The following is a 72,089-nucleotide window of genomic DNA, read 5'->3' as shown; positions in this document are numbered from 1 at the left end:
TATAGTAATTACTCATGTCATGGGTTTGAACATATATCTTATATAAGGGCATATATACAACATTATGATCGATAATGTATATGGATCATTATATATTAATTCCCTTGTAGACCGGGGAGCGTGATCATGTGTAGTGTCCCATATTCAATAAGTCAATAGGAAGTTCATTCGAAGCTAGCATACAAATGATAAATATTATTAATTTGGGTCCTTACATGCTGCAACCGTACGTGCGCGTTAGAAATTAGTTGTTATAATTAATTATCATCTTAATTTGTCACGAAACGTCTTGTACGTTACATCAAGCTCAACAAATAATATATCATGATACCCTCTCCAACTCGAAATCACCCGCCCAATTATAACTACCGGGCCTTGTCCTTAATTAATTAATCTCCAGTAGGCATGATTAATTGGATTTTCAAATAAAGCTTAAACGGATGAAAAGAGAGATTAATCGTGTATATATATATATATTTGTTTTAGAAAAATACTAGGATGTCCATCAAATGTGTACACTAGTACAAATGATTTTTTTTTTCTTCCATTAAGTATTGTTTAAACATCCTACATCATTAAGAAAAAAATAAAATAAAAATATAAACTGACTAATGACTCTTACTTAATCATTAAGAAAATATATATATATATATATATGAGTGGGCATATTTGATAAGCATATTTGATAATCATACTATTATTTATTTTTGTTTTAACATTATCATTCATGTGTGGGCCGGGCTCCATTCAATAAATTGATCCATTACGTGGATTATTTAATTAAATAGAACAAAATATAGAGTAATGATCCGAATTATTAATCTCTATTATGATAATAAGTGAATTTATTACTTATTTCAAAAATCTAAATTAATAAAAAAAATATTTAATAATCTATATTAGTCTTAACCAATACGTACAAACTGCTCGAATACGTAAAGAATGAATTGAAACCCAAATAAAAATCTGGATCATTTCCCGGTGGCCACGAGGGAATATCAATTTCTTGGACCACTGTATACTTTTTATGGAAAATGCTTAGGGCCACCGAGAGGTGGTGAGAGACATTTTCCAGATACTTTTTATTTCATTTAGTGATTAAATTTTTTTTTTTTTAATAATATTGTGATTTTTTAAAAAATATTTAAGGATATAAGAAAAATGTATAGAAAAAAAAAAAAGGCGTAATGGCCTTATCCGGGACTACATTCTCGGTGGGTTTAGGATGATACTTGTTTCACTGGTGCAGTACTCATTATCCGTGCAGTGCAGTCCTTAGGTTGTGAGAATTGGCTATTTTACCAAATTGTAGAAAGTAATTGTTGTTTTTTCATGCTCCGCATATCTACGGGTGCACTCCTCCTTATCTGAACCCAAATTTCCAATGCGATCTTGCGGTACAAAAGCAATAGGGAACCCTGATTCAAGTGAACCACCAAACACTAAGTTTCAAGCCTAAACATGTGGTGTGTCATGAAGATGATCTAAAAACTCCAATAATATCAGATGGTTCCAGACTGACTTGTCAATCCAAAGATTATATATCTTTAATTCTGAGGAATCCAAATGTTCAGTACGATTGCTCGATCTGTCTAACCATTAATATCATGGCTGTGCTGAAATTTGTCATTATTGCTTCAGCAATGCGGTGATAGCAACATTGATTAAATCCACAAAGTTAGCCGAAGTTTGTGGCATATATGTGGCCAATGTGTGGCAATGTAACTTTGATCATGAGCTTGTAGTACTTGTGGTGCCTGAACTAACAGCTTGGCACTTGCTCGAGCAGTCTTAAAACTAATCGCAGGACATAAGGCAATGCAAGACCAAACGAGTCAGATCTAGGTCTATTTTTGCATATTTTGGTCCACAAGAATTTCCTGATTGGATATGATATGACACTTCACTGGTGTCGCTAAAGCCTAATTGGCATTGCAAATTTTCAGGCCGGCCAGCAAGCTTTGACCAAAAACTTGACATGGAATATTATTGGGCAATTGGACTTGGTGGTGCACAAATATTCGGATTAGTGTTGAGTATCTGATGAAATAAACGTGTGGTAGTGATAGATTAGACCTGTGTCATTAGCATTGAATGGTGAACTTCAGATCAAATCTATCATCTACAGTTCTAATACTGTAAAATGCAATTCGATCGCTGTGCAATTCCACAAACATGAGGCGGATGTTTTAATAGTGATATATATATATATATGTGATTGACAACTCTATTTATGAGCGTACATGCTATTGTGCAGACTAACACCGACAGTGCGATCCCCATATAGGATGTCAAAGATTAGTTTAGCTTCGCGCTGCTTTTAGGACCAACTCTTTCCGCTTAATCCTATTTAAAAAAAAAAAAAAAACTCTTTCCGCTTAATCCTCAAAAAAAAGCAAAAGAAACTAAACAACTTTTGAATAAAGAACTTACCGACATTAAGCATTAGGGGTCAGTACTGTTAGAGCTTAAAACTAATATAAAAATGGCATAAGTGGCGGAGCTTTTAGAAAATAGGGAATTTTCTTGGCTGTAGGATACCCTACGAGTCTAATACAGTATGACAGACAAATAATATCAAGTTAGCTAGCATTGAGTAGCGGTCCCCTAGCTAGCTAGAAGAAGCAGAACTAGACAAAATAAGGGAAAGGGTGTCAGAATTTCATTTTGGGTACGTGGGGGTGGCCATGAAATCCGTGGGTATCCTCCCTATACTCGGCTGCATTTTTCAGTATCATATCTGGCTAGGACCCAATTATATCTGCGGGTACTCTCTTGTTATAAGCTCCCCCATTTTCCGTGTAACATCTGGCAGGCCATGCCAGGACCACTTTTGCAGATCAAAAGGGTCCACTATTTGTTGCAACCTTGAACACCTCCATCAATTTATCTGCAATATTGATATTAGACCAGCTCACATGTATCAAGGGAAACTCACATTATACGCACTCACCCACCGCGCCCCGGCCCCTACATCTCTTGTGGTATAGAAATGTCCTCATAATATTTGCAGTACATGATATTCATATACAGAAGAACGTACGCATTTAGAAATGTTGACGAAGTCCAAAGATATTCGCGGGGGGCTGAGTTAATTGTGGGGTTCTTTCGATCGAGAACAATATGCATCTGCCTAGTATTCAAACCTACGACAATTACATATACCAGAATGTTACTCTTGCTATCAATACTGCCGGAAGTTTTGACAATTACATATACCAGAATGACAATTACATAATTATATATCGTTTTAGGATAATCTGCGAGTGCGGGCTTTTTAGGAAAAAAACTTAATGCTTTTAGAAATTTTTAAATCCATTTTAATTGGACCTAAATTTCCTAAACTATTTAAAAGAGTGAGAATGAATATACTGCTTAAACTGCTACATATTCATGTGGATTATATAATGTGCACAAAGGGTGTGAAAAAGACATTCCAGACAGGAAGATTTCGATAAGACTTGAGCGTGCTGTGTCTGTGTGAGTTGGTGGGTCTCAAGTCCAAGGAGAACCCACAAAGGAGGAATTGTTGCGTGTTGGGTCCCATCCCAATGGGCGTTGGGTGTTGTTACCTGGGAGCACAGAGATGTGCTGTCTTTACCATTTCCTAACCCATCAAACAGCCATCTGTTGCTTGTTGGCCGAGCCACGTCTGTTCAGCAAGAACCATTCGTGGGTTTTGGAGGGGTGGGACCCTAAGGAACCTGCGATGATGCATCATGGGGGCCCATCATGGGTCTTGTCCAGGTGAAATACTTAAAAAAAAAAAAAACTCTAAACTGTTTTTCACCGACTGCTCCAATAACAACAACAAAACTCTAAAGAAAAAAGAAGAAGAAATACTTATAATTTCGAATTCCATCTGTATGCAAGTAAATTAAATAACATGTTAAGTTATCTTTAAAATGATTCTGACGAAATTAAGGAGGGGAAAAAACATGTCATATCTCAAAAGCAAGACATTTCCATTTGACTTGCGATCGAATCAAGAAACTTGTGACTTGTTAATTGTAGAAAAGTCTTTCATTTGATTTGGACCAAAAAGGGAATTTTAGAGCCTTAGAGAAATAGATGGGCTTGAGACTTCCCTTACGTAATTGGACCAAATGTAGGATGGGCTATCCTGGCCTAAAACAGCGTTTGTAGCTTCCAGATTAGATTAATAGTTCGAATAAAAAGCAAAAAAATAAAAATAAAAACAAAAGGGGCGTTTAAAAATTATCGAAGGAGTCGACAAAAAGAATCCAAGAAGGGCAAAGATAGCCTCAGTTGGATGGTACGTACAGGATCCCTATCCTCGGTCACCTGCAGGTTGTGCAATGAACATTATTTGGAAAGAGCAATGCTATATACAGTCGTAGAATTGTAAACGCTGCACAATCGTTTTGAAAAAGAGTAGGATCCACGATTAAAAAGTTATTTTTTTTATGTAAGTCCTATATTAATTCATTTTTTTCAAAACGACTGCACGCCGCTTGTACAACTATGACTATAAATATCATTTCTCATTTGAAAATGCCACTCATGTTTCCACTGTTTCCACCATTTTCTTTTTGGAAACAAATCAAGGACGAGTTGGTTGTGGTATAAAACACGGGTAATACACCATGTCCAATAAAGTCTCTCTTCATTTTTTTTAATATACCTTTTATTTTTTTTGTCACTTATTTTTACAGATGATATGAGTTGAAATTAAAATTAAAAATTGAATAAAATATTATTAAAATATATATTTTTAATATTATTTTTATTTTAAGATTTGAAAAAATTAAATTATTTATTTTATTTTATATGAGAATTTGAGAAAATTGTAATGATTAGATTAGATGAAATGAGTTAAAAAGAGCTGTGAAAACAAATGAGGACCACACATCTATTTTTATTTATTTTTATCTTTTTATTTTTTTCCCTCTAAGTAGGTACGTAGTATAAAACTACTTAATAGAATAACTCTTCCCATAATTTGTTTCACTTTCCCCCTCTAACAATGTTTCTCAATTTTCTATCTTTTGTGACTCATAACTTTGGTTACTTCCACATGCATGGTCCCTCTCTACCCTTTAATTTCTAAGACTATTATCTACCTAACATGATATTATATTTACAGGGCCGGGAAATATAATTTGATTCGTATAATATTATATATGATCTTTCTAAAAAGCGTCGAGACGTTGATTCGTTTGCCACCCACTAGGCAGCTAAAAAGAATTGATATTATATATCATAACCTCTGTGATTTCAGTAAGCAGATGAGATTCGTCAAATATCGTATATTTATCAAATGATCTGTCCCCACATTACATATAAATCAAACTTGATCGATCAATATCATGGATGGATGGCTTCGATGAGCTCACAAAATCAAAGTTGGTTTGACTTCAATTATATATATATATATATATATATATATACTTATAAACCGCGTAAGTTAGAAGAAAGAAGATATATATTAGAGGAAGAGGCATATTGCATCCAAGGTCAGCCATATTTTTAACGAGACAATATATATTATTCCAAGCAAAGAGCCCCCACCACGGTATCTGATGTCCCAAGTTCTACCAACATTTGGAATATTATTATTGTGGACAGAGGATTCTCGCGTATATATTTCTTTTTGTAGGAACAACGTACACACTAATTAAAGTACTACTTGATATCGGTACTGCTATTATTCATAATTGTTTATTAACTAATGCTTTATTGTTAATCTCGATATATTGTATGTCCCCTTTGCAAAAGTAATGTCCAATGGGGATCAGTTCTGGATCGATCTACACCATTGATTCGATCGGCAGATCAGCACAGAACAAGAACAGATCGATCGGCCGGAAACCAACTATCTAGTCTAAGCTGCGCGCCCTAAAAGTGAGTGTCCCGAAAGCAACTACTCACATTTATAGTAATTAACTCTTTGCGCTATCTGTATAGATATAGTAATTAGTGATAAGTACTTTTGAGTTGTCGCATCCATTGAGTGGCACTTGACATGATCTCCAAGATTAATACATGTTGACATGGTCTTCAAGAACCGCTTGTTTTTATAGAAAATGAAAAAGAAAGAAAGAAAGTGCGCACGTGATTACACTAGAGTTGTTGCGTTAATGCCATGAAACTTGGTGGTCAAAAGATGACCGAATTAATTAGGACCAGCTGGATTGACCTGATTTCTTGACCCCATCTAATTAGTGGCATTAGGACCACCTCAAAAATACAAATCCTTTGAAGTACTTCGGTCCTCTTTTTTTTCCCCCTAAGCTAGCCTTTGAACTTTAATCAATATGCATGCATTGTAAAGGTTATCTGAAGTGGAAGTCACTTTCTAAACCTAGAATAGGAGCCAGCTGGTGTGTGAGATTTCAAAGCCAAGAAAAATGGTTTCTAGTATTCTTATATGATTTTGACTTGACCAAGTCCAAAAGATGAAATCAGAGTTAGTATTTATTTTCTTGAGGGAAATCCTGATTTGGTCACTGTTCCAATAAGAATATATATATATATATATATACACACACACATAAATATGTATATATATATGTGGTTAGGAATTTGGAAGGTTGCAGACCATGGGATAGTTATCATCGAGGTAGGTTAAAAAAAACAAACTAGAATGGGGTTGGGGGGACGTTGACAGGGCAAGGGCACAGCTAGGGTTAGGGATGTTTCCTTCTCTTAGGATGCGACCTGTCTCTAAGTCACGACCATGCCCTAAAAAGTTTCAGAACGAATGATATTGAGAAGTACTGTTGACTGATTCGTACGTGTGTCATACACGGGTATTGTTGCAGCAGGACCGGAGCTAGAATGTTTCATGCAGCAGCTCAGACAATATATGTGCTTGCATGTCTAAACTCAGCCAACTTACCGGTAATTATGTATCCAAATTAGCTGATTTAGTTTCTTGTACGTTGGGACATTATTTTGCGCTGAAAGAAGTAACTATACGAAGAAAATATTAATTAATTTGTGCTGGAAGCAATGTTATCGAGCTCGATCGATCGTATGAAAATGATTCTAACGGAAAACTTGGCAGAATAATGGTTGAGTTTTCAACGATTAAACTTTGAACAGAAAATTATTAATTGTTTAATTATAACAATCATGATACTGCGTATGCTAATTTAGATCACCTTGATTATATAAAGTAGTAGTGAGTAATTAGCTAATGTCATGTGAATTTGGGGGAAAGAAATTGCATGCTCTGAAACTTTTTCCCCTAAAAGGTCAAGTGTTAAGGTGAACTAGCTAGACGGTAGTACTTAAGTCTTAACCCCACTCCTCATCTTTAGCATGTCCCACACAGCCATGCATGTGATGTGATGGTTGACTGAGGAGCTAGCTAGCTGTACTACTTGGGCATAATTTGGACATGATCCACAGCCATTCCCTCCAAATAATTCGATCACGTCGGCACAATCACATGATAATCGTCAAGATCGGATAACTCCTCCAAGATCTAGCGTCCCAAATATCTCCGCGTGTCAACACGCCACACGCCAGAAGCTCGACATGACGTACACATGCAGCCACACACACAAACTTCCACGCAGTTATATTATTGAGGGTGGGGGGGTGGTTCTCTCTAGCTAAGAAACATAATAATAGAAGGAAGAGGACACAAAGAGAGAAGCAAGAAAATTAAGCACTCTCACCAACAAAAGCAGATATAGATAGAGGCCGAAGCAAAACCCTTGAAAGTTTCTGAAGCATTCTTGGCCACACCTGGAATTCTCTCATGGAAGTTAGCCGGAAAATGGCGAACATGCTGGGCACCGACCGTGATTTGAACTTTAAGGAGACTGAGCTGTGTCTGGGGCTTCCTGGTGGGGGTGGGAGCGAGCCTGAGACTACGAAAGCTACTGGAAAGAGAGGGTTTTCAGAGACTGTTGACCTGAAGCTTAACCTTCAATCTAAGGAGGACAGCATGAAGAATGCTTCAAAGGCAAATAACCAGCTCCTTCCTTGCACCAAGGATCCGGCTAAGCCACCTGCCAAGTAAGTTTTTAGGTTTTTGCCAAGATTTTTGTTTTTAATTTTTGTTTTTAATTTTTGTTTTTTTTAAGTTTTTCAACATTTTTATTTCTAAATCTAGTTGAACTCCATATGTAATTAGTTGGGGTATGGGGTATGCTCTCTAGTATATTTGTAGGATGTTGATATAATTACATAATAATATTCTTCTTGTTAATTGTTATCACATGAGGACAACACCCTTTGTAATTTTAAATTTTAAGCCTAGCTAGATCATACTTATTTACACCTTTTGCAATGAATAAAGTTTACTGATTATTTAAGCTCTACTCTTTTAACGCTTTTTTTTTTTTTTTTTGGGTTTCCAAACTTCTTTCCATTGGTAGCACCAAAATTAAAGTTCTTGTTACCATTAGGGTTAGATATATATTTAGTTCTATTAGTAAAGATGGACGAGAAATATAATGACAAAGGTGAGATGTATGTCAGGGCACAAGTTGTGGGTTGGCCACCAGTGAGATCGTGCAGGAAGAACATCATGATGGCTCAGAAGAATACAAGTGAGGAAGGAAAGAAGGTAAATGGCAGTGCGGCCTTAGTGAAGGTTTGCATGGACGGTGCGCCATATCTTCGTAAAGTGGACTTGAAAATGTACAAGAGCTACCAAGAACTATCCGATGCCTTGGCCAAGATGTTCAGTTCCTTCACCATGGGTAAGTAAATTAATTTACAATATATTGTCTAAAATGTGAAAGAAAAATTAAAATGTAAATGATGGACGAATATGTGAATATGGAGATCGATCGAAGAGGATCTCGGACGTAATATAAATGATTTTCAAGTCTCGTGCATGTCCAGCCAAAAGAATGAAAAAGAGTATGAAAAGCTATTAACATTTTCCGGTAGATATCCATATGTATGTTTGAGACAACACACTCCAGAGAGCTGCACATGCATGCATTAATATAGAAGAAAATAACAAGATCAGATTCAGGCCGTATATGTTTTAGTTTTAAAACTTTAACTTTTATGGGCAGACAAGTACTCAATCATAAAGTATTGGGAAATTATATTACAAGTTAAAAGTTCCATTTTGTTGTATTTCCAGGCTGTATAGATCTTGAAGTACTGAAAATATGTAGGCCAAGATATAGGCTAGCTAGGAACTTGTTAGAACTGCTTAAGTACTTCATATTACAACCTATATATTGCTAACTTAATTTGTATCGTTTTATGTTTATTAATTGAAGGCAATTATGGGGCCCAAGGAATGATTGACTTCATGAATGAAAGCAAGTTAATGGATCTTCTGAACAGTTCCGAGTATGTGCCAACCTATGAAGACAAGGATGGCGACTGGATGCTTGTGGGCGATGTTCCATGGGAGTAAGCACTTCATCCCTGATCTGAAAACAAAAACAAAAACCTAAAGCACCCAAGATGGAAAACAATTGTGTCAGATTTCATGCTTGCTTAGAAAATTCAAAATTCAAAATTCAAGTGCTGAAAATGAACCCTAACAATTAATGTGATTTCACACGTACGTACAGGATGTTTGTTGAGTCATGCAAGCGCCTGCGCATAATGAAAGGATCAGAAGCTATTGGGCTTGGTACGTACTTTTCAAATAGACTAATTAATTTAGTACTTAATAGGACTATATATATATTTATACGTACTTATCATGTGAATTTGGTTAAATTCTCAGCCCCAAGAGCCATGGAGAAGTGCAAGAACCGAAGCTGAACTACGAAGGCTTAATTAGCCTGCAGGCAAGGCCTGCTAGCTTGTTGCAAGCGTAATTACAGAGTTTTCATTGATTGTGTCTGTAATTTTTATTTGATGGTATATAGATATATAAATATTATAAAGAATATGCATGCATGGACATGATCTGTAATAGACAAGAAGCAATGAACTGCCCTATTGTCTGCCTTGTTTATTGCTAATGGATTGTTTAATAATCACCTATTTTGTACGTTGTTTGTTGGTGTCCCGCTGTCATAGTTGTTGTGTACGTGTTTAATTTATTCCTTCAAATTTAATGCTATTTTTTTTTTTCTGCTCAGAAGATTCTTGACGATCACATCATATGACCCTTTTCCTTTTCTATTCATTAATGTATTGCAAGTTGTTATTGTTTTTAGGTGAGGAAGGCATTAAAATCCATGACCTAAGTAATGTAGGGGAACAAGACCATGTGCATGTTGATGGGTCTTTCATTTCTGGCCTTTAGTTTATGGAATTTGTTCACTATAGTTTGGGACATCCATATTTATTATTGTATGTAGGCTGTTGATCATTGGAACGTGGTTCGATTTCTTTAGGGTCGTGTATATATATATATATATATATTGTACGCACTTAATAATTAATTGGGTTAATTTGCGATTGAAGTTATTATTGGTTTTGGATCATATAATATAATTGAGTTTTATTGGATCACTACTAATTAATTAATTAATTAATTAAGAGTAATGTTACATGCAGTCGTGGAGTGTGCAAACGCCGTGCAATCGCTTTGAAAAAAAGTGTGGTCCACGATTAAAAAGTTAGTTTAATTAATTGAGTCAAGTATCGTATGGCCTGTATTTTCCTCTTTTAAGCACACCGGCGCCTCCACTGTTATTTTTCTTTTTAATTTATCTACATACAATCACTTTTATATACTCTTTATACATTTCATTAATGTGATTAATTAAAGCTGTTATTTTAAATTAAAAAGATATAACGCAATCAATCGTATTAGTAGAGTATATAAAAAATATGTAAAAGTGATTGTAAATATATTTTTGTTTATATAATATTTATATACATTCGATGATTATTAATTTTATTTGAAAAACTATACAGCTAGATAAGAAATATAAACAAAAATTAGTACAATAATATAATATATATACAAATATTAATTTCTCCAAATTAATATTGCATACCAAAACAAAACATGTATTTTTTTGGAAAATGATAAAAAGTTACTTTTTATTAACAACTTAGTATATACAACTATCTAATAAAATTATATTATTTTCAATTTTATTTTGACTTTTCTTTTGATTTGATGTGTTAACCTATAATAAAAAAATATTATTATATTTAAAATTGTTTATAAATTGTGAATGAGTTGTTAATCTATCAGTTCCATATTTTTTTACACTTGATCTCTCTCATGCATTAAAGCTGATTAATTTATTGGATCTAGCACTGTGACAGGCTCATGTGCCGCTTTTGGTGGAAACAATTGTTTTTGACGAGTGGATTGATGATTGCGGAAAATAACAAATTAAATATCTTCTTTTTCTTCTCATCGAGGCTCTGAAACTTATATTATTGAAACTTCAGCGCTTAGTGTATTCATGTCAGTGAATAAATAGATGTGGTCATCTCTCTTCTAACAGCGGGAGCAACTAATTATTTCCAAAGCTTTTTACGTACCTCAAGTAAGTATCACCATAAGATCATAAATGATCGATCGAGCATTAATTTATATATGACGTACGAGTTATTTGCGATAAGAATAATTATTTGATATGAAAATAAAATTATTTTAATAAGAAATAATTATTCACAAATAAGTAATTTTCTTATTGCATAAAGTTAAAGAAAAAGAAATTTAATTGAACCAAAGAACTCCGTAATTCGGCAAAAATAATTATTCACAAATAAATGAACACAAAGTGTAAAGCCCACCAAAAGTTCATCGAGGATGAAAGCATGCTCTATGATAGGAAGGATGAGTATTGAAATAGATGGTTTGATAATGGACAAAGCTTGATCGAAGAAAGTACAGTAAATATGAGATATGAAAAGCAAAGAGGACGGACTGAACAAAGGAGGAGAGGCAACATACGAGAGAGGTCTACTTCATTTTGAGATTTGAAGGGAAGGGGAGAACCAGAGAACTTCATTGCCATTTTTTCTAGATAAAACTCCATAGGAGAAATTATATAGAGCTTAAGAGTATTGACAATAGTCTAGTCATTGTCAAGTCTAAAATTTGACTAAATGTTGAGATTTTGGCTAAAGTCAAAGCTATTGGAGATATTAATCCATATTGGACCATCCATCTTAAAGTCAAAATAATAATATAATATAATATATTTTAATAATAATTTTTTTCAATTTTTTTATTTTGCAAATACACTATATATATTAATTAATAATTTAATTTTTACTTAAAATTATTGTTTTCTAACTATTTTTTTCCTCAACGGAATTATCCAACAAATACACTCCAACTAAAGGAAGAGAAAAAAAAAAAAAAAAAGAAAAAAAAAAAGAGGAACTGAATAGTAGAATTGTAAAATAGTGGAACTTCGGGAATATTTTTAGACTAAAAAATTATTTTGGAGATGAACAATCTAACTCTAAATTCAGAGAATAATTTGACTTTACTATAACTCAAAAGTGGAGTATTGGAGTTTTAACTATTCCAATGTATACCACTTTAGTAAAAATTAGACCAAATTTGACTAAACACTGGTATTTGGCCAATGCCAATGCTCTTAACAATGATAGAGGGCTTGTATCAAACTATGTTTATAGTGGCTATTCCAATGCAAACCACTTTAGTAAAAATTAGACAAGATTTGACTAAGCACAAGCATTTGGCCAATGTCAATGGTCTTAGAGATGATAAAGGGCTTGTATCAAACTATGTTTATAGTGAATTTTACTTCCCAGATCCGTGGACATAGATTTTAGAGCCGAACCATGCACATAAATACCGTCTTCTTTATTTTTAATCATTTATCATTAAGCAAGCCATGAATGAGTGTTCCGAACACATTAACAACGTCAACCACCGCCTAAGAGGAAAGAGTCATCCGACCATACTGTTGAGACAAAATTTGTCAACATTGGTCATACAATTCAATCTAGTTTTCGTTTATGTAAGTTGTATATGGTATTCGAGATTTCAAACTACAAGTTGTCGTTCTTTCCAAATCCACATGCATTTATATTTTTTGGATTAATTAGAATAGAGTTATGTTATATATTATACTTCTATCTTACTTTCATACTAATGCGATATTACTCATCAATCATTAGATTAACTTCTATTTTTTTTATTCAATTGTTGAAGAAGAATATCACATCGTCACAACTATACTATAAATAGTAGAAAAATATAATTTATAATACATAGCATTTTCTATTAGAATATATTATACCTTGCGACTTTCCGACAAAAACGTCTCCCCTATCAGATAAGATGTCAGTTGTTTTAAAATTGATTGAACTAGTCATAAACCTGCATCGTTGATCTGGTGGCCGGAATAACTAAATTTCTACTATTATTATTATTTTTTTCTTTTCAATAAAAGTAGAGGAAGGGTTGGGAAACCGAATAGTTAATATCACATGAGCAGAAAGGACGACTTTTCTAGTAAGAAGAAAAGATATTATATAAAGCTGAGAAACTGAAAGATTTTTAATACAAAATAATGAATAAATAATAAAAGTTGTGAAAATGATTGAATGACGTGGTTATTCAAAATATTTCTTGAGCTTTTATTTATGTAAGTAATAGATAGTTAAGAGTATTCACATTGGCTTGGCCAAATGAGATGTTTGGCCAAATTTTACATAATTTGACTCAAAAATCTTTCACATTGGATTGGGCAAATCTAAAATAATTTAGACTTTTACTACAATGGTTGGCTAAAGATGGAAGACCACTAGTCATTCATCAAACATTAAAATATTAATTTATCATTCCAAACAAATAAATTAAATTAATTAGATCAATATAATTAACATTTAACATTTAGAATATAATTATTATTAACATTTAATAATATTTTTTAATATTAATTGAATATAATATAATTATTATTAACATTTAACAATACTTTTTTTAATATTAATTTAATTAGAATATAATTACTATTAGCATTTAATAATACTTTTTTGTAATATTAATATAATATAATATAATTATTATTATTATTAACATTTAATAATACTTTTTTTAATATTAATTTAATTAGAATATAATTATTATTAACATTTAATAATACTTTTTTAAATATTAATTTAATTAGAATATAATTACTATTAACATTTAATAATACTTTTTTAATATTAATTTAATTAGAATATAATTACTATTAACATTTAATAATACTTTTTTGTAATATTAATTTAATATAATATAATTATTATTAACATTTAATAATAATTTTTCTAATATTAATTTAATTAGAATATAATTATTATTAACATTTAATAATACTTTTTTAATATTAATCTAATTAGAATATAATTATTATTAACATTTAATTGATAGAATTACAAAATATGAGAAAATAAATTAAATAAAAAATTTATTAATTTAATAATATTTTCTTATTATTAAATTATAATATTTTCTTATAATATTATAAGAAAATATTTTCTTATAATATTTTCTTAAAATTCAATCCGAGATTCTGATACCATTAAACACGGAAGCAAGTGAAGATAGAGAGAAAATGAAACAGAGTTCAAAGATAAATGGCAAGAATTAAACATGAACAGATATTTTTGGAGTCGTAATTAGACTTCCGATGCATGAAATGCTTGATATGAAAATTAAAGGAATAAAGATCCAAAACTTTCAAATATTATTAATTGAAAGTAAATATTTATACAAAACCAAACTTACACAAGCTTGAAATAAAGAAGAGAAGAGAAGGAAGGTGAATTGAAGCTTGTAAGAAAGTTGGGGAAGCAGTTCTTGCTGAAGGTTAGTTCGGCTAGAAAGTTCTGCTAGAATTTTCTCCCAGAAAGTTCTGCCTTCCTAATGAAATGAAGAGCCCTTTTATAGAATAAGGAAGCCCTTTTACAAATAGTAAACCCATAAATTACGGAATGAACAGTGAAAGTGAACAGTGACTTTTTTACTATTCACTTTTCAGAAAGCAGGCACCCATCGAAAGTAACTTTGTCTTCTTTCGCCGAAAGTGAAATATTCTTTCTGCATCCAAAGCACCGAAAGCATTTTGTCTCAATGTGCTGTCTAGTTGTGCATGCTGGAATGATTAGAGCACCGAAAGTAAGCACCGAAAGCATCTCTGTCTTCAATGTGCTGTCCGGGTTGTGTCAAAAGCAAGCTGAAATAATTAAAGCACCGAAAGCATTTCTGTTTTCAATGTGCTTTGTTTGATTGTAATGATTATACCACCTTACCGCCCCCAAAAAGTTGAGACTCCGGGGTTGAGAAGATGCCAAATGGGTAGTCATGATTCAATCAGCACCCAGGTCTGGAGGATAGGGTTCGGAATCATGGCCAAAAACATTACTGTACAAGTCAGATGCCACTGAGTCTGCTGACGAGGCTTCTGAACCTTTATCCGAGTCTTGACTGTCGGAGGCTCTTTCAATGGATTTCTTCAACAGATCAAGTTGCAAAAGCACATCCTTCTTGCTTAACTTGGAAGAAGAGGATGGAGTGGGAGAATTCTTCTTCTTTGCTGAAGATGACTTCTTCTTCGGCTTTGATGAAGAATCTGCTGAGGTTGAAGCTTGACTGCCTGAACCTGGAATTGCCGGATATGGAACCAAGGCTTGAACAGGGGTGGGGGAGGGGAATTCTTGTTTATCCTTAAGATTAGGAACAACAAGAGGAAAATCAATGGAAATTCTTGAGACAATATCGTTAGTGTGGGGAAATTTATCCCACCACTTGACAAAATATTGTCGAACTAAAATATGATCCTTTTTAATGTATTGCTATTTACAAATCCAAGGGATTTTGTATTTGGCACAAAAATGAAGCAAGGGCGGGAGTAGGAGGTCTCGTCCTTTCATTTTTGGTGCACTGGAAATAGTAAAATGCTTGATAGCTTGTTGAAGGCTATCAGGAAACAGATCATTAATGGGGCCAAAGAAATGCCACCATTTCTGAAACCACAAAGGAAAAGATTGTTTGCACTTCTTGTCAAAATTGAAGAACCAAGAGTGCTGCATGAGTGGATCTTGAAATAAAGGAAACTTTAGCCAAGCCTCAATATAATCGTGATAATTATACTGGGCGTTAGAATCCTTAAGTGTTTTGTAGGTAGAAGGGTGGGTTTCCCATTCTTCCTCAGTCATGACAGAAACAAGATAACAATTGTGAAAGATGATCTTAGAGGGATCAACTTTACAATAAATAGGTTTGATAGTAACGGAACCGGTGCTAACCAAGATTCCAAGATAATAAACAAGGTTTTTATTTGGATCTTCCGGGATCCAATGGAAACCTCTTGGAAAATAATCAGAAGCAATTTGGAAGGGATCTGTTTTTACCGATTTCTCAATGTAAAACAGATTTTGGAAATAAGCTTTTAGGAAATATTCTGCCTTGTTGGCAGTGGGAAATCTGGGTCTTACCATAGTCAAAGGATTCGCACTTGCGTATACATCGTGCGGAGTGACTAGGGTGGAGACAAAAGAACTGGGAGGAATAGGCTTAGGCACTTGACCTAAGCTGGTAAATCTATTGGCTATCTCCAGTGGGGAAGAAGCCAAGGTTGAAACAGATGCTGGGGGCATCAACATGGGTAAGACCGGTCTAGGAGGTGGAGAAGTAATCGGTGGAACCGGTTTCTTCTTCTTACTCATGTTTTCTGCAAGAATTCACGGGTAAGGAAATCAGGGATCGAGTTTTCAGAACCTTTGATAAACTCAATATCAAAATCAAAAACACTTAAAATTGCTTGCCATCGTGCAAAAATCTGTTTTGATGCAATGTTTTTAACATCTTGTTCTAAAACAGTTTTAGCAGTTTTGCAATCAATGCGTAAAAGAAAATGCTGGTTAAGTAAATCACTTTGAAACTTAGAAATACATAGTACTACTGACAAAATTTCTTTTTTTAATAGTACTATAATTATGCTGTGCATGGTTCCAGGTTCCAGAATGGAAACGAACAATTTGTTCAGAAGAACCTGGTGAAACAATCTGTTTCAGGATGCCGCCATAGCCTGTGTCCGAGGCGTCAGTTTCGACAATCTTGAAGCTATTTGAAGTAGGAATCCCAAGACACGGAAGAGTTTTGACATGTGTGTTGATTTGTTTAACAACATTTGTGTGAACATCAGTCCACGGAGAAGGATTGGAACGCAATCTCGCAAAGAGGGGGCGACATTGTTTTCTCATATCCTTGTAGAAATCTGAAATGTAATTTAAAGAACCAAGAAATCTTTGAAGCTGGTTTTTATCAAGAATGACATCTGGAAATTTGTCAGCAAATTCAATGGCTCTTTGGATGGGCCTGATTTTGCCTTCAAAGATGTCATAACCAAGGAATCTAATCTTGGTTTGAAACAGTTTAATCTTTTTCGCAGAAACAACAAGTCCATTTCTTTTGATGATCTCAAGAAACGTTTTAAGATGTTTCCAGTGTTCATCAATAGATTTGGAGAAAACAAGAACATCATCTATGTAGACGATGGTGAAATCAGTGAATGATAGAAAAATATCATTCATAATATTTTGAAATTCACTAGGAGCGTTCTTCAGCCCGAATGGCATGACGTTCCACTCATAGTGACCGAATGGAGTAGTGAAAGCAGTCTTGTACCTGTCTGACTCCCTAATTTGGATCTGCCAAAATCCGGACTTAAGGTCAAACTTGGAAAAAATAACTGCATCACTTATCCTATGAACCAAGTCATTCTTGTTAGGGATAGGATACCGAATCCATTCTAACACCTTGTTCAAGGGTTTGTAATTAATGACTAAACGGGGTGTACCTCGCTCAATCTCAGCATTTTTCTGAACATAAAAAGCTGCACAAGACCAGGGTGACTTACTATGCCTGATGATATTCTTAGCAAGAAGATCCTGGATTTCATTTTTACAAAACTCCAAAGTTTCTCTATTCATTTGAATAGGTCTTGCTTTGGTTGGAATTAAGTTTTCAGAGAAATCTTTAACATAAGGTAAAGAAACAACATGTTTTTTCCTATGCCAGAAAGCATTAGGAATCTCCGAGCAGATCTCAGAAATCAAAGTTTTTTGAAAATCTTCGATTTTAGATCTAAGCAGGGGGTCATGCAAGTTATCAGAAACACGTTTGAATTTGATTTCTTGTTTAAGAAAATCTAAATGTTTTCTTTTTGCAGAAAGCAAAAACACAGATCTTCTAGCAGTATCACGTTCAAACTTAGAAGCAAATTTAAACTTAACTTTCTGTCCAAAGGGGTCAGTAGTGATTCCATCAGCTTGAGAAAGAAATGGATAAATCATATTAAGAAAAGGCATGCCAAGAATAACATCATGAATCAAATTCTTAACAAGCACAGAAGGAATCTTAAAACAAACATTGTCCTGGCAGACATGAGCTGTGTTCAACTCATAACGAATCTTCATCTTAGATCCGTTTGCCGAGAATAAATTCTCTTTGGACTTTTCGAAATAGGAGGTAGGAACTAAGCCTTCTCGGATACAATTAAGATCCGCTCCTGAATCGATTAAGGCAACAACAGAGAATCTATATTCATGATTAACAATAATTTCTACTAAACAAAACCATTTCTGTGGAACAGAACGGTGGATCAAACAAAATTCCTTAGTTGGACTAGAGGGTTCAGCATGGTCTGACTGGTTTGATTCTTCACCAGAAGGACTGTCATGATCAAATTCTTTATCCAACTTTAAACATGCTAAATCTTGTTTAAAAGATGCATTCTCAGATTTGAGATTTTTGATCTCTTCTCTGAGTTCAGTAATCTCCTTTTTTACAAGAGATACTTCATGCTGTAAATCATTTAATGAAATATCTTTAGGTTTTTGTTTTTGAAAACGTCCCAAAGTTTCTTCAAAAGAAATCTTGCCCTTGGAAGTCGATGGCTCCTTTCGAGTCATTGTCTCCTTAAGCTTTTTGAGATATTTCTCTTTAAGCTCAGGGTCTTGAATCTGTGAGATAATCGAGAGGAGCATGTTTTCATGTTCCTGCTCTTTACTCAAAACAGGTCCTTGTTCTCTTCCTCCATCTAAAACATTGATTGTTTTGACTTTAGAAGCACAACAAGAATCATTGCATCCAAATTTGATATTTGGTGAGTTAATATGATCAGAGTCCGAGTGGTAATCAGATCCACTTGAACTAAGTTCATCATCATCCGAGGATGTAGGAGATCCATGTTCGAGTAGACGAAACAGATCTTCTTGATCAACGGAATTGATATTTAACTCATTAAGCTTTTTCTTAAAACCTTGTGGCTTCTTTGTACACTTATTCGCATAGTGTCCAGGTTGGCCACAATTAAAACATGTTCCCTTTGCAGGGGTTTTCGAAACCTTTTTATGAAATGGTTTCTTTTTTGAAACCGATTTTGAAACAGGTTTTTTATAAAACTCCTCACAGGATCTGTTGTAGTTCCTGCGAGGTTTTTCAAACTTTTTGGAACTTTTTCTGCGCTGTACAGATGGAGCAATAGGAGGAAGGCCAAATTGTTCGCAAAAGTTTCCCATCTCGTATTTGGCTTTCTTTCTATCTTTCATTTGTTGAGCAATCATCCTTTGATCATTGCACATACCAATACCAAGTTTCTGAATAACACTTACAATGTCACCATAAGTGTAATTATCATAATTCAGATAACCCGTGATATCAGTAAGTGAGTCCTTTACCTTAATGGCGAATAAACGAGGCAATCCATCTATGAACTTCTCTTTCCAGTAAGGTTTTTGGGAATCATCTCTAAGCATAACACGAGACATAAAAACATCTTTATACCAACGATAATCAGACATTTTATTGCATTGTAAGTTATTCAAATAATCAGAAACTCTATTTGTGATGTTGGAAGGGGTTCCAACAAAATGTTTAACTATGGTAAAAATCAGGGTATTGACACCATCAGGAGACCCATGGGTTCCTTCCCTTCGGTCTTCTTCCGGTGGCAGGATGGGTAAACCATCTGTGTCTCTTTTGATAGCAACACGAATGGTTTCCCTATCTTCGGCAGTGAGATGTTTATCCCACCAAGCACGAAGCATCCCTGAAAATCCGCTGGTCAGGATATCAACAATCTCAGTCTGGCTGAGTTTGTTGTTATAATAAGCAATAGCAACCATGGACATACGATTCAGAGTATTGAGGATTTCTTGCTCAGAAAATCCATCAATATTCCATTCATACATTTGGTCAGCAGATACGGAGAACTGAGAGTGTGAACCTCTCTCTTCGTACTGTAAATCAGGAGGTGTGGGTCTAGAATACCAGTTTTTCGTGAGACCTATTGATTTAATGTCTCTCGAATATATCCTGGCAAGCTCGGGTTTTCAACTTGAAGACCCTGAAACTTTTTTTCAAGTAAATCAATTTTCTGAACTAAGGAATTATCAGACAAAGAAGCATCATTATCAGAATCATTCCAAGTGTGTACAGAAAAAGAATCATCAAAATCAACCCCTGGGCCGTTTCTGTCTATGACAGAACAGGAAGGTTTTTCTTGCTTTATCTCAGCAAGCATTTGATCAAGTTTAGCCATGGTATTGGTCACTCCAAAATGGATTTTTGACCTATCCGGTGGCAGGACGATCAAAGGTTTTTCAATTATTTTTGAATTCTTTGAGGCAGGTTTTTCGAAAACAGGTTTTTCAACTTTTTCCTCGATACGGTCAAGTTGTTGACCTATTGTATGGAGGGTCTGGTTGACGAAATTGTTTTGCTCTATGATCTTTTTTGTTTCAGCAAAAACATTTTCATTTGGACCTGGATCCGAGATTTTGAAGGGCGAAGCTTTTACTTCCGTGTTTAAATAAAAAATTTATTAATTTAATAATATTTTCTTATTATATAGAAAATAAATAGCTAATCCAATGTGGTGATTGAATTTTGATGTAGTAGGCAAATGTAAAAAATTGTTGATATTGGCCAAATTTGAAGATAAATTTGGCCAAACCAATGTCAATGCTCTAAAAGGGCCACCTGCATGTCAAAAATAAAGCTACGTACACTCGATGAATAGCTAGCTAGCCAGGGAAGGAAAAGACGAAGTGCTTTCTAGCAGAAATCCATGGCGAAGAGAGAGAGAACGTGTGAGAGAATGAAAAAGAAGGATCGAAAAAATATGAGAAAATAGAAAAGAAAAAAATCTAATTATAAGTATAATTGTGCACTAATATATATATTAATATAATGTAATTAGTTAAAAAGTAGATTTTATCGAAAATAGTGTTAATTTAAATTTTGAATATGAAAGAATCATTATTAATATATAGATTAGTACGCAAATTTGTTTGTACGTAACAAAACTCGATAGAAAAATGAAGAACCCACGAGGAGTTGAGAAATTTATCAATGGAATCAACCATTACCCCTCAAAACAACAAAAACCGATCAAGCCTTGATTCTTTGGATCGAGACCATAAGAAGCAATTCTCTAATTCCCACGAAATGTTAATTATGGGCTGAATCACTAGACCTAGGTGATATGTGATATTATATTAGTGAGATTTAGATTCTCCAGAATTCATATTAATTTAGAGTAAGAGATGGATGTATAAATTCAGTTTTATAATTTTTATTGAATTTGAGTGAGAAATTTACTTGAGCGGCTATAAGAACACATTTAATGTACTTGTCTATAACTATTCTTAACCGTAAAATTTTAATCGAGATATTATGAAATCTATATCCATTCATTGTAAAAAATAAGGGATTATTTATAATGAGTTATTTATGACAATAATGGCTATGCGATGATAATATATTCATTTTGATAAAAAATAGTAATATTTGTTATAAATAACGGTTCATATATATATATATATATATATATATATATTTTTAGTTATGGGAGGCTGGTGCCTCCATCAACTATTGAATGCATGGACTACCATATCGATGATCGGTGGGCCAACAAGAGAGTTGAGCTCATGAAATGAGACTTGGGACCCTGAGTGACTGAGTCCATGTCTTCAGCTCTGGTTGTGCTCCAAAACAATATTAATAATGCGAGGGAGGAGGGTGAATAGCAGTAGCACCCAGAAATCCACAACAGGCTCTCACACGTTTTGGGAACTTGGGCTTGAGAAGTCCAGCCCATCTAATTACTAGAATTTGAAATACGGTCTAATGCTTTAGCCCATTCATTGCGTGTGCAGAGTGCAACTAAACTTTGTTACATGATTCCTTAGAATCACTACAAGAAGAACGGGCAATTGCAACTAATTAATAGTAACGAAAAGATTATTAGGAACCAATTTTAATTGCTAATAGTCTTTTCGTTGATATTAATTGATCGCAATTGCCCGCTTTTCTTGTAATGAATGAATCGATCTGATCACACTATCAAGAAAATTAAGCTACCATTGATCCTTTACACATTATCGATCATGAAAAACAATTGATATTCCCACATAGAGAAAAGTTCACTGAAGCAAAGGAAGACCCAACAGTCAAGAAGTAGCGCCGTAGGGTTGGGGCTTGGTTGGCATAACTTTAGCCTTCAAAATTGAGGAATGGAGTTGGTAACCCCGCTCCCCATATGTGTATATATAAATATACATACAAAACAATCGAGAAGTAGCAGCATGTATAAGAGCACTAGCATCCCGTTTTGCATCCATTACTTATCATTATCATTTGGAGAAACTTTTAGGGTTTTCATGAAAACCCTCACTCCATCCCAATCCTTAAAATGGAAATGAAATTTACGGGTGCTACATAAGTTTTCTATATTTGGGGAATGAGTGTACATCTGCATCGCTCTCTCGTCCTAACGATTATCCTCTTCATCCCACGTCTTCTTCTCTCCCCTTCCTTGCAACGCAGCACCAGCGGTAAACCTCTCCTTACCTGTAAGTGATTTTCAGTTCTTTGACTTTGAACATTTTTCTCTCTTATCTGATGTTTGCCTATTTTTCTTTCCATCTCTCTCTCTCTCTCTCCTTCTCTATTTCTCTCTTCCCTCGTTTTCTTCCTCCCAATTTCTCTTGAGATTGGACTGAAAATTGATGCATTTTACTCCCTGTTCGGCCGATTATTGTTTGGTACTCTTTTTCAAACTATCCATGTGCTTCTATATACTTGTATATGTATGTGTTTTAATTTTTTGAACTTCATTTTGCGATCTAGGGTGAGATCCTTAGAAAATCTCAATTTCAGTTAGTTTGCTTTATTTTCTCGTCTTCTACTTTTCATCCTCTCTTTATCTCCTCCCTTTAGTTTTTTTTTTTTCTTGTTTATGCCTCAATTTGATATCTCTTAGCTTTTCTTTGATTTGTTCTGTTTTGGTTGCTCAGTAAATGGTGGAAAGGGGACAACGATTTCTTTTTTGTTTCTTTATTTGTTTAAGTTTCATTTTTATTTGATTCTTTTTTGTTGTGCTGATTACAAATGCAGTCTGTTTGATTTTTGAGGAATTGATAGGAGATGAAACTGAATTTCTCGATTGGTTTTGGATAGTGAAAAGAAGATGAAGCAGGGTCAACTAATTGAATCAAAGTTTTTTTTTTTTTTTTTTTTTTTTTTTTTTTTTTTTTTTTGAGTTTGGGTTTTTGCTAAGATTTATGTTTTAATTTTCCTGACTACCAAACGTAATTTTGGTTGCTGTGGGGATGCTTGGAACCAATTCCGGACATTTTGATTGAAATTCTTTTCTCTCTACCTACGGTTCAAAAAGCAAAGCTTTCCAAATTTGCTATCTATTTATACGCTTACTGCAAACATGTATACATGTGCACTCACATAATTACATGTGCATACATAAATCATCCATAACTAGTGAATGAGGAAACATTGAATGCTTACACACGTATACATACCATACTTACACAATTTTTATATGTAAATACCTACACAATTTTTCTAATGGGTGAGCTATGAGTATAATTTTTTCTTGTACAGGCTAGCCAGAGTACATAATAGTTGGTTCACAGATGTGGTCGGAGTACATAACTTTTCAGGTTGCGGGACAATTTTTTCACTTCCAATGCATGTAGTTAATGCTTCCCAGCATTCCTGGGAATACCCGTTGTTCAGCAACAGCAAGCAATCGAGTAATATCATTGGAATTTGAAGACTGCAGATATTCATATGAAAAAATACTTACTATTGTCTCAGAGAACTTTTTGAGGCTCTCAATTGTACTGCTTTCACTAATATGTATGTATTCATCCATAAAATCTCATGTAACCCCATACGCCAGCATTTTAAGTGCTGCGGTTATCTTTTACATAGATGATAAACCGAGTCTTCCCGCATTATCTTTTTTCTGGATGAAGTACGGCTCGTAAAACTCTACCTCATTTAGAATACGAAAAAATAGGGGACGGTTCATCCGAAATCTCATTCGAAATAAATTTGAAGGATGTACTGAATTTTCTGCGAAATAATCGCGAAATAGGCGCTCGTGCCCTTGAATATGATCACGCCGAATAAACTTACGACGTTGGTGATTGCCATGATGCCTCAATAACTGTCCATCGATCTCATCATTAAGAACAATATCGCTATTATCTTTAGAAGATATGTATGTGAGCAATTTATGAAAGAATGTACGAGCCATTTGATGAAGGGAGTGGGAGATCAGAGGAGATTGTTGAATTTCAGTTCTATTGATCAAATGAGACTTGAGTTTGTGAGAATGTAAATGCTAGCAATATGTGTATTTATAGAGGAAAAAGTTACCGTTACATATAAGATAAAAAATGTTACCGTTTGAGAGAAGATAAAAAAAATTACCGTTAAAAAAAAGACAAAAAATGTTACTGTTGGCAAAAGGATATAACATATTATCGTTACAAAAATGATAAAATTTTTTATCATCAATACGTGGCTAGGTATTACCATTAGAGAAACTGATAAAGAGTACTAAATGTAAAAAGATTGGCCATCACGTTAGAAAATGCACATATTAAAAAAAATTATTATTTTTATAATACGAATTTCGATTTGAAAAATAATATTGTATTGGATAGTAAAAATCGTATAAATATTTAGTAGAAAGTTATATTTGAAAATAAAGTAATAAGACAAAAAAAGTTAATAGTTAAGATTGTAAATGGAAGTAAGAAAAAAATAATAATAAAAAAATATTATTTAATAGAATAGAGATAGAGATAAAGATAAAGAATGAGATATAAGAAATTTTTAAGTGATAAATAAAATTTAAAAATAAATTTAAAAATATATAATTTTAAATTAAATTATAAGAAATTTTATAGAAATCCGGATGGGATGCTCTAAGCTCTCGTCCAAAGAGCTGTCGCTCATGTTGGTCTTGTTAACTACCGTGGACATATAGCGACTTCAGACAACAAAGGCATACATATGCACACATATATATATATATAGTTATTATAAAGTCAAAAAGGAGTGATGATTACGTACTCAAACATATATAGTTAAACAAATTGCATGCAGACATCTCTCTTATTCGGTCGTGAAGCATCAATGATCTCAGTTCAATTTTCTAAATAATTATTTTATGGTATAATGAGTGTGTGTCTGGACATGAGGAGTGATGCTATTATTTCTAACAGAAACAGAATGAGGAAGGAATTGTGTATTGTTGATCTATATCCTATATATTTGTTTGTTTGTCAACCACTACACAGATTACAAATGGAAATGAATGAAAAGCTATTTTGTCCTTTTATACATTTTTATAAATGTGGGTCACCAAGATTCACTATTAAGTAATTTCACTCTTCTGAATTTGTTTAAAGAAAGAATTTTCGAATTTTCAAGGTTTTCAACCAGACTGAGGGCAACTGAACTGACTCTTTATCAGCTCATGGAAATATTATAAAAAAATCGACAAAAGCAAAGTAGGTCTTCATCAGTCCCACGAACAAAGTCCTTCCCCGGATCAGTCTTCCCCGGGTTGGAACCAACCTTGCCTCGTTACGACAGCAACATGTCGCACGCCATAATGGATCCGGCGAACATCGAGAACTGCAGTGGACTCTATTGCCCACACACAGTCGGTCTCACCTTTTTGTAAGGAACCGAGGCTCAAGTTGACAGAACCCGTCATCAGACCAAACCTCTTTCCCTTCACGTAATAGACATCAGCCATCCAGTGACCGAAGTGATCCTCTGTCATCCGGTCGGTCATTCATGCTGAAAGTGGTTAAAATGGAATCCAAAAACTAAAAGGTTTCCCGAGAAAGATACATGGGTAGTAAACGGGTGTTCATTAAAAAAAAAAAAAGGAAAGAAAAGCTGAACCCAACATTTATGCAATTTCTCACATTGAGATCGAGATACGTCCTCGAGCAGCAGAAGTTTTAACGCGCCCGGTCTGCCATCTGTATCTGATAACCATTAACCCTCCAAAAGACTGATTTCCGCTAACCCCTCCAACCAATCCATAACAAATAATCGATAAAACTCTTACCCCTCTTTAGTCTCTTTTCCAAGCGAATCCCGCATTTTTTTTTCTTAATTAATATAGTTATATCATCCGGTAATTGGGTGTTCAAGAAAAGTGGTGGTTAGGGTTTGTGAGAGTATTGGTGATGTGAGAAAGAGAGAGAAACAGTGAGGAAGAGGTAGAGAGAGATATGGTTCGGGACGGAGAGGTGGTACAGGTGGACCCTGGTGTGGAGGTGGTGGCGAAGAAGAAGACCCAGACGGTGGCTCGGAGCTGGATACTGATGGACTGCACGGGGGAAGGGGAGGTCCTGGATGTGGACAAGTACGCCATCATGCACCGCGTCCACATCCACGCCCGCGATCTCCGCATCCTTGACCCCTTGTTGTCCTACCCCTCTACCATCCTTGGCCGTGAAAAGGCCATCGTTCTCAACTTGGAGGTCATCTCTCTCTTTTGCTTTTGGGGGGAGGGGGTGGTGGGGTTGAATCGGTTGATCGTCTTTGATTTTTTGAGTTCTACGCTTTTTGAACGCTTTGAGACTGATGAGTTTTTTGTTTTTTGGTTTTTTTTTTGCTTTTTGCCTTTTGGTTTTTCAGCATATCAAGGCAATTATCACTGCCGAAGAGGTTTCTCTCTCTCTCTCTTTCTCTCCAGTAAACACGGTAAATTTGTTGATCAGGTCCCGTAGACTTGCCGGTTTCATTGTCAGAGGTGTTTTGCAGTGTACTTGAAATAATTGATACTTAAATTTAATTACTTTAGCTTTGCTGGTAATAGTATTATTGGGGATCAATTAATCATTTAAAATAAAAAATAGGATGTATGTGTGTAGTGAATCAGTGATACATTAATTTATGTCTAAGCGAGGACGAAAAGGTTGGGTGTTTGTCTGGAACACGTCTACCATTGACTCAAGCTCGATGAGCTGATTGCCGATGGCATGACTTGATAAGTGGAAATAAACTAAGGGAAGTTTCAATTAAGTTTTGAGTTTGAGGCTTTGAGCTTCGTTTGCATATTGTAATTGTTATTTTTATTGTGGGACAGGTACTGCTTCGGGATCCAACCGATGAAAATGTAATCCCTGTTGTTGAGGAACTTCATAGGCGCTTGCCTCCTGTCAATGTCATTCGCCAAGGTCAAGTCAACATAAAAGAGTACCCGGGGGGGCAAAATGACATGGAAGCCAGTGTAGAAGATGGTATATGATATTGATTAGTGGTTTAAAATTTAATTCAAAATAGTATTTGATTAGTGAAGTGTTGGAACTTGGGACTGCCCTTTATGCTCTGGAAATTGTTTTATTTTTCATCCTGCTTATTTTACAAGCATTCTCAGTATTATGACTGCATTTGTTTCTAAATTTCTTAATATCTGAATGATCTAGTTTATGCAATGTAGAGTCCCCTTTTGAATTCCGGGCCCTGGAGGTAGCTTTGGAGGCTATTTGTAGTTTCCTTGCTGCACGTACAACGGAATTGGAGAGTGCTGCTTATCCTGCACTTGACGATCTTACCTCTAAGGTGTGAACTTGCGTGTTTCCTTTTCCTTGAAATAGTCCTTGTCTTGCTTCTTTGGCAGTTACCCACCCCACCCCTCTTCTCCCCGGTCTTGTGGTCCTGTTATGGTTCCGGTTGCCTTTTGTAGTTGGGTTGCATGTAATGTGCGAAAATCTTTGGGAACAATGTAATATCATTGGGCCATTTACATCTGTATCTTCTTTCTTCATAACTTCTACAGATAAAAACGAGTTATATGGATAATAATATACCTCCAACTATTTTACAACTCATTCTACAACCATTCAATGTAATTGTAACTTCATTTAAAACTAGGTTTAATATTACGTAACTACCTTCAATTGAAACTAAAGTTGGAAAAGAGTTGTAAGATTATCATTTTCCAAGTTCCAACTATATTTTTCTTAATTTTGGCTTTGATTCTATTTTGCTTCTGTATACTCCATATGCTCAAGTCTATTTGCTTAATTAACTTCTCTTAATCACAAGGGAAACTCCTTTTCTGCTTTTATTCTTCATCCCTGTTTTTACTATCTACACTTATAATGCTCTAAAGCCTCGTTTTGTTTTCTTTCTTTCTTGTAACTTCTTTTTCTGAATTGTCATTCTATACAGATTAGTAGTCGTAACTTGGACAGGGTTCGTAAATTGAAGAGTGCAATGACGAGGTTGACAGCTCGGGTCCAAAAGGTATGCACTTTTTTTTTTGTCATATGAGATACATTGTAATTCTATGTCCTAACAAGAAAATTTATATTATCAAAGCCATTCTTTTAATGATTTTTATCCAGTTAAGAAATTGTATAATATGGATTATTGACCTTTTATTTGAGAAAAATAATTGAATAACTATTCAATCCTAATATTTCCTTTTCGCATACTCCTAACATATATATATATATTATGTGTTATTGAAACATGGTTTTTCTTCTCTCATTCTCAGTAGTTACTGACAAAAATTGTGTTTTTTCTAGCATACAATGCCATTTTAATAATTTTATGTCCAACGTATAGCATTATCAGTTTCTTTTCTGTTGTTTGTATCTGTCAAAAAAGACTCAGGTAAATAGCGGAAAATTATTCATTTTTGGATCATATCATCTTTACCTGTGATGGAGGATTTCGATCTTTGATTTTTTAATTCAAATACAACCAGGCCAACTTATATCTCTTTGTTATTGGTTTGCATCTGAATCAGTATTTTTCAATTATAAAGGCAAGAAATATGAAAATATTGGCGCTTGAGAAACAGACCATCCAATCTCTCTCTCTCTCTCTCTCTCTAGAAAATTTATATCTATTTCAGAAAATATGAGAAGATCCTCATCTACAATATTTCATAGCAGAAGCATCTGTACTTAATCTAACACAATTGTTTTTTACTCGACATGTAAATGATCCATTTATGAACCCCGTCCAAGAAATTTGTGACTTTTATTTCATATCTATGGCTTTGGATCAATATACAGACAACAGGATTTTTTTTATTCTGTACCTAATATTTCACATCTATGGCTTTGGATTGTTTTCGTAACTGGCCATATAAGTTGGGGCTGGCGATAAAAACACATCGTGAAACCTTGACAGATATCATTTTAGTTGCTTTCAAGTATGTAATGCCACCTCAGTGGAAGTTGGCTGAGAATGCTTCTTGTGGTTCTGCATTTTTTCTATTTCCATCAGCAACAACACGCCCATTAGGTGTATCTGATGCATACTTTATGTGCTTAAATAATGCCTTTTGATAATCAATAGAACTTATCTTATCGAAAGTTTATATGGACCACTATCACTGAATTTTTTTGTGTGAATTTGATCATAACTTGACAATGTTGCCATGAAAGAAAATGTGTATCATTCCCTTTGCTTTCTTAGGCAGAGAGTCATCCGCTGCTTATCACTAATTCCAGGTTAGAGATGAACTTGAACAACTACTTGATGATGATGATGACATGGCTGACCTTTACTTGTCAAGAAAGTTGGCTGGTGCATCTTCACCAGTTAGTGGCTCTGGCGCTGCCAATTGGTTTTCTGCCTCTCCTACCATAGGCTCAAAGATATCCAGAGCAAGTAGAGCAAGTGTGGCTACACTTTTTGTAGATGAGAACGATGTTGAGGAGCTTGAAATGTTACTGGAGGTTGTAATGCTGACTTAACTCTTATATGTCATGTTTTATCTGAATTGAAGGCTCAACCGGGAAAGAATATGTTTTGCAGGCTTACTTCATGCAAATTGATGGCACATTCAACAGATTAACCACTGTACGTGATAAAGTTGATTTTTCTTTCTCTGTTTGTTTGTTGATTGTGGGTTCTTTATGAGCAATATGTAGAATGCACTTTACAATGTAAAGGCAAATTTGAGACGTAATAATTGTAAAAAATCATGAAGGGAAGATGCTACCATTGGTGACTGGCAAGGAGTAATTTTTAATTGGACTAGTGTAGAGATGAGAAGGGTTTTTGTCACTGGAACTAGGTCTTCTGGTGTTAATTTGCTGACCAACTTATTTTTTTGATAATTAAGTTTGCTGAGCAACTTGGAGTTGAGTTAAACTAACATAGCACTGTCAACAGTGTTTGGATCTTTGAATGGCGAGTAATAGGCTTCACTCATGAATTATGTGAATTTGAAATTCTCTCTTTTGTCAGTAATATTTTCCTTTTAAAGATGTTAAAACCACCGGGATCAAGGTGTGGGTCTATACATGCATAGATGGAGAATTTGTTTTGGGTTTGTCTTAGGTTTAAGGTTGAATAGTGCTCTCTCTCTCTCTCTCTCTCTCTCTCTCTCTCTCACACACACACACACACACACACACACACACACCCACCCCACACACGCACACACCCCCACACACTTTTCTTCATTTCTCTTTACACAATTAGTTTGTAATACTTGTTCTGGCTCTTTTCGCAGTCACACAGTCAGACTTCATTATTTGGTTAAATGCACTCGCCTTTATGAAAAATATACTGTAGTAAAAAAGGAATGTTGTAGGAAAGAAACTTAGATAGTGTACCTGGAAGCTGCCGTGAAAAGAACATAAGTTTGTCATTCAAATTTCTGCATCGATAAGTTTCCCAAACATCCAGCGAGTCTTCAACACTGTATCTCACCCTCCCACCCCTTCTTATTGTGAGAGGAATGATCCTTCAAAATTCCTGTAGCAGGTTGCCAGGAGAAAGTGGTAACGAATGCAAACTACATATAAAAAATGCATATTTATTTATTTGCACTATTGCTTCCCTTTAGTTGATTAGCTTCCTGAATTAGTAAATAAGCTAGCCTGTGGAATCCATCTGCTGTTAAAGTTCCTGTCCAATGCCTTTCAATTCTTTGTTTTTGTTCACAATCTTGATGCATTTGATGCGAACTTACCACAAGGAAACTACCATTCTTGAGATGGCATGATATTGGTTCATATAATTAACACATGTTTACTGCTCACGTTCAGACATATGCACTGTATATCGCTCTGTGTGTGTGTGTGTGTGTTGTTTTCTGTGTTTTTATTCATGTATTTATGTCTTTACATTTATGGATATAAAGATTTATTTAAAAAGAAGAAGTGAAGATAAGGCATTTGCTGCAACTTTCTGGAAAAGTATATGAAAATTATGGCAATGGAGGTAATAAATTTGCTTTAGAAAATTGAATCCCTACTTAATGGACCTCTGAATTGCTTGCTTATTATGAAGATTTTGATCCTGGGTTTCTTGAACATTTTCAGTGTTTGTATTATTTTGTATCATTTTAAATAAGTATTTATTGTTTTGTAAGGCAATACACTGGTTTCTTTTTAGCATTAACCGATATTATGGTGTCAAATGTCATCTGCGTACCCTGTACAATGTCTGCAAAAACCAGAACAGAATAGCCCTTTATGGAAAGGCGGGCGTCATGATCAGTCGAGCTAACATGGACACCTCTTGTGATCTGTGTTGCTTATTTCTTCCTCATGCATGATTCTATTTGTTAACTTCAAATCTGCTGCAATAGGTTAGGTTTCCAAAATGTAGCTAAATCTTTTGAAGATTCGTACTTTTTTAATTGCTGATTTTATGCTTCTGCAGCTGCGAGAATACATTGATGATACAGAAGATTACATCAACATTCAGGTCAACTAAAAAGCTTTAGTGTTTTTTTGTTCCAGACTATTGGGCTGTGTTTTAGTTGTATATGATCTGAATATAATCTTGGTTATTCTGCAGCTTGACAATCATCGAAATCAGCTGATTCAGGTGATTCAATCTTCCTAATGTTCTGTATCAATTAATATCAATGTGTTTTTTTGTTGGGGGTATTGCTAAGTCCTGGAATACTTGTATTGTTTCTATAAATTTGCAATTGCTTTACCTACTTAATGGCTGCAGTTGGAGCTCTTTCTAAGTTCTGGAACTGTTTGTGTATCCATCTTTTCTTTGGTGACCGCAATATTTGGCATGAATATCCCGTATACTTGGAATGATAACCATGGATTCATGTTTAAATGGGTATGCTTGCAATATCTGCTGGTAAATTTGGCTGTAGGTTTCTGCACAAAATTCTGTAAAAAAATATTGGATGATTTCCTCGTTTGTGTTGGCAGGTGGTCATTGCCACAGGAATTAGTTGTACTCTTCTGTTTCTACTGATTGTTTATCATGCTCACCGCAAGGGATTGATTGGTTCTTGAATTCAAACCAACACATCAAGTATTCCTGCTGTAAAGGAGTCTTGAGCTTGAACACCATGACTCTCTTATCATATGCAGTATCCTGAACTAATTGCTCTGTCACTCGGGAACTTTCAACCAAGATCGCTCGCCTGTGGCAGCAGTGTTTTAATGCCCAGGAAGCGTGGCGAGTTCACTAAATTATCAACAATCTAATTTATTGGTTTTAGGAACCAACTCATATAAGTGTAAAAACAGTCGCCAGAATAATTTATTGTTTCAGTTTTGATTCACAATTCTTCTTATTGTTCTTTATAGGTAATCAATATTTGGTTGAAACGTTGGTTATAAGATGAATATTTACACATACTTGGGAAAGAATGACAATTTGACTATGACCCATCAATTGGTTGAGGAATGTTATGGTTATTCACTCTTTATTTCCACTCTCTTCCTCCCGGTCTTCGTTTAAAATAGCCCGTCTGTTACTACATTTGGGAGGCAAATGCAATGTCTACGCTCTACATGATCCAGTGTGGGGCATAACTTTTGGAGAATTCGTGTGTGTGTGTGTGTGTGTGTGTGTGTGTGTGTGTGTGTGTGAGAGAGAGAGAGAGAGAGAGAGAGAGAGAGAGAGAGAGAGAGAGAGAGAGAGGCATACTTGACATGATAATGAAGACCTTCGTGTTCAATAAGTCCTGCCAGAAATTATCAAGTATAAAGATGAGCAGATCTGTAATAGATGGAAAACGTAGATAGGCGAATGGTGCATCCAATTTATAGTGTTTTTTCCTTAACAGGAACCGATTGCCAATGCGAATGGGGACACAACACAGATCAGATCTTGAACCCCATCTTGTGACAGTTTTGCATGAATATTAATGATTTTGGACAAGCTAATCATCGATCAATTTGTTAAATTTATGAAAAATCAGGATCTAAGAGAATAAATTCCATGCATAGAAATAAATGATCTCTTGCATGAGTCACCAGAGCTTCACACGTAGTACACAAACTACACGTATCGCTTCATTAGAGTCCACAAAACGTACGTATACGCACATACATTTAGAAACGCTTTTCTTAAAGGTGGAAAGTAGGACAGAACAAGATCAGTTTAAAGATGCATGAAGATCAAGCGAAATGAGAGAGTAAGAGGAGGAGCACTGCACAATGACATCAATCTAGAGATCATAGAGATTTACTCAACACCGGGTATGTTCTACTCTTTCTTTTCTCTTTTTTGGTGCGGCCAAAATTAGTAGAGATATCAGAGCATAAACCTGGCATTGATGAACCTTCAACAAGTTTTTCCTCTCTTCTTAAATTATTAAATGATCACCAAACTAATTCATTTTTGAAGCATAGCACAAAAGGATTTCAAAGCAAAAAAATCATACTTAATTTGCAAGCTGATCAGAAACGTTTCTTTTTTAGTTCATAAGTGGCTGATCATATATATATATAAATATATTTGTCTCCTAGTTTTTTTCTTCATGCATGGATCATTGATGTTAAGTATTATTAGATCCTTGTCTGGCCACAGATTTTCATCTTCTTCCTTCTTTCTTTAGAATCATTTTTTTTTTTCTTTTTACCGGAAACACATGATGCATTTCTTTCTTACCCGAAGAATTCCATCCTCACCAGTCACCAGACCATATTGCATGAGAGTCTGACAAATATGAGACAGTGGCCTGCCATTTGGAAGCACACTCTTGTAGTTTCACCTCCAAAAAACCAAAACGTCTTTCCAATGTTACAACTTACTTACATGCAATCTTTGTCTTTAACTGGCCTGGACTCTTTTAACTCTATGTTTTGTTGTCAACTCCTGGGAAAGTCACAGATTACCAGCCTAATTATGTTGCCGTCTGAAACAAAATAAATGACAAACAACCAAAGTTGATAAAATCAAGATGCAAGACAAATGGGTCTGGTAAATGAGCATTGTGGGTTATTAATGGAGTGAAGTTTCCCTTGTATCATTTGGTTGGTTAGAAGAAGACATCAAACAGATAGACACAAGATTTGATCAGAAACGAAACTAGTATTCGATATTTGTACCCTCAAATTCCTCTTCTTCCAAGGTCGAATCCAGCAATATCTCTTCGGAAAGCCTCTGCGAACTCGTTCTATTTGCGCATCCTTTTCCTTTTCCATTCGTTACATAATACAATATTTCCAATTGGTTATGCATAGGGGCTGTAGAACTCAAAGCATTTCATGTGTCAGATGTAGACTGCTCATGCACTGGCACATAACATGCAGACACTGCAGGGGTTGGTGATTCAGAATCATGTTCATACTTAACTTTGACCATTAAACACCATTTTCAAGCACCATACACACTACTCTCTATCGTGTATAAAAAATGCATACAAACTGCATGAGTTACCCATCTTCATAATCTGTGCCCCGAGCCAGCAAAACCATCCAGGTGAGATAAGATCACAGCCGTTCATGCAATCATAAATAAGGGGGTGGGCTCCACTTGTATTTTCCAGATTCTTAATTTTGTTTTTTTTTTAGATGCCATCTCAGAAGAGCTGGGCAGCCGCACCCTCTAACAGCTTTGACTTTGCTCAAAAATAATTAAAAAAAAAAAAAAAACCAACCGGACCACGTTCACGTGACCACCTCGTGACATGCTAATGTACGCCGGCTGCCCATTGCGACGCCAATGAGAACTCAGCACATAAGAGCTTCTCAGTTCTCAGGCACGAGGAATTAAAAAACGATATGACGTGGAGAAACAGATGGCGCAGGTTAACGCCGCAGGCTCCACGAGCGCAACCTATTGGCTACCCCCTCCTTAGATAGAGGCATCCCACTCGATCTCGAACTCATTCGGCCTTTGTAACATACACAGGAAACATTAGTTATATATAAGGGCTTCATAGTTCATGGTGCTATTTTGATACTGTTTCTAACTATCTATAATTGTGCCTCGAACGTTTCATCAACCTCTTTGCCATTGTCCAAATCGAATAAGAACCACGTCGAAGACTCCAAAAATACCCACGCTCTTTTTTTTTTTTTTCTCGCCTACCTAACGGAAGCAGAGCCAATAGAAGAAAATTGTCGAACGCTTAACGCATCCATTACTATCATTTTGTGGGGACGATTTTTCTTCGTGATTGCCGTTGTTTCTGGTCCAGAACGGTGGTAAAACTCATGATTTGTGGCCTGTTGTTGACATGCATCATGTGGGTACGTGAATAAGGAGGTGTTTATGTTTTTTTGTGCGTGTGTGGGGGTTAGAGGACGAACAAGCCAGATGGTGAAGGTACAGAGGGAAAAAATCGCCGTATGCATGACCTGTCCTTTATGCAATAAGCTCTTCGAAGACGCCACCACGATATCAGAGTGCCTTCACACCTGTGAGTGGCTCTCTCCTCCTCATCTGTTTTTCAAGGTTATGTTCCTCCAATTTCTGAGTTTTTCTATCTTGTTTTAAGTAGTCTATTCGTTCCTTTTATTCCTGAACCTTTATGTTTTGCGTTCTATGTTTTCTCGGCATTTGAAGTTTTCTATCTTGTATATACTCTTGCTTCTGAATCACTTCTTTGATCTGGGTGTTTAAGTAGTCGATTCGTTCCTTTTATTCTTGACTCTTTGTGGTTTACGTTCTATGTGTTTTTGGCATTTGAAGTCTTCTATCTTGTATGTATTCTTGTTTCTATATCACTTCTTTGATCTAGGTGAATTGTAATTCATGTTTTTGGGACGCTGATTTTCCTGATCAATTGCATTCTTGTCGCTTTGTTTCATTGTTAGTCGACTTGAATAATGCACTTCATGTTAGTAATCGTGTCGGGTTTTGCATATATCCGAGTATTGGCAGACTTGAGCTTTGAGATATAATAATTTGTAGACGGAAACAAGCAAGAGGAAATTTTGAGACTTCCCATACGATATTTTTTTTCTAGTTTCTTTCATGAACGATGACCATTTGAATCTATGGCTTATAACTTGGATGGTCTTATCATAGCTAGCTATTGCCTGTATAAGTTAGTGAATGTGTTTGGCGAATATCAAGGACTCGAGGGAACAATAGTTAGTGAATGAGCAGGGCAAATCAAAGCTATCAGAGTGGACCCTTGTGACTAGGACGGGAAAATGTATGGACAGGAGTTTCGGATTGTGCCCTTGGGTTGGGGAGCAGGACCTAGAGGAAGTTGTTTAAATCCTCTGGAAATCTTGTTGCCGCTTGAGCAGAGGGTTCTACTGACAATTGGAACGGCAGCTTCAGAGGTGGATCCTGTCCCATTGTGTTCTTGCGCTCCGATTGATAAGTTAGTGTATTCCAGTATGAAGTCATTGAATTGAGTAATGCGAAAAGTGAAGGAGTATCAATATTGCTTGAGAGGAAGGGGGGGATAAGTTACTGCTCTTAAAAATGATTTCAAATAATTCCCATTGTAACATTGACTAGTTTCTTTGGAGTAAAGGTCTAGATGTGAAGATCTTGCCTTTTATAATGATTGAAGGGACTCTAATTGTAACATTCAGTGGTCCCTTTGGAGGATAGGCCCGGTATGGCTTAGAATTTTCTTGGGTCATTACAATATGGTTCAGGAACACTCTCTAGGAATGTGATATGCATTGCTTCAGTATTTGTTTCTGCTGATAAGGCTTTTTAGTTATGTGACTTGGGATCTGTCTCTCTCTGTTCATAAGCTAAGATAAAATTTTCTTTTCCACACAATCTCTGGTTTCCTTACCAGTTTTTTGGTGAAGCATCTTGTCTGCATTTAATGGTGTGGTTCCTTTCAGTATAACTTACACTGCAAGTTGGATGAATAGCATTATAAGTATCTACTAAAAAAGGTATCCATTATCAAACAATATCAGGTGTTTGTTATTTATAAATTTGATCACAGTTTGCAGGAATTGCATATACGAGAAGTTAACAGATGAGGAGTTGAATCACTGCCCCGTGTGCAATATAGATTTAGGTTGTGCTCCACTGGAGAAATTAAGGTATTTCATCAGTACTCCTACAAATTCAGAAAATTAAGAATTTGGCGCCTCTTACTATTTTTTGAGGTTTATTGAGTTATTAGTGCCTAAAAGAAGTGATGGATTGGAAGCTGTTCAATGTAAGAATATTGGTGGGCTTACATACTTTGTCAAAGTGAAAGTTTCATGTCAAAGCTCTGTTCTGAAAGAGCATACTTTGTTGAAAGTATGCATCTTTGTACTGAAAATGGCGTATTTTTCTAGTGGGAGAAGTTAGTTGGGTTGGAAGCCCTGCAGGCTATTCAATTGTTGATCAACTAGTTTAGTAGGGTTCATTCTTGTTGAAACGTAGTTCATTCTGCAGGATAGCTGGTATATTGTTTCAGTGTCCTGTTTTGTAATTAGTAGGTCCCATTTTGATGACCTTAAGATATTTTTTTCTTTAGATATTGCTGAATTCCGTGGTCTACTTGGGGCTTCTTCTGACGCATTCTGGTTTATTAATGGAAAAATAATTGATGTTAATTAAATCCATACTGATGACAGAGATACCTGGATGAACCTCACCACTCCCCCCAACCCAAGGGTTCATAGTGTTGATTGCTTGCCTACGTGAAGCCAATTCTGTGCTTGAGGCCGCAGTTCAGTTTGTTCACTGTATCGTATTTAGAAATCATTTTCATAAAATCTCTACATCGAAAGACAACAAAAATTGAAAAATGTGTTAATGATTTTGACCGTTGGAATGTTTTGTGTTTGTTTGAAGTAGCTATAATTTTTTGCTGATTTGCAGGGCAGACCACACTTTGCAAGGCTTAAGGGCTAAAGTCTTCCCTTTTGGAGAAAAAGCTGATTCACCTGAGGTGATGCCCTCAGTTCCATGTTCAGGAAAAAGGAAGGAGAGATCTCTCTCTTCATTGGGGGTCAGCACACCTAGACTATCAGCCCGGCCCGGTCTGATTGGAAGAAGATTAAAATCTGCTGCAAGAAAGTCCCTTGTTCTACAAGACTCTAATCTTTTTGTTGATGAATCTGTTAGAAAGGAGGAAGACAATAAGAAAGTGGGAATTTGCCATGTAAGTTTAAGCTCAACTGAGACTATGTGAAATTGTGCAAAATAGACGGCGGGTAAAAGAAGAAAAACTTCAGTTCTGGTTGGTCTTACAAAATTATAATATTAACTTTCTCTTAGTGGTTTGTCTAAACAAATATGAAGTTAATAACTTGGGCATTTTGCATTTCATTCTCTGAACATTAGTATGTGTTTGCTTTAATTTATAACATCTTCCTTGCCAATTATCTTTTCGTGATGCAGAATCCTTCTAATGCTGAGTCATCTAAGCAATACATGTCTAATAAAGGTATTGACTATCCTGAACCATGTGAAGGGAAAACTGATTTGTGGAAATCCATAAATTGCCTGGTGGAAGCTGCAAACAAAACGAAATCTGTTAAATTTACTGTAAATGGTACATTGGCAAAACCGGCACTGCCTGATGCTCATGACAATGAATCAGATGTGCCTAAAGCCAAAAGAAAGAGACATGGTCATAAATCAAAAGGCCATGGTGATGGAAATGACCCATCTTCTGTACCATCAGGATCAATGAAACCTAGAAAGTTCCAAGGTTCTCGACAAAGAAAAGCTGCTGCCTCTGAGGGGTTGCATATTACAGGACAAGCTCTTGATGTGAATAGCAGGCATGACAGAAGACTTAGTCCAATCTGGTTTGCATTAGTTGCTTCTAATGACAAGTGAGATTTCGTTCCTTTCTGTGTGATAAATAATTGATCTTAAACAGTTATTCTTATCTCATATATTGAGTTTTAATTTTGATTAATGGTTTCAGGGATGGATATGCACCCCTGCCACAGATATCCTCCTGCTACTTGCGGGTTAAGTGAGTATTATTGACCCTACTTCCAGCCATGTAATTCTGTTTTTGCTTTGCTTAATATTTCTCCTTTTTTATTTATCATATGAAAATTCCATGGTTAAAACATCTCCCTGCATCATCTTCGTCGATTTTGGTAGAAGTTCCAGAGTTCATGAGGCATGTTTTGGTATTTAGCAAATACTAGTATGTTATTGATTTGTTGAACTTAATACACTCTTTTCCAGGTTTGTTGCCTGTTGAAGCATGAAATTTGTCCTATCCTTTTTCTTGACATTTTTACTTATCAAATATTATAGTGCTTTCTGTGAGTATATAGAAACTATGCAGCTAATGTCACAATGTGGGTTTTGGTAAAAATGCTTTCCTTTGTCACATGGTTTACGATGAAACCAAGACTTCGTACAGTCCATCTGAAGCTTTTATTCAGTAGCTGGAATCATATGAATATTGCTATTTTGACTTATTTTCTAGAATGCATATATTCTACCATTTCTTTAAATAGAATTTAGACAGGGAAGTATTCCAAGCAGTCACACATTAAGGGCATTCGGCCAAGCTAATATTCAATCGAGAAAATCTATCATCATAGATTTTGTAATTTCCAACAACTTATTGACCAACTCCTTTTTTTTTTTATTTTTTTGAGGAAAACAATAGTATCCAAATTTTAAGACATAACAACTATGAGCATTTTAAGGTGGCACATTTTGATCAAGGAAGGACAGGTAACCTAACAACCAGGAACGTATTAATAGCTTTAAAACTAAGAAATAGAGGATATGAATCAAAATGCAATTGTTTGCAGACAAACTGTGCTGCAGAAACCTTACAACCGTCCTTTACTAAAATAAACTTTCTAGACAAACTAATTAAAAGAAAAGAACAGAAACGGTGGTTGGTTAGCCACATGCTGTCGTGTGGATTATTAGAATATTTTGTGCATACATTTGTATGCGAGCGCATTAATTTTGGTAAACAGACATATAAATGGACTTGATCTCTACTGTTTTGTTAACTATGAAGCTGAATTTATAGGATTTACTTTTGTAAGGTACAAGATACTTCTGATTTTCGATGTTTCCTATGAAGAGAGGTTTATAACCTGCATTCTTCCAGAAGAATATTCCTTGTCCATTTTTTATTCTAGAAGCAGGAAATTCCTCTACTGTGTATTCAGTGCCTTTTCTCATCAATAAGAACCAATAAGATAGTTAATTATTAGCCTTTGTTGTTAAGTCTGACTGTCACAGAAATTCAGGTTGAACAATCACCGCCCAAACAGTTTCCACCAGTAAGTAGACTGAGGATGAACTTTGTAGACCTCCAACAAGTGGATCTATTAATGTCGTTTGAGTGCTCGATCTGAAGAATCTGATGAGATCTTCATTTACCGAAAATGAAATGGGACAGTCAACATGCTTAAATGTCTGAAGCCAATCATATTAGCACTCATTATTGTGTCGTTACGTTAGGTGTGAGACTCATGCATTTGAGTTCGTCTAATTATTTTGGTTGGCACTGACTTTCTGGGGTGCTGCAGCATATTTGTTTGGTTTGTTTGATTTTTTGGTTGGGCTTTGGCATCACTTAAAATGAGAGCCCCCTTTAAATTAGAGTACTGCTACACCCACAAAAAGATTACATAAAAATAATCTCACAAACTGACGTGGCTTCATATAGCCCGTTAGATCTACTTTACAATAAAAATAACTTTACAATATGACGAACCACATCATGCCACATCAATTTGTGGGATTACTTTTGTATTATCTATTTGAAGCTAGATTATTTCCCTTAAAATAAGTTCTACCTTGACTCCTGCAATTACTTCATTGAGCACATGCATACTCCCAATTTTTACTGACCTGCTCTTCAAATTGTCACAGGGATGGTAGTTTACCCGTTTCATTTATCAAAAAGTATCTTGTGAAAAAACTGGATCTTGATAGTGAGGCTGAGGTAACTCTTAATTAACTTTGCCCCTTTGTTGAAAAAGGAAGTGTGTATATATAGAACATCTTTTTCTGTACTTGGGTCATATTATCTCAACACGACCAAGCTGTTTCTATGGTGTCTCCGTATGAAAGTATAGATGGACTTGTGATTGAGGAACTATGGGAATTTGTTTGCTGAATGTCTCTGCTGTTAAAAATCCTTGCAGGTGGAGATCTTGTTGCGTGGTCAACCACTGATTTCTACACAGCAACTTCACAACTTGGTAGACTTGTGGCTGCAGACAAAACCAATATCAGAAAGAATATCGGCATCTGTGGGCAGCTCAGCCAAGTATTTTGTAATGGTTCTGTCTTATATTCGGAAGATAGCCACATGAATATGCTTCAATGATGTTTTTAGTTAGAGGCACCACTTTGAGGCAGCATGAGTCTTTCCGGCATACATGAATTGGCGTGGAAAATCTTAAATTTCTTCTGTTTTATTAAGACCACGCATACATATACGTGCTATATATACATGGCGCGCCATGTGTCGTGACTCGTGGACATGTCAGGGTTTATCTTCCTTAATTGACAAAAACTTGCTTCTACTGAAATGAATGAAGTATTATGGAATGGGATGCTTGTTTTAACTGTGAATATATATAACTTAAATTAATAACAAAAACTATAAACAATTTCCGTGCTCTTGTAATTCTTGAGGTTTTCAACTTCGTGAGTTTAATGTAATGACATGTACATCTCCCCCTCTTTTTAGTGTGTACTTTTTATTTGAAACTTGTGTTTTTGCCAAGCTAGCACTGCAATGGTTGTAAATTAAAGATTTTGACCGTTTATTGTTGTTCAACGACTCGTAGGACACGGCCGATAAAACGAATTGTTACGTTATTCATATGATCTTTTGTTGCCTGTAAAGGAAAATTGTGCTCTATCCTTTTCAGAAAGACTTAGCTAAGTAGCGCCACCTATCCGTAGGGATGACAATATGTTATACGACCTGTTAATTCAACACGAATACGACATGATAATAACGGATTATGCTTTAATCTTAATAGGTTCGGATTCAAACGGGTTGATCCGTTAAGACACGATTGCTTAACGGTTTGATAATAAGTCAATCGGTGTTGACCCATTATGACACATTAAAAAAATTAAAGTTACAATTATACCCTTATATCTAAAAGTAAAATTGTTAGAATTTCAATTTCGATATTTTTATTGATTAGATTGTAAATTTAGACTTGTATTTAGTTTTATAATTTTTATAGATATTGTGACTTTAACATTTATATAAAATTATGTTAAATTTAATCAGATCAAACAAATTAATTTCGAGTCTATTCAACCTATTTACATAAACAGTTTGAAACAGGTCGTATTATGTCGTGTTAATGTATTTCGCAATATTCACTAATGGGTCAAAACGGATTGATACGACACAACCCGTTATGTTAATAAGTCATGTTAAGATTTGAAATTTTAGTTTAACGGGTGAGATTAGAGTTGACCTATATAGTATAATATATATATTTTGATATAATACGAATATGATCCGTTTAACACAATTTGACACCTCTACCTATACGTACCTAATAATTTGTCTTAAATTTCTCTGTCTCACTTATATTTTAAAGTGATTTTCTTTAAATGAATATTAATATATTAAATTATATTATATACTCAACTTATCAATATACTTAGATATATTATTTCTCGACGTGGCAGCCACGTGATTAAGTTATTAAAAAGAAAATTGGACACGCGCGCGAAAACTCGTTCATTCATTTTCTCCGATTACGTCCATTTCACTTTTTCGTCCTCTATTACATTTAGGTTTTATTTGGATAGTAAAAATGTTTTATTTTATTTTATTTTATAATTATAATTTTATCAAATTTTTATATAAAATATACATAATAAACTATTTAATTTTTTAAAATTTTAAAATAATAATAATATTAATTAAATTAAATGACATTAAATTTGGTCTTCGTATATATATAGTACGTAGTTGATGAATATAATCAGATGAGAAATGATGGTGTGGATATGGATATAAGTACTGGTAGCCTATGGATAGAATTTTGTCCTTAACTACCCATGTTTAGGAATGTAATTGTTTTCAGATATTTTTAAATTAATTTATTATTATTTAAAAATTATTTATTATTATTTACAAATTATTTCAATCACTAATATTCACAAATCATTTAAGATATAGTTAATATCCAAAATGGAGCAATGAAATTAAAACTACTGTTGTAAGCTACAACGGCTCGTCCCTATTAGTCAATGGTCAGTTTTGTTAAATAATAATAAATTAATAATAATGATAAACACAAACCATTAACATATAAATTACTCATGTCTCGCCGGCCGTACCTATAAGGCACGTTAAAGCCAATAATTCAACTAAATAATTAAAACTCTCCTCATGATCAGCACAAGTAACTCCCGTCACAATTTTTATTTTTAAAAAAAAAAATGTTGTTTTATAATTTATTTTAAAAATTAAAAAAAGTAAAAAAAAGAAGAAAAGCAAATTATAAACAAAAAATTAGAATGAAAAAAAAAAAAGCGGGTATTAAAATGTGTTCATAACAATCCAGCCCTTAAATATGAAAGTTCACATATATACGATACCAAAAGGATGCCACTTATAAGTAGTGACAACCCAAGATTACACGCATTTCCACTCGGGAGACATTAATATAAAAAACTTAAAACAGAAATACGTAAGGGGTCACGTCACATGCACACACATCATCTTACAAACATTCCGGATGCCAACATTCAACCGCATGAATTTATTTAGTAATACCATTAGCCCTCTGCAGGAAGCTGGGGGCCATTTTTAATCATGCAGTGAGTTGCCATCACCATCACCATCGAATGTTGTGGCAGCACTTGAACCTGATATACGCCTCCATGTCGCGGAGACAGTCGGGGCATTTCACGTTCTCCAGGATTTTTCCACTGTACTTTGGGATATCAATAAAGCAGCATAAGATTTGAGAAGTTTCAAGAACCAGGTTGTGGTAGCCCATGAAAGAGACTTCAAAGCCCTTCCCCTGCACAAGCTCCTTCCATTTGTCGAACTCCTCCACGGTCTTCAAGATGGTTGTCCCACGGCTACTGAACACCACACTAGACCCTTTGCTGAGCACAGCCCATCCAGTACTCTCATTCTTGTAGGAGAGCAGCTTTTGGATCTCTTGTTGAAATCAACCCAAGTGTAAGTGTGAGTGTGAAATGAGTTTGGGTTTGCAGCCACCAACTCATGCTCACCCACCACCACCCACCACCACCTACCATAGTTAGGCCACCCACCCTCTCCCAAGTCAGAAGAAGCTGCAACAGGTGGGCTGCTCTTCTCCTATAAATAGAAGAGAGCTCTGAAGATAAAAAGCAGTGGGTAAAAGAGAGGAAGAGGAACGTGAGAGAGAGAGAAATAGAATTTTGTAGAGTGTTTTGTAAATCTCGTACAAATTCTATAAAAGAGGCTCCAGTGGACGTAAGCAATTTGCTGAACCACTTTAAAATTGTTTTGTGTGATTTTCGGACAGACCAGAGGCACAACAATTGGTATCAGAGCTCTGGTTCGAGCTGTCTGAAAATTCAAGTTGCTCAAAATCAATTTTTGACAACTCCAGGGTGTTCCTCGCGTTGAGACGAATCCGTTGCCGCAAACGGAATCGAAAACGGAGGTCGGAGTAGCTCACACGCGCCCCTAGAAGGTCCGCGCGTGCACTGCTGTCATCCACGCGCCCCCACGCGCGTCGGAGGAAGAAGACGACTGAACTACACGCTCCCACGCGCCCTCACGCGCTCCAGAGGTTGAAGACGCGTGGCAGACACGCGCCTCACGCGCTCCCATGCGCCCTACAAAGGTTCAGCGCGTGACATACACGCGCCTCACGCGCTCCCCACGCGCAGACAGTACTGTAGCGCGTGTAATACACGCGCCTACTCGCCGCCCACGCGCACTGTTCAGCGCGTGCATCCCACGCTCCAGACAGATCACAACCGTCCGTTTTTCAGATCCAATTTCGGCTTGATCTAAGCCATTCGGAGTCCGATTTCAACAATCAAATAGTGCTTTCTTACTATTTGGATCGTTCCGGACTCATCCGTACGGTTAGAATTTTGAAATTTTGAGTTTAAATTTTTTAAAATTCAAATGGAAGGATCTGGAAGAGACAGGAGCTCTGAACATTCCAGTAGCTCGGGACGTCGGTCCACTGTGTCAAATGCCAAGTTTGAAGTTGAAAAGTTCGATGGAACAAGCAACTTCGGCATGTGGCAATGTGAAGTCATGGACGTGTTGATCCAACAAGAGTTGGATATTGCGTTGGGAGGAAAGCCAGATGATATGACTGATCAGGGTTGGAAGAAGCTTAGTACTCAAGCTTGTAGTACAATCCGATTATGCCTTACCAAAGAACAAAAGTATTTTGTCATGAGAGAGACAGATGCTAGGGTACTTTGGCAGAAATTGGAGGATAAATTCATGAAGAAGAGCATTGAGAGCCGTTTGCACTTGAAGAAGAAGCTCTTCATATTCCAATTTCGTGAAGGTATTTCAATGTCTGAACATCTGAATAATTATAATCAAATTCTTGCTGATTTGTTAAACTTGGATGTTAAAATCGAAGATGAAGATAAGGCTTTACTACTGTTGAATTCCTTGCCTGATACATATGAGCATTTAATTACTACTCTATTGTATGGGAAGGAAAAGATTAGTTTTGAAGATGTATCTAGCTCTTTAATTAGCAATGAGTACTGGAGAAAAGATAAACAGGTACATCAAGATACATCAAGTGAAGCGCTAACAGCAAGGGGGAGACCACAGTCAAGGTATCCCGGAAGGAGGAAAGGTTTTCATTCGAAAACCCGAGCCACATCGCGTGGTTCATCAGTCGGCAGAAAACTCGCCAGAGATGAGTGTTCCTTTTGTCACAACAAAGGACACTGGAAGAAGGATTGTCCCAACCGGAAGGGACAACAGCAGAATCAACCCAACACAGCCAATGTTGTGGACAGAGATGACGAGTCAGATTTTGCCTTGGCAAGTTCATCATCCATTTGTCGTTCCGATGAATGGATTATGGATTCCGGATGTACCTATCATATGTGTCCCAATCGGGACTGGTTTACTGATTTCACAAAGATTGATGGTGGAGCAGTACTTATGGGCAATGATAGTGCCTGTAAGACTCAAGGAGTAGGTAGCATTCGGTTAAAGCTGCACGATGGCAGCGTCAAGACTCTGACAGAAGTTCGGTACGTTCTGGACTTACGGAAGAATCTCATCTCACTGGGATCTCTGGATTCAAAGGGATTCAGAATCGCCATTGAAGATGGAACTCTCAAAGTACTAATGGGAGTTCGGGTGGCAATGAAGGGTTTGAGGCGAGGAAACTTGTACTTCTTGCAAGGAAGTACTGTTGATGGAAGAGCTTCCACAGGCTGTGAGAAGCTAGATGAGACTGATGCCGACACCACCAGTCTTTGGCATATGCGTATGGGACACGCAGGAGAAAAAGCTTTGCAAACACTGGTGAAGCAAGGCTTACTCAAAGGTGCCAAGACATGTAAACTGTCTTTCTGTGAGCACTGTGTATTGGGGAAGCAGAGGCGGATCAAGTTTGAAACCGCAGTACACAATACACAGGGAATTCTTGACTATGTGCATTCCGATGTTTGGGGACCTACCCAAAATGCATCTTTGGGAGGTAAACATTGGTTTGTAACTTTTGTTGATGATTATTCTCGTCGTGTGTGGGTGTATACGATGAAGAACAAAGATGAAGTGCTGAAAATCTTCCTTGATTGGAAGAAAATGGTTGAGACTCAGACCGGCAAGAAGATCAAGCGGCTCAGATCTGATAATGGAGGTGAGTACACTTCAGACCCCTTCATGGAAGTATGCCGGAGAGAGGGAATTGTCAGACATTTCACGGTACGAGGTACACCGCAGCAGAACGGTGTGGCAGAACGAATGAATCGTACTTTATTAGAGAAAGTGCGATGTATGTTGCTGAATGCTGGATTCAGTAAACAATTTTGGGCTGAAGCTGTGACCTATGCCTGTCACCTCATTAACCGACTACCAGCAGCTGCCAATAATGGGAAGACGCCCATTGAAATGTGGAGAGGTAAACATGCTACTGATTATGACTTTTTACACATTTTCGGATGTCCTGCTTACTATCATGCTAAAGAAAGTAAGCTTGATCCTAGAGCCAAGAAAGCAAAATTCTTGGGCTTTAGTATCGGTGTAAAAGGGTATAGACTCTGGTGTGTAGAGTCCAAAAAGGTAATCATCAGTAGAGATGTTACATTCAACGAATCTGAGATGCTTAAGTCACATAAGCATAAAGATTCCAGTGAAGGCAGCAGTGATGGCGAAACATTAGATGATTCGCAGAGTGTGGAGTTTATTACTTCAAAGAAGTTGGGAAAGCATGGACAAGATGAGGTTGATAATCCAGTCATAGTACCTCCAAGTCAACCTGAGTCAATAGCAACCAACAGACCGAGACGAGAGAAACGTGTACCGATACGTTATTCAGACTATGTGACATATGCATTACCAGCTGAAGGGGGTGAGATCCCAACCACTTACAGAGAAGCCGTACAGTCCAGTGAACAAGTTGAATGGACAAAGGCGATGAATGAAGAGATGCAGTCTCTTCACCAGAACCAGACTTGGGAGCTTGTGCCGCTTCCAAAAGAAAAGAAGACAATTGGCTGTAAGTGGATCTTCAATCAGAAAGATGATCAAGCTGCTAAAAATGGAGTGAGATACAAAGCTAGGTTGGTAGCCAAGGGCTACGCTCAGACAGAGGGAATTGACTACAGTGAAGTATTCTCTCCTGTTGTGAAACATTCATCCATTCGGATATTGTTAGCTTTGGTTGCACAATATGATCTTGAGTTAGCACAACTTGATGTAAAGACAGCTTTCTTACATGGTGATCTGGAAGAGGAGATTTATCTGTCTCAACCAGAAGGATTCAAAGAAGCTGGCAAAGAGAATTGGGTATGCAGTCTGAAGAAATCTCTCTATGGCTTGAAGCAGTCACCTCGACAATGGTACAAGCGTTTCGACCGCTTTATGTTGGATCTGAAATACACTCGTTGCCAATACGATCATTGTGTATATTTCAGAAAACTTGCAAATGGATCTTTCATTTATTTGCTTTTATATGTAGATGATATGTTAATTGCATGTAAAAGCAAGGGGGAGATAGATCGCTTAAAAACTCAGTTAAGTAATGAGTTTGAAATGAAAGATCTAGGAGAAGCACGAAGAATACTGGGAATGGAGATCAGCAGAGATAGGGTGAAAGGTATAGTTCACCTTACTCAGAAACAGTATCTGAAGAGAATACTGCAACGATTCAACATCGACTCGAAGACGAAGCCGGTGAGTACTCCTATGGCCCCATATTTCAAGCTCAGTGCATTGCAGTCTCCTAAAACCGATGAAGAGCGAGACTACATGAAGAATGTACCATATGCAAGTGTTGTTGGAAGCTTAATGTATGCCATGGTGTGTACACGACCTGATATCTCCCAGGCCGTTAGCTTGGTTAGTCGCTATATGCATAATCCTGGAAAGGTTCATTGGCATGCGGCTAAGTGGATTCTACGGTATATTGCGGGGACCGTAGATGTTGGTTTGAGGTTTGAGAAGAGTGAAGATAGTCTAGTAACTGGATATGTTGACTCAGACTATGCAGGTGATCTTGACAAACGTCGATCGACAACTGGTTATGTGTTCACTATGGCTGGAGGACCAGTTAGTTGGCGATCAACTTTGCAGTCAACAATTGCACTATCATCAACTGAGGCTGAATACATGGCTGTAACAGAAGCCGTGAAAGAAGCTATTTGGTTACAGGGATTGGTAACAGATTTGGGCTTTGAGCAGCAAGAGGTTACCGTTTACTGTGACAGTCAGAGTGCAATTCATTTGGCCAAGAATCAAGTATATCACTCTCGAACAAAACATATAGATGTCAGATTTCACTTTGTACGTGAAATATTGGAAGAAGATGACATCAAACTTCAGAAGATTGGCACTGAAGATAATCCAGCAGATATGTTGACGAAGGTCGTCACAGGGATCAAGTTCCAACACTGTTTGGACTTGATCAGTATTGAACACTGCTGAGCACCCTCGGGTGCATTGGAGCGTATTCGATAGCAGAAGTCTCTCATGTCAAATAATGTGGTGCATTCATTTGAAGAATGAATCAGTTTGTAAGTATCCTGGTATGACACACTTGGGTGGAGGGGGTGATTGTTGAAATCAACCCAAGTGTAAGTGTGAGTGTGAAATGAGTTTGGGTTTGCAGCCACCAACTCATGCTCACCCACCACCACCCACCACCACCTACCATAGTTAGGCCACCCACCCTCTCCCAAGTCAGAAGAAGCTGCAACAGGTGGGCTGCTCTTCTCCTATAAATAGAAGAGAGCTCTGAAGATAAAAAGCAGTGGGTAAAAGAGAGGAAGAGGAACGTGAGAGAGAGAGAAATAGAATTTTGTAGAGTGTTTTGTAAATCTCGTACAAATTCTATAAAAGAGGCTCCAGTGGATGTAAGCAATTTGCTGAATCACTTTAAAATTGTTTTGTATGATTTTCGGACAGACCAGAGGTACAACATCTCTAGCATCACAGCGTCTGCCGTGGTCTTCCTATGAGTCGCCGAAATGAACATACTCTCAATGCCGGTCCAGAAGCGCCCTGGAATTAGACAGTGGGTGTCGTCTCCTTTGCTGCCCTTTCCTACCAACATCAACTCTATGGAAATCTGTGCCTTTTCCTTTATCACCGGATCACTGGCAAGAGCAGTTGCTGCTTTAGTAAATTGTTGGATCCACTCGTCCTTGCCCCCATAGAAAAAGATATACTTCTCCTCTTTGATCTGTTTTCAAAGACGTACATCTCAGTTCTCAATCTAATTCCAAAGCATTATGAATTACCGTTCGAACTTAACGCCAGTAAGTTTTCAGTTTTTTTTTTTTTTAATATTTTAGAAAGACACCAATATATTTAAAATTACTTCTTCAATTATTAAGTAAAAAAAAAAAATTTACAAAGTGGTGGAAGGGAGCGGTCAATGTAGAGGGCAAAATAGTTTTTTCCTAAATTATTTCTTAATTCAAATGATTTCTGCGCAAGTCTGAGACAATTGATGATACATTTGTGTACGTGTATGTGCTGTGCCCGTGGGTGCGCTAGATTCTTGAAAGAAATTTACCCAGCTCTCAATATTTGGGTTAACGCCAGTTGCTATGGACCCAATCCAATCCCTGTTACTGGAAAGGGTTTCTTCCTGTGCAGTGGTGAAGGGGAAGGCCTTGATTTTCCATACCCTGATCATGTGGATTGCATTGTCACTTTCAACCTTCCCTTGAGGGCTCAACACCACAACGGAGGGCTTACCCTTGAAGTGCCACTTCTCCTTGATGAACCTGATGCCGGCTATTGGGTAAAAATACTGCACTACGTACCAAGGCATCTTGGCCCGCAGCCTCTCGAACTTCTTTTTCAGGTCCTCCGTCCATTTTTCCACAATTGGAATCCATACAATCTTATACCGATCCTTCTGACTTATTAACTCATGAATTGGTTCGAGAATTGAAATGTCATCATCCGAGATATCTAGCCCCGATATGAACAGTAAGACATTCTTCCCCTTCAGCACCCCATCAATGTTAACCTGTTTAGTTATGACATACATTTAGAGATGCGGAGAAACCCGTGTGTTAGAAACGATCGATTTCATATAGAAAAATATTTTACTTATAAAGGGATTACATAAAAGTAAATCCGTAAACTGATATGAATTGATGTAGAACGTCAGATTGTAAAGTTACATTAATTTTATTAAACCACATAAATTTATGAGTATATTTTGTATAATTTTTTTATATTTGTAGTAGTTCTCTTTCATATATAGAAAAGTAAACTATTGTTAGTGTGCCACTTATGCATGATCTATAGCCTGAAGATTTCTCAAAGAATTTGGCCATACAGAAGTCGCTCTTGTAGCTTTATGAAAAGTGATTCTCACATATGCAATTATTTTTTATCGTCGAAAGTACTGTTCATTTCCCACTAATTTAAAGGCCGGCCAGCCCGGTGAATAATTGCATATATTGTTCAGAGATTTTTAAAAGCGGTCACTGATCTATGAAGGATATCACTCAGATCAAGTAAATTATATATATATTTACCCCAAATAGAATCAGGACTGCGCGCATATATATATATATATATATATATATATATATATATATATATCGGTTCTAAATAATTGAAACCAGTCCTAAACTAGTGCGATACCCCTTTTTAAAATAGAAAATCAATTTAAACAAAACATGACCGGTATATAAATTTGTAATTTTTTATATTTTTTACATTATATTATATATATTATATGTTAAATTACTAATTAATATAACATGAAATTCTAATCATATTATTCAAATCTACCAATATAATATGTGAGATAACATAAAATTAATCTTATAATTTTTAATATAACATTTGATATAACATATAAAATTTAATCTTATAATATATAATTAATAAAACATAAAACTTTAATCTTATACATAAACATTAATATTAAGTTATTAATATAAACTTATTATATATATATATATATATATGTATATCAACGATAAATATATTTTTACACATTTGATTATATATACTCATATAAAAAATCTAGAACTTATATAAACTATAGTTATATTCATCAATACTTTACTAGTATATGTTAATTATTATAAAATAATGCATTTATACTATAATATAAATAGACTAATAGTATAGCATATGTAAGCATCATATTATTACTAATATAGATAATCCGTAAAATTTAAAAAATAGACCATATTATACCGAAACCGGATAATGAATCGATCCGATATTAGTTCTTAAATTTTTAAAATCGGTATATACCAATTTAATTTAAAAAAATATATATATAAAATCGGATCGAATGAGACCAAATACACTATGAATTAATTCAATATGGTAGTTTTGTCAAGTCCAACCGTATTTATTATGTGGTTGTTATTTAAGTGATTGATGTAATTGTGTATTTAATTGGACAGCTCTGTTACTCTGGTCTGGCATGTATATGCTACTTTATTAATAGATCGACATGTATATTTCTACAGAAGCGCGCGTACCAGATTTTTAGTAGAACCATCAAATAGCTGCTGCACATTGTCCTTAAAGGAAATCAGTCCCTTAAATACCTCTACGACTTCCTTAGGGCTTCGAAAAAGTTCCGCGATCCTCAATAATATTTAGCCTGTGTCTCATCTGCAATGCATTAAAACCTTTCATCATTATATATCAAGTCCATTTTTAAGGCAATCAATTATTAAGAAGTGAAAAATGAACCAACCGAAGCTTGCATTCTTTCAAGTAGCAGCCAAGAAATTAAACTAACCTATCTGTTGTTCGCTAATCGTTATCTGCCACCTAAGTTGTGAGACGATCGCTTTGAGTTTCTCACAAAACTGGGACAGTTCCTGTTTCTTGTCCCTGTATATCAAACACGGTCATTTTGACACTGGCAAGATTGCATGCATACACGACTATATTAAAAAGCTTAAAAAACACTATACTAAGGCTTAAGAATATTGTAAGATCAATCGGCCAAACCGTTTGAATTATTTTAAGATAAATTGTTTATATGTAAGAGAAACTTAGTACGTTCTAAAATTTTACGTACCAAGCCTTCGATCAGATTATGATTTGGTAATGTACTTCTAACTGAGGGTTTAATTGGCATATGCAGAGTGATGTTTGGTCTGGACAACAGCTTATTCATCACTTACCCAAAAATGAGAAAACATATATGAAGCACTTACTCATCGCTAGTGAGGCAACAAAGCTGAGTAGTGCTGGCTACGATGGTGATAATGGCCCAAAAAACATCCAATCGAATATGGTCCACGCCAGTTGACAGAGCTGGCACATCCTTTGTGCTATAATTTGATAGCTTCTTTAACTCAAAGATGCATTCAATCACTTCCAGTGTGGTTTTGATGACAATGTTAAGTTCAATTAGAGCCTCCCGATGTTTCTCTAGATTTGGTCCCTTTAAGAGGATAGAAACCCGCCTCAGGGTTCCCAATGATTTGGCGAGTTGGTCCGAGGACTGATTCTGAGCAAGCAGCCAGCTGAACTCCCCATAGTCCAAAGCAAAAGCCGCTAGGGTCAGCACTGCCTTTGCAACCCAAGAATAGTTCGATAATTTCTTAAGTATTGACTGGGTTGTTTCGTTAGCAACTTCTTCACTAGGATCCTTGCATTGCATCTGACAATACATATTTGATATTGTAAAAACGTGTACATTGGTAACAAAATAAAACCAAAAGTTAACGAAAATCATCCAAATTATAAGCTGATCATTTTTTTCTTTTTGAGAAATACTATTTATCATTCCCATATCACATACCATGTGATTTGTTATTTTTATCCTTCTATCCAAGCACACATATTTAATAGAAGCACCCATATTTACGTAAAGGGAATGATAAGTAGAATTTTTCAAAAAAGAAAAAGAAAATGAGCGTGCTTTGTAATTACCTCGCAGGAAATACTCTTGAGTGTACACAGGGGTGGACTAAAGCTTGCTTTGGGGATCTTCTCGTCCAAATGCGCTACCGTGAATGCTTGGCTACCCTGTTGCGGGCCACAAGTGAATAAAATTGAAAAAGAGAAGATGAATACGTGGGGGCAAAAAAACAGCAAAACTAGATAAAATAAAAAATAAAACAATCATATATATCTGCCTGCCTCATTTAACTGAAATGAGTTCATCTCATCTCATGTATACAAATCATGTGCTAAAGCTAGCGTTGCAATCGGCAAAACCAACCGATAAAATAGAAGTGAGCATGTCGTGATATATGCTTTCTAGTAGAGAAAGAGACCTGCCTCCTGTCCTGCTTTCCCTGTAACCTCTTGGTCTGATCCATTTTTCGAATAAAAGAAAAAAGAGTTTGACCGACTAGCCAATTCGCTTAGAGTGTCTTAATCAAGCATTGTAATAAGCAATATTATGTTTTCGCTATGGTGTAGCAGAAGAATGGAGTGAAACTGTGGGAAAACCGAACCTCCAGTACTCCCAAAACTAAAACGTTTTTCTCAAGATATAACAAAAACAAAGAATGAGGACTCTGCTATTCCCTGCATCCGAGACACCTAAGACAAAGTTTCTATCTATTAGAGGCTGAGCAACAACTCTGCTCCACCACCTGCTGCTGCTGCACTGCACCTGCTGTACTACTTTTGTCCCATGTCAATGGCCACTACACTGACCCACCTCAGCTGCACATTGTAGTGGAATAGGACATTGTACATAGAATATTCCTTATTCTTTTTGTATGCATTATACCAGCTCAATGTATATATATAGTACTGCTTTGTATACTCGAAAAGGAATGAAATTAGAGAAATTCTCTCTCAATCTTTCTTTTTGTATACTCGAAAAGGAATGAAATTAGAGAAATTCTCTCTCAATCTTTCTTGCTTTAATCCTTCTTGTCATCTTTCCTCTCAGTTTTGACATGGTATCAGAGAAGGTCTTATAGTAATCCTGCTTCATTTTTCTGTTCAGGCTTCTTCACAATACATTCATAACATTCATCCATTTGTTCACATTCAACTCCTTCAATGGAAGAAGAAAGTTCATCCAGCACCCCACCTGAAACAAACAACCCATTACATAACTTCCTACCCACTGAGAATCCAAATAGCCCCTTTTACCTTCATCACAGTGACAATGCCAGCTCTGTGATTGTCTCTCCACCTCTTACAGGTCCAAATTACCTCTCTTGGAGTAGATCATTCTCACTATCCATCTCAATCAAGAATAAACTTGGATTTTTGGATGGAACCATCACTACACCAGAGTTGATTGACCCCTTGTATCTCCCATGGTTAAGATGCAACAACATCATCCTTTCATGGCTTCTTAACTCAATATCCAAAGAGATAGCTTCCAATGTCCTCTATATCAGCTCAGCTAAAGCAGTATGGGACAAGCTGAAGGTGCGTTTTGCTCAGCCAGATAATGTCAGGATCTACTAGCTTCAACAACAGCTTGGCACCATTGTGCAAGGAACTCAAACTGTTAATGAATATTTCACTCAGCTGAATGCAGTTTGGGAAGAACTCAACATCTATAGACCCGTGCCTTGCTGTTCATGTGGCCTTTGCACTTGCAAAGCCTTGAACTCAGTAGGAGAGGTTCAGCAGTCTGATAATGTCTTCAAATTCCTTATGGGGTTGAATGATTCTTATGAGAGCATTAGAGGACAAGTCATACTCATGAGTCCTGTCCCTTCTATAGATAAGGCTTTTTCTTTGATTCTACAAGAAGAAAGGCAGAGGCAAGCACGGATTGTAGCAATACCACCAACTGAATCTTCAGCTTTGGCAGTTTTTAACAATCAATTTAAGAAAAAGGAGAGACCTGAGCTCACTTGTGGACATTGTGGAAAAACTGGACACAGCCGTGACAAGTGTTATAGGTTGATAGGATTTCCTCCAAATTTTAAGTTCACAAAGCAGAAACCTGGACACTTCAACAATCAAAATTTTTCTGCTACTCATTCAGCTAACCAAGTAATTTCCCAAGGGCAGGAGAAGGAAGTGATGGAAGCTCCAAACTTAACACTCTCGCAGTCTCAAATCCAGCAACTCATAGCACTGGTCAATAATCAAACACCACAGCTAACTCATAAGCAATCATCTCAAGCACCTCAGTCCATCAAGACCACCTCAAACTCGAGCAACAACCCTCCTACTCACTCAAATATGGCAGGTATACCTTCTTGCTCCTCTGTAACTTCAGAATCATCAACATTTGGCACAAATCAGTACTCATCACTTGTGCATCATCAATCATATGAACCTACCAACATCCATTGGATCATTGACACTGGAGCAACAGACCATATAGTCTGTTCTCCATCCCTTCTCACAACCATCACTTGCATTGCCAATGCATCAGTCCAGTTACCAAATGGGACATGTGTAGAGGTCACACATATAGGTGATGTCCATCTTTCAAAGTCCATCATTCTCACAAAGGTCTTATGTGTTCCTTCCTTCAAAATCAATCTCTTATCTGTTAGCAAACTCATTCTTAACCCTCATATTTGCCTCATTTTCTTAGATAAGTTTTGCTTTATACAGGCCCTCTCTTCATGGATGACGATTGGACTAGCTAAACTCAATCATGGTCTATATTATCTCCTTCCAAACCATCTTGGCTGCAGTACTTCTCAACAGATTCCCAAGACCCTATCAAAACTGTCAAATGTTTCAGCTTGTAATACTGTCGATGAACAGTCCTTTGATTTATGGCACCTTAGATTAGGACATCTATCCAACCAAAGAATGAATTTAATTCATTCCTCTTGTCCTAATGTAAAAGGGTGTGATCAATTATATTGTACTGTTTGCTCTTTATCTAAGCAGAAACGTCTTCCATTCCAAACAAGCATTACTTCTACAGTTTCTGTTTTTGAGCTTATTCACTGTGACATTTGGGGCCCATACTCTCAAGCTTCCTTGAATGGACATCATTACTTCTTAACTATTGTTGATGACTTTAGCCGAGTTACATGGGTATACCTAATGCAATTCAAATCAGAAGCTAGATCTCTCCTACAGTCCTTTGTCCTTATGGTTCAAACTCAATTCAACTCCAAGGTTAAAAATGTTAGAACTGATAATGGATTGGAGTTTCAAATGTCTGATTTTTTCAATTCCCATGGAATTTTACATCAAAAAACATGTGTGTACACACCCCAACAAAATGGAGTTGTGGAGAGAAAACAACAACATTTAATCACTGTTGCCCGAGCTCTACTCATTCAAGCCTCACTTCCCATAAAATTTTGGGGAGATGCAGTTTTAACAGCTGCACATTTGATCAATAGAATACCTTCACCCATCATTCATAACAAATCTCCATATGAGATATTATTTTCATCTAAGCCTTCTTACAATCATTTGAGAGTCTTTGGGTGTCTTTGTTTTGTGTCTACACTCAAACATAATAGGACTAAGCTGGATCCAATAGCCCAAAAATGTATCTTTCTTGGATATCCAGCAGGAATTAAGGGCTACAAAGTGTACAACCTTGATAATCAAAAGACCTTCATTTCCCGAGATGTAGTGTTTTTAGAATCTGAGTTCCCTTTCAAAAACACAGATTCTAAGAAACCTGCACCTTACTCAAGCTCACAAGATGTTAGCATTCCTCCTCCATTGCCTGACTAGCTATGCTACCCTCAAGAACTTTCACAAACCACTTCCCTCCAAACACCTCCACCTCAATCAGACCTTTCCCCTCATTCTCATTCTCAATCAGAGGCCTCCACTCCTCCCTCTCCTTCACTCCATCAACCTGAAGACACTGTGGTATCACCCCCACCCATGCCTTCACCACACACTCCACTTCGAAGGTCTGACAGAATAAAGTTTAAACCTTCTTACTTGCATGATTATCACTGCCAACTTGTCACCAATCCATCTCATTCATATACTTTTCCTTCTTCCACTGAACACCCAATATCCCATCACCTTTCATACCAGCACCTCTCCTCCTCACATCAAGCCTATGCACTGTCACTTACACTCATCTCAGAACCAAAAACTTATGAGGAAGCTGTGGTTCATGAACATTGGCAAGCTGCCATGGCTGCTGAATTGAAAGCCCTTGAAGCAAATGGCACTTGGTCCATTGTGCCCTTACCTCCTGGAAACAAGCCAATTGGTTGCAAATATGTCTACAAAACCAAACTAAAATCAGATGGCACCATTGATAAACACAAGGCAAGGCTTGTAGCTAAGGGTTATACACAAAGAGAGGGGTTTGATTACCAAGAAACATTCAGCCCAGTAGCAAAAATGACTACTGTCCGTGTGTTCCTTGCTTTGGCTGCAATTTCTGGATGGCACTTAGAACAACTAGATGTTCACAATGCATTCCTCCATGGTGACCTTGAAGAAGACATTTACATGGAGCTTCCACTAGGTTTTCAGCTCAAGGGGGAGTCTCAATCCAAAGCTCAAAAACTGGTTTGCAAATTACACAAGTCCTTATATGGCCTAAAACAGGCCTCTAGGCAATGGAATTCAAAATTTACAGCTTCTCTCCTTGACTTAGGTTTTAGTCAATCAAAATCAGACTACTCTCTTTTCACCAAGAATGATGAAGATGGTTTTGTGGCACTCCTTGTATATGTTGATGATATCATTTTAGGGAGTAATTGTTTGAAGGCCATAAAAACCATCAAAGACCACTTACATAGGCAGTTCAAGATTCGAGACTTGGGACATCTAAAGTACTTTCTAGGTTTAGAAATTGCAAGGTCAGCAAGTGGCATTCATGTGTGCCAAAGGAAGTATACTTTGGAAGTCCTTGAAAGTGCTGGTCTACTTGGATGCAAACCTGCTTACACTCCCATAGAGCCAAATCACAAACTAGCACACTCCTCAGATGACTTGCTGTTGGATATCACTGCATATAGAAAGCTGGTAGGAAGACTCATTTACTTGACTATCACAAGACCAGACATAACATATGCTGTCAATGTGCTTAGTCAATTTCTAGACAAACCAACTCAGGCACATCTTGTTGCAGCTCATAGGATACTTAAGTATCTTAAAGGTTCAATTGGGCAGGGAATTTTCTTCTCTTCAAAATCATCATTGCAGTTGAGGGGATATAGTGATTCAGATTGGGCAGCCTGCCCTGAGACTAGGCGATTAGTAACTGGTTTCTGCATGTTTATTGGTGATTCAATGATCAGTTGGAAAACCAAGAAACAGGCCACGGTATCAAGATCTTCAGCAGAGGCAGAATACCGAGCATTGGCACATGCAAGCTGCGAGATTGTTTGGTTAAGAGAGCTCTTGAAGAACTTCAACATAATACATTCACAACCTGTCCAACTCTATTGTGACAGTCAGTCAGCCATCCACATCACCAAGAATCCAATTTTCCATGAAAGGACCAAACATGTGGAATTGGATTGTCATTTTGTAAGGGAGAAAGTCATAGCTGGAATCATTTCACCCATTCATGTAGCTTCCAAGTTTCAGCTGGCTGACCTTTTCACAAAGGCATTACCAGGTCCATCTTTTCATTCACTATTGTCCAAGATGGGCACCTTAAATATATATGCCCATCTTGAGGGGGAGTCTCAAGATATAACAAAAACAAAGAATGAGGACTCTGCTATTCCCTGCATCCGAGACACCTAAGACAAAGTTTCTATCTATTAGAGGCTGAGCAACAACTCTGCTCCACCACCTGCTGCTGCTGCACTGCACCTGCTGTACTACTTTTGTCCCATGTCAATGGCCACTACACTGACCCACCTCAGCTGCACATTGTAGTGGAATAGGACATTGTACATAGAATATTCCTTATTCTTTTTGTATGCATTATACCAGCTCAATGTATATATATAGTACTGCTTTGTATACTCGAAAAGGAATGAAATTAGAGAAATTCTCTCTCAATCTTTCTTTTTGTATACTCGAAAAGGAATGAAATTAGAGAAATTCTCTCTCAATCTTTCTTGCTTTAATCCTTCTTGTCATCTTTCCTCTCAGTTTTGACAGTTTTTGCCTCAAAAGAGTAAATTTGTAGTACCATACCAGGACAGCATTATCGATGATCTGGGTGGCACTCTTAAGGACGTTTTTGACGATGATGAAAAGAGACTCGACATCAAACTTTTCATCATCCTGGAAATGCGTTGCATTAATCTGTTTCAAGATCTCGTTGTCGGACCGGGTGAATAGGCTCAGGTTACCCTTTTTGGGTTGCTGTAAAGAAGCTTTGGTGGCCATGTTGTGTTACACGAAAGGATGGGTTTGAAGTTCTCTTTGGGTGAGGGCAGTAGATGCGAGTGGCAAAGATGGTGTTGTTTGATGCAATCAGCTGGCGTCGTCCATTTATATAGCCACAGGAGCGGTGAATATTATAAAAAAAATCCTTTCATTATCAATTTTTTTTATCATCATTTAATCATCATATAATCACGTGCTATTAAATAATAAGTTCACAATTAAAATATAATAAAGAATCTATAATTATTTAATATTATATTATAAAATAATAAAAAAATAATGAGAATTAAAGTATCATTACTCGAACTGATGAAAACTTAAATTTCTATCCTATGTCCTTGCTGGACCATATATGTTATATATGCACTTCTTGTACTTTTTGAAACTAGCAATTATTATTTCTCCAAAAATACCGCGCAATATAGTAATTCATTATATATATATATATATATTAATTATTTAATATTATTTACAGACGTAACGTATGTAAGATCTAAATCTGAATTGAGTTTTAATATAACGTATCACAAACGTGATCAATTTTTAAGTTTAATTTTATAAGAGATCTAATAATGATAGGTACAAATTTTAAATAAATAAACCTCGCACAAGCTTATATATTATAAAAAAGTGGGTTTCACTAAAAAAGAATAAATTTTTTTAATACTTCTTACGTGAAGTCTACTTTTTTATGAATAGATTATGCATGACTTCTCTATTTAGGACTTATACAAACCATTTCTATTTTATACGAATAAAGAAGTGGGAACTAATTGCCAATCACACTTCTTAATTAGTGTGAGTGGTAATATGGACATGCTATATTAAAAGAAGGAAAAAAAAAAATTGACTGAGTCATACCTTCTATAAGGTGTCGTTTGGATATATAGTGAGTTGAAATGAGATGACTTAAGATGAAATTGAATAAAATATTATTTTTTTAATATTATTATTTTAGAATTTAAAAAAGTTGAATTATTTATTATATTTTATGTAAAAATTTAAAAAAAATTATAATGATGAGATGAAATGAAACATTTCTTATATCGACCTTAGAGAAATTTTCATCATGTCAACTTCTTATGCCAAACATGAATTAAGGTTAGGTTTGGAAGTTTTTTCAAACACAAAATTCTCATATTATCTTATCTTATCATTACAATTTTTTTAAATTTTTATATAAAATATAATAAACAATTCAACTTTTTAAAATTTTAAAATAATAATAATATTAAAAAAAATCTTTAATTTAACTTTTAACTTTTTAAAGAATTAAAAATTTATAAAATAAATATATGTTAAAAATAAAAAAAAATATAGAGATATATTTATTAAAATATAATATTATAAAAACAGAAAAAAGAGTCCATAAATTATTAAAAATAATGAGATTAAAAAAGAGAAAGAATTAAAATTATTTAATGGCTTTTATATTTTAAAATTATATGAATTTCATCTACATTTGAAATTTATAAAAATACCATTTAAAGTTAAGATAATTATAAAATTATCATTAAAATAGTTTAAAATATACTAAAATTTAGAATAAAACAGAATCAGAAGACATAGCGCGCGGGATGCTACACTAACAGAAATTACGTTAATTCCAATATAATGAAATTCAAAGCTATGAGAGTACCCAATCCGTCCCACCAGTTATATATTCTTGAGAATATTCCGACTGTGCAATTCATAAGTAGTCTGAGTATCATATACGACTCGACTGACTATTAATTATCAAGGCTATCAGCTTTTAATAATTTATTCTATTTTCACCGAATAATTCTGTCTAAATTCGATGAGATTTTGGGTGACATCCAATCAAATTAAATAAAGATATTTTCTAATATCTAGTAAAGCTATACGCACAAACGCTAACTGTACGTGTATGAATAAATTAAGGTTTTTTACACGTAGGCGCTAATTACATAATAAATATATTAAATATTTAAATCTAATTAAAAAAATTATAAATAAACTCCAAGCACTATCATACAGTGTCACATGCAGGTAGTGCAACCTCCCCCTTCCACCTACCCATTTACTAAAATAAAATAAAATAAAGTCTCTTTCGTGTTCCTATAGCTCATTCTCCGTAAGGATAGTGCTAGGGTCGCTGCTGGAGCTCCCCGTTTGTTAGGTCAAAATTTTTTTTTCTATTTTTATGTTTTTTATTTTACATCATTTTTTTAATATTTTTAAATATTTAAAAAGATATAAAAACTTTACAATAATATTAAAAATGTTTTACTTAATTATTAAAAAAAAAAAAAAATTGGAAGCGATAGCTTCCAACAGGATCCTAGCGAGGATCTAGCATTTTTCTTCAAGAAATGATTTGTGCAGTCGGTAAATGCAGTCAGCGTGCAGTCGTTTTGAAAAAAATAAATTAATATGAGACCTATATGAAAAAAAAATTATTTTTATAATTTTTTTTATTCATTCTGTACAACTATAAAAAAAAATATTTTTATAATTTTTTTATTTATTCCGTACAGCCGACTGTATGTGACTACATTTGACGACTGCCTATAGTAAAACCCTTTTCCTTCTCCGTAAATTTGGACATTTCCTCTCTGCTCACGACTGGCTGATGACATCAGCCTCTATTAGGTGGTGACATCAGCCTCGATGTTGGTCGTGTTACACGTCTGGAAGGGATAGTATCCACAGTAGTATGATTTCACGTCGTGATGTAGAAACAACTTATCTATTTTTTATTATATTTTATTTTTTAATATTTTTGTAAAGACTTGATTATTAATGAAACGTGGTCTTTTGATTTATTTTATATTTTGAACCGACAACATAATGCTAATCTTTTTCTTGTCTTATGCATATAAGATATGATCATGATCACGAGGAACAACTTGGAAGATCCGGGAGCATATTCGATCGTAGTCTCTTTTTTTTTTATTTTTTTATTTTTTTTACTGTATATACGTAGTTGAGTGGATCTATTCAATCTCCACAATTCATTCCACCGATGTAAGCACTAAAAGTTAAAACGAAATATTCTGATACAATGAGTTCTGGTCTATCATTTTAGAATTATATATATATATATATATATGAAAGAATTGAATATCTATAAAATAAATATATGTTAAAAATTTAAAACACATAGAGATATTTGTGTTAACATATAATATTAAAAAAACAGGAAAAAGAGTCCATAAATTATTAAGAGTAATGAGATTAAAAAAAAAAGAGAAAAAATGATGGGACAAGAAAATTAAAATTATTTAATGACTTCTACATTTAGAATTACATGAATGTCTTCTAGATGTAGAATTTATAAAAATATTATTTAAACTTAATATAATTATAAAATTATTATTTAAATAGCTTAAAATAGACCAAAATTTAAAATAAATTTGAATGAGAAGGCATAATGCGCCAGACGCTAAACTAATAGAAATTACAATCATTCCAATTATAACAACACGAAATTCAAAGCTACGAGAGTACTTTGTCCCACCAACTATATATGTTTGAGGTTAAAGGTTTGGAAAATGCTATTGGGCCGCTTCAATATTACCGCTTTTCCTTACCGCTGGATGTGGATATGCCACGTGTTAAATAATTTAAAAACTAAAACAAAATTCCCTAAAACTATACCTGAGCTCTATAGGAAACAAAAAGGCAAAATGCCCGATGCCCTTTGTAGGAAGCCCTCGTCCCCCATCCAGAATTGTGATTTTCCTTCTCCAAATCGACTTCTCCAAATCGACCTCAAGTGGAATCCTAGAGTCTTTCCATCTATTTTGTTCTTTCCACCTACCATTTCCTTATTTCTATTTTGTTTATAATTACAGAGCTTGGTGTATGAGCAATTTCGTATCAGAGTATTTTGTTCTTGTGGAATCCATGGTAGAAGCTAGAAGGAAGATCTTATAAAAATTTTCAAAAATGGATGATCTTTGTGAAAGCCATGGCATAAGTCAAAGGAATATCGCAAAAATGGGTACGTATCAAAGTATTTTGGTCGATCACCATAGGAGCCCTCTTCTCTCAATTATATCTCCAATGTTTAAAACGAAAAAAATATGAACCTAGATCTCAAAACTGCTGGTACGTGTGTCTGATGATATTTTGATGGAATGTTTCACTTTGGACATGAGAATGGACAAGGTTTTTCCTGTACCATTTGATTAATTTTTCCCAAACATTAAAAGAAAACAGAAATAAGAGGAAATGATAAAATACAGATCTAAGAGCTCTCTTGAATCCTTGATAAGCAGACGACGGTAGCTTGGACGGAAAAAATTATTCTTCATTTCGCTCGAGGTCAATTTGGAGAAGAAAAAGGGCTATGCAGACACTGCAGAGGGCAGTAACTTTTATTTTTTTGATGAACAGAGGGCAGTAACTTGGACGATAACTGAGACTGATTTGCTTCTTCATTTTCGTTTACTTTAGATGAACTGAGAGAGGAATATATGAAAATCGGTTTTTTTAATATAAATATATGGCTACCACATGGTGAAGCCACGTCATGCGGTATAAGGGAGCGGTAACAAGTAGACGGCCGAGTAGCTTGACCCTAAAGGTTTATAGTCTGATTGGCATAACTCTTAACTTAAAAAATAGAAGTCTGGAGCCCCAAACCCTCCCTTCAAATATACCTCCCTCCTAATGTATGAACAATAGTAAAAACTATATATGCTTGAGAATATTCCAACTGTGCAATTTATAAGTAATCCAAAAATCATGTACGATGGCTCGACTAACTATTAATTATCTAGGTTATCAGTTCTTAATAATTTATCATATTTTGACATAATAACTCTCTCTAAATTATATGAGATTTTGGGTGGCATCCAATCAAATTAATTAAGATCTCATATCTAATATCCAGTAAGAGCATTCTCAATAATTTATGTATTTTATCTTTTAAAATACATCACTAAAATCTATTTTTCTATTTTACATACTGATTTTTATAATATATCATACATCAGTTTATCTGTTTTTTCTTCATATAACTTAAATATTATACTTTTTATTTTTTTTTATTCATTTCAAATATTTTCTTTAACTATCAATAATATCTTCATATATTTTGATATTTGCAATATCTCTCCATATATAATGTTATATAATTATGTTCTATTTTAAATTAATCTAAATTTATAAGCTAAACCAAAATATAAATTAATTTAAAAAATAAAAGGAAGGGATTGTATAATGAAAATATTCTCAAAGCATATCTTGAGAATGATAATATTGTATTTTTATAGCATGATAATTGGTCAAAGAATATATATTACATTCCACAAGATACATTTTTTTTTTTTTTTTGTTTTTAAAAACTAAACTATGTATATTAGTATAGTTCTATAATATTTAGTCTTTACAACTTGAATTTCACATTCTTTGTGAGTTTAGGTTTATTGAATCAAAACTAGAAATAGACTCCTGATGCTTTGATACACCAAATAATGGACCAATACTAATAATAGCAATGGTAAGATACTTTCAATAAAATAGAACAAAAGATAAGAGAGGAGGCGTGCGAAGTGGGAACTAGAAAAAGGGGTCTGAAATAAAATAAAAATAATTTGTGTGAAATGAAGAAATTCGTATGAGAGGAAAGAGAGAAATAAATTAAAATTTTTTACATTAACGAATAGGATCCTCTACATGTAAAATGATCAGTATAGTAAAGTGTAAAATATTTTTATTTTACAAAATTTAAGAGCACTCATAATAGATTTTGTAAAACCTATTATTATGTAAAATTTTTAAAAAATGGTCTAAAACATGCATCCAATGGATACTTTATTTTTTTCTATTTTATATTTGTGTACGGTATTATCTCTAGATGTAGAAGCAACTGTATACAAATGTAAATATATTTTAATTGTTTTCTATCTTTTCTTGTACTTTTTAAAATTAATTTCTTTTATTGTATTTTTTCTGTTATAAAATATTAAAAGATATAATATTAAAATGATATAAAGAAAAAATAGATAAATTGATATATGATGTATTGTAAAAATCAGTATATAAAATAGAAAAAATAAGATTTAATGATGTATTTTAAAGAATAGAATAAAAATTTTATTAAGAGTGCTCTAGTATTTTAAAAATATTTCTTTATGTTTTAAAGTAAAATATATTGTACAATAGTCATCGGAGTGTAGAATGTAGATAGTGGAGTGCTCTACAGCTGTTCGCACAATTGCTAACTGTACGTGCATGAATAAATTAAAGTTTTTTACACGTGGGCGCTAATTATATAATAAATATAGTGAATATATAAATCTATTTTAAAAAAATTATGAATAAACACCGGACCTGCCCATCCTACCAAGTACCAACCCTTTTGCGTACAAAAAAGTCTCCCAAGCTCTTTCGTGTTCCTAAAGCTCGTTCTCCGTAAATTTGGACGTTCCCTCTCTGCTCACGACAGGCTGATGACATCACCCTCTATTTGGTGATGTCATCAGCCTTTATGTTGGTCGTGTTTCACGTGTAATTCACTTATATGATTAGTTAAATTGATTATTTTATATTTAAAAAAATAATATAATTATTTGTAATAGTAAAATATACAAAGAGTACATAAAAATAACTATAAAAATATTTTTAATTTTTAAATATAAACCTATCTAGATTGTCAAAAAAATAAAAATAAAAATAAAAACAAAATCTTATCAATGATGGATTGGAATCCGTTGCAAACGTGATGTATGATCAAATTAAACTTAATTTGATTTGTAATATTTTAATTTTAATTTTTTTTAAATCAAATTATGCTATATATATAATGTGTGGTATAAATATTTTCAAATAGAATTATTCATAAGGATAAACTCCTTACCACGTACTGTTGAAAAAAACTACCAAAAACAAATTAAAGCAATGATAATAGCGATATAAATTAGATAATTATTCCATGGGTTTATGCCTTCTTAAAAATTAATGGTCCTAGAGTTCAAAACAATTTTGTTTCAATCCTTAAATTTCGAGTTAATTAATTTCCAAATACTTTTATCTAACATGCATGCCATTTTGGATTATTGTGCATATGCATCCATGTGCGAGAGATCATGTCACGTTAACCAATATATATCCTCGCGATAGGGTTTTGGATGGAGATACGTTATTAATACTTTTTATTTCGAAGCCCAAAACTTAAGGATTAAAACAATAAGATTTTTGAACTCTCAATGACACTTTCAAACACTACAACAATATAGGTCTTTTTCCACCAATTTTTTTTCCAGGGCAAACCATGGTGGGATATACTTGATTGATGCCACAAACTCGATCTGTGGAAAGTGAAAATTATTTTTACCTCGAAATCAGTACAACTTACAGTAAATCATTGTAATAAGTGTCTTTTTTCCACGAACATATCTCGCCGTAAAAGAAAATCTCCAAATCTGTAAAAACTGAGAATGCATTTGGACAAAAACTTCCGTGGGAATAGAATTCTCTCCCACACCAAAATTGCTGTTCTCCTCACACCAAAATCTACAAACCTCTTCCTCAATCCTCTATTATTTTTTTCCATTTCTTGGCCACATCCCGTAATTGATCATGCTTGTGGGTTGGGTAAATGGACGCTTGTTATAGATAATTTTGCAAAAAGGAGTGCGTCCACGGCCACCAATTGGAGGGACTCCCATGGCTTGCGTCCACCACTTTCAAACCCAGAAGCATCGGTGTAGCTTCCAACATCGCCGACCTTGTCGATTGTATTAAGCTGGTTGGACCCCGAACTCCAGCGAAAACAGAACATGGGGTGGTGTCACTACGTCCGTCCATAGATTCCAGCCTTAAACTGTCGTGGGGAAAAAAACTTATCCCACCAATTTTATTCCATGAACGTTCCACGACACAAGTTCATGAGAACAAAGTATTTCTCATGGATACCATACATTTAGCCACCATAACCCTTTTTGGGTAAAACCCTCATTTCTTGTAGTGAAAGGAGACCCTATATACTCAAGAATAATTATTCTTGATATTAATTATATTCATATCAATAATTAATCATATGTCAACTTTGACCCTACTTTGATCTTGAGGTTGTATGGAAGTTAATTCAGGCAATTGATCAGTGATCCGATAATATAAGCCAAGGAGTCACACAAAATTAATATTCTCATCGACATTAATTTGTCACCTTTTTATTTTCTCAACGTTGATCATTACCAGCCGTTATAACTTATAATCAATATGGGTGGATGAATTAGGCTGATCATCACCTCTCTTGCATGCATGAATGCCTTCTCCCCTAACCCTTTCCAGTGGTCTTTTCTTACGTACCTTTTGGCTTAAGCTCCACGCCAACATGTACATCTCATTTCTAATAAAAGGCTTACGTTGGGATCTATTAATTAAAATCTAAAACTAATTCAGCAAGAATCTTACCTTGATAACCAGTATGATCGAATGACTCAATAAATAAATAAATAAACAGTAACACACTTTTTTCTCTCGACCTTAACTTGAGAGTGTGCAAAAGTCCTTTGCATCTATACAATTACGAGCTGTTATCTTGATATATAAATATATACACACACACACATATTTATAAGATCGTTGATATATAGTATTATGAGTCAGCCCGTTTTTATGATCGGTAGCTAGCTGGTTAATTTGTAGTTGACTATTCGCCGATGCTAAGTGGACTAGTCCTCCATACGATACGTGTTCGGATTATTACTATCACTACAACAAAAAACATTTTTTGGGACGAAATTAATTTGGGACGAATTGGAAATCGTCCCAAAAAGTGGGATTTTGGAACGAAATTTGAATTTCGTTCCAAAATGACGATGGTTATGCCAGACCGTTCGAACGGTATTCTTAGGGACGAAAATTTTTGTCCCAAATAAGTTAACCGTTCGACCGTTAATGATTAACCCTTCGAACGTTTAATTTTTACCGTTTGAACGTAATATTGGCGCGATAGGCAAAAATATTTTGGAGGGAAATAGATAAACCGTTCGAACGGTTAATATTAACCGTTCGAACGATGCATATTAACCGTTCAAACGTTATTTTAATCGGTCGAACGGTGACAGAGTTTTAATTTTTTAAGTTTTTTGCCAAATTATATTTAGATTAACTAGTAATTATAAAAAATTGATTAATTAAATAATATGAATAATCTAAATTAAGAATTAGTTTAGAAAATATAAAACAATACTATTTCATATAACTTAAATACTGAATTTACAAAACACAAAATATTGTCCATACAAAAAACAGGAAATAAATAAATAAAAGTTATCATAAAGTAATTAAGACCCCAAGTCTTTGCACACTTCCTCGACTGCAGCTATACGTTCCTCTATTTGTGTCAGTCGAGTACTGATGGTGACCTGAGTCGCAGACATGGCAGCAAACTCTGTACGAAGCTCAGACACAGCAGAATGGATCTCCATACGCACTGCATCGATCACTGCTGATGTCTGCTCGCTGATCGCTGCACGCACTATGTCAGCCATCTCCTCACGAGTAACACTGTGGACTGATGCCTCGGCCCGTGTAGATGTCTCTGCAGCTGCAGCTGAGACTCCATGATCTCCCGGCTGTGCATCTCCGTGAGGATCAACTGGTTCTGGAACATGTGCACGAAAACGCAGTCTCGAGTGTCCCGTGCTGCGTGAGAGGGTGGTGCTGTTTATCGGTCCCATCGGCTCCCGTTTACGCTCAGCAACATCTGGCACAACACCAGCACATAGTAGATATCGGGTGATCAGGACTCCGAATGGTAGTATATCCATCGAAATGTACCGAGATTCTGATCGAATCCTATCGAATATATACCCCACCAAGTCGATAGGAATGCCACGAGCGACCCGTATCATAAATTTCGTCCGATCAATGCCAACTTCTGTCTTGTGCTGCCGAGGGTCAATGTTATTGGCAATTATCAAATTTAATATCTTAAAGAAAGAAGATAAATCTGCCTGTTTGATGCTCTTCGTCTCGTCATACGGTGGAGCATCTGGACCGACAACCAAATCCCTCACCTCATGATCAGCAAGGGTATCGACTTCATCAGTATAAACTGATGCCTCCTCCTCAGCTGTCTCCGCCTCAACTGAAGGATCAGTCTCTCTAGGCACCACATTCGGATATGCATCTGGTAGCCTAGGAATACCGAGATGCTCAGCAAGTCCATCTCGTGAAAATACAACGGGTACTCCTCGGACAGTGATACTGTAGGCCCCAGAATCATCTGCGCTGGCACTGCCGAGTTCTCTATAGAACTCAGCAACAATGTCAATGTAGGAGACTGGCTCCCATGCTTCCTCCCGTTCATCCAAGATAGGTCCCCAACCACGATCACTGAATATTGAGGGCAATGAATGACCCTCCCAGAGAAGACTCTGGAAATCAGAAATCTTCACTGGTCGCTCCAGTGAAACTGTCCTCTCCCGAACTGGACCACTACTACTCTCACCAAGATTGCGTCGCTTACGTGCCGGTCTAGAAGTAGATATTATAATCAACCTGAAATTTATAATTACAAACTAGATATATAATATTAACAAGAAAAATACAATAAAGAACAATTTACAGTAGTTTGAAACAAACAGCAATTTAATAATATTTGATATTCTGAACAACATTATTAACAATAAATATATTTCTCAATATCAATATTAATAATATAAATATAATATTAATTACCGTTCGAACGTTAAGCTAAAACGTTCGAACGTTTACTGTAACGGTCGAACGGTTTCAGACAAACCGTTCGACCGTTAAGTTAGATCGTTCGAACGCTACGTGTAGCGTTCGAACGATCTTCGTGTCGATCGGGATTCCAGGCCGAGTCGACTCGGCCATTGAAATCCATGGAATCCTTCGATTCCCTAGATTTTACACCAAAATAAATGCAATAGAAACCTAAATAAACGTTCCTAACATGGATTTATGCAAATCTACCGATTATTTTGATGTATAAATCGGTTTACCCTAACTTAAACAATTAATCTATCAAAAACCTAAATCTAAACGGTAAAATGCTTTAAAAATGAAAAATACCGGTTGTTAGAGGTAAGGGCTTCGAGTGGGCACTGTTGACGGCGGCGAAGACGGCGTTCAACGGCGGAGATCGACGGTTTGGAGGCTTTTTCACGGAGGAAATGCGTGAAAATGACGTCGGGATGGCTTATATATGCAGTGCCGTTCGAGCGGTAAGTTATACCGTTCGAACGCATTAACTGAATATCGGTTTTCATGATAATAAATAATATTTAAATGCAATATTCGGTATTAATTATATTAAATATAATAATTAATTCAATTATAATATATTTTAATTGTTAAATATATTAAATGCAATATATTTAATGCACTTATATATTATTAAACACTATGTATTATATATATAATTTTTTATATATATAGTATATATTATATTATATTTAGTACTAAAATATATTATACTATTGAATATTATATAGTATATAGTATAAGTTATATTATATAATATAATTAATATAATATAGACTACTATATACATGAAGCTATGTTCATGTATTTATATAACATATATATTATATGTGATATTAACTAGTATCACATATATATACTAGTATAGATGACACTATATATATTAATAATAGATATTCTATTATTAAATATCTACTATTAATATTATAGAAATAAACATTATATATATATGCATGTGATACATATAACCCTATGCTATGATACCATATATATGTTATATATAATAGGTTAATATATGTAGTACTTGACTATAATATTAGATGTAATCTGATATTTTATACTATATATGTTACTAAACTATATAATATATGTTTGATTATATATTATATAGTTATATTACTATGGCTCTAAACTATAGTACATTTAGAAATTATTATATTTAAAGGTATAGTGCAAAAAAAATAC

At 35.3% G+C, this 72,089-nt stretch overlaps 3 protein-coding genes and 1 pseudogene across 8 annotated transcripts; 3 read left to right on the top strand and 1 right to left on the bottom strand.

The window, feature by feature from the left end:
* The first annotated feature begins 7,580 nt into the window (after positions 1-7,580).
* Positions 7,581-9,946, top strand: LOC122277751 (auxin-responsive protein IAA14-like). The gene is made up of 5 exons (XM_043087879.1): positions 7,581-7,992; positions 8,458-8,681; positions 9,219-9,354; positions 9,519-9,580; positions 9,677-9,946. The coding sequence occupies exons 1-5, from the start codon at positions 7,733-7,735 to the stop codon at positions 9,712-9,714; spliced, it is 720 nt and encodes a 239-aa protein (XP_042943813.1). The 5' UTR covers positions 7,581-7,732; the 3' UTR covers positions 9,715-9,946.
* Positions 9,947-25,650: 15,704 nt separating this feature from the next.
* On the top strand, positions 25,651-32,891 carry LOC122277731 (magnesium transporter MRS2-I-like). Of its 5 annotated transcripts, none has more exons than XM_043087847.1 (11): positions 25,653-26,712; positions 26,870-26,935; positions 27,321-27,474; positions 27,675-27,796; positions 28,409-28,483; positions 29,704-29,931; positions 30,011-30,055; positions 31,871-31,915; positions 32,009-32,038; positions 32,171-32,290; positions 32,386-32,891. In XM_043087847.1, the coding sequence occupies exons 1-11, from the start codon at positions 26,461-26,463 to the stop codon at positions 32,470-32,472; spliced, it is 1,224 nt and encodes a 407-aa protein (XP_042943781.1). In that variant the 5' UTR covers positions 25,653-26,460; the 3' UTR covers positions 32,473-32,891. The 5 variants fall into 5 exon arrangements, with proteins under 5 accessions (XP_042943797.1, XP_042943767.1, XP_042943774.1 ...); XM_043087853.1 differs by having other exon boundaries at positions 25,654-26,712; positions 26,870-26,899; XM_043087863.1 differs by lacking the exon at positions 32,171-32,290 and having other exon boundaries at positions 25,651-26,712.
* A 635-nt stretch (positions 32,892-33,526) lies between these two features.
* On the top strand, positions 33,527-41,884 carry LOC122277717 (E3 ubiquitin protein ligase DRIP2). 2 transcript variants are annotated; one of them, XM_043087814.1, is made up of 8 exons: positions 33,527-33,666; positions 35,716-35,834; positions 37,338-37,437; positions 38,210-38,492; positions 38,732-39,171; positions 39,267-39,317; positions 41,201-41,273; positions 41,476-41,884. In XM_043087814.1, exons 2-8 carry the CDS (start codon positions 35,732-35,734, stop codon positions 41,644-41,646), a joined length of 1,221 nt encoding a protein of 406 aa, XP_042943748.1. In that variant the 5' UTR covers positions 33,527-33,666; positions 35,716-35,731; the 3' UTR covers positions 41,647-41,884. The 2 variants fall into 2 exon arrangements, with proteins under 2 accessions (XP_042943748.1, XP_042943755.1); XM_043087821.1 differs by lacking the exon at positions 35,716-35,834 and having other exon boundaries at positions 33,541-33,666.
* Positions 41,885-43,852: 1,968 nt separating this feature from the next.
* LOC122300547 lies at positions 43,853-60,194 on the bottom strand (annotated as a pseudogene).
* Between the last annotated feature and the right edge of the window lie 11,895 nt (positions 60,195-72,089).

Source organism: Carya illinoinensis, chromosome 1 (assembly GCF_018687715.1).
Source record: "Carya illinoinensis cultivar Pawnee chromosome 1, C.illinoinensisPawnee_v1, whole genome shotgun sequence".
In the NCBI taxonomy this organism is placed as follows: Eukaryota; Viridiplantae; Streptophyta; class Magnoliopsida; order Fagales; family Juglandaceae; genus Carya; species Carya illinoinensis.
This window is presented reverse-complemented; position numbering and strand designations above follow the sequence as displayed.

Coding starts and splice junctions, on each gene's coding strand:
- LOC122277751 (XM_043087879.1), top strand. CDS start 7,733: ATGGAAGTTAGCCGGAAAATGGCGAACATGCTGGGCACCGACCGTGAT. Junction 8,682..9,218: donor GTTCAGTTCCTTCACCATGG/GTAAGTAAATTA, acceptor TATTAATTGAAG/GCAATTATGGGGCCCAAGGA. Junction 9,581..9,676: donor ATCAGAAGCTATTGGGCTTG/GTACGTACTTTT, acceptor TTAAATTCTCAG/CCCCAAGAGCCATGGAGAAG.
- LOC122277731 (XM_043087833.1), top strand. CDS start 26,461: ATGGTTCGGGACGGAGAGGTGGTACAGGTGGACCCTGGTGTGGAGGTG. Junction 26,936..27,320: donor CTTTCTCTCCAGTAAACACG/GTAAATTTGTTG, acceptor ATTGTGGGACAG/GTACTGCTTCGGGATCCAAC. Junction 30,056..31,870: donor CATTCAACAGATTAACCACT/GTACGTGATAAA, acceptor ATGCTTCTGCAG/CTGCGAGAATACATTGATGA.
- LOC122277717 (XM_043087814.1), top strand. CDS start 35,732: ATGGTGAAGGTACAGAGGGAAAAAATCGCCGTATGCATGACCTGTCCT. Junction 37,438..38,209: donor GCTCCACTGGAGAAATTAAG/GTATTTCATCAG, acceptor GCTGATTTGCAG/GGCAGACCACACTTTGCAAG. Junction 38,493..38,731: donor AGAAAGTGGGAATTTGCCAT/GTAAGTTTAAGC, acceptor TTCGTGATGCAG/AATCCTTCTAATGCTGAGTC.